Raw genomic sequence first — 72,089 nt, forward strand, 5'->3', positions numbered from 1 at the left:
AACAAAATAGTATTCTGTTTCCTATATTAGATGCAATGACATATTCTATTCTTTTTCCACATGGTAAAAAAGACTGGGGAACAGATATTGCATTAAGATTTGGGGAACAGATATTGCATTAAGACTCAGAAATGACAGTGTAATTGACAATGATACTAGACAAAATGTAAAGACATGAGTCACACAAATGCAGTATTATGGACTTCACCTTTCCATCCAGGACATGTTCAATCCTATTTTAAATGCAAAAAAAAAATTAACTCAACAATATATTGTCGATTCATATTTTAAAATGGAAGCCAGCCGAAAGCGGTTTGGCTCAGTGGTAGAGCGTTGGTCTGCGGACTGAAAGGTCCCAGGTTCGATTCCAGTCAGGGGCATGTACATTGGTTGCAGGCACATCCCCGGTAGGGGGTGTGCAAGAGGCAGCTGGTCGATGTTTCTCTCTCATCGACGTTTCTGGCTCTCTATCCCTCTCTCCTCCTCTCTGTAAAAAAATCAATAAAATATATTTTTTAAATAAAATTTAAAAAAATAAAAATGGGAGCCAATTGGATAAATTTCATTAAAGCAAATTAATCTAAATTGAGAGTTGAAAAATATAGTGGTTTGATGGATTATATCACATCTAAATTTGAAAATTACAATGTGCCAATTGGTAAAATGATAACACTTCCATCATCTTTTGAGGGTAGTCCCAGAAATATACAGCAGCAATATCAGGATGCTATGGCAATTGTAACAAAGTATGGCAAGCCAGATTTATTCATAACCATAACATGCAACCCCAAATGGGAAGATATTACAAACAATTTACAATGGAAAAAAAGTTGAAAACAGACCTGACTTGGTAGCCAGAGTTTTTAATATTAAGCTGAATGCTCTTTTAAATGATACATGTAAATTACATTTATTTGGCAAAGTAATAGCTAAAATTCATGTCATTGAATTTCAGAAATGTATACTGCCTCACATTCACATATTATTGATATTAGATAGTGAATCCAAATTACGAAGAGGACATTGACCGTGTAGTTAAGGCAGAAATTCGGATGAAGACTTTTCAAATTGTAAAATCAAATATGGTACATGGACCATGTGGAATACAAAATCCAAATAGTCCATGTATAGGAAAATGGAAAATGTTCAAAGGGATATCCAAAAGAATTTCAAAATTTGACCTTTGGAAATATTGATGGATATCCCAAATACAAATGAAGGTCTGGTAGCACCATGTCTATTGGAAATAAAATTGTCAATAACACTTGGATTGTCCCTATAACCCCTATTTGTGCCTTAAATATAACTGTCAGACAAACGTTGAAGTCTGTGAATTGATTAAAAGTGTCAAATATTTATTTAAATACACCTATAAAGGACATGATTGTGCAAATATTCAAATTTCTGAAAAAAAATATCAATCATGACAAAGTACAGGACTTGATTGACTCGAGGTATGGAGCACTTCTGAGCCTGTTTGGAGACTTTTTGCAATGTGAATGCATAACCAATCTCATGCGCTATTCATTTGCCAAATGAACAAAAATTGTATTTTCATACTGATGATTTTGCTAAAGTTATAAATAGGGCTAAAAGGTATAACTCAACTTTGATGGCTTGGTTCTTATTGAATAGAGAAGATTCTGATGCGCATAATTATTATTATTGGGAGATTCCACAGCATTATATGTTTAATAATTCTTTGTGGACAAAACGCCAAAAGGTTGGGAATAAAGTATTAGGTAGACTGTTCACTGTAAGCTATAGAGAACCAGAATGATATTACCTTAGACTTTTGCTTCTGCATGTAAAAGGTGCGATAAGTTTTGATGATCTGTGAACTGTAGGAGATGTAATTTATGATACATTTCATGAAGCAGCTAAACATTGAGGATTATTAATCAAAAACACTACCTGGAAAGATATGATTGACGATGCAATCATCCTTAATATGCCCAAACAACTACGGCAACTTTTTGCATATATGTGTGTGTTTGGATATCCTTCTGATGCAGACAAATTATGGGATGAGAATAAATCTCATTTTATTAAAGACTTTTATTGGAAATTACACTGAAGAGAAGGTGCCTGAGTGAACTGTGAAATACATGCCCTTAATGAAATTCAAGAGGTATTCACATTGCATGGGATAAAATGTTCACATTTAAAACTTATGGACTATCCTTTATTAACAAATACAAATACATGTGATGAATCATACTAGCAACAACAGGTAGAAGTTTTGATAAATTCTATAAGTGATGAACAGTTGGCTACATTTCAGACTATAATTTCAGCCATCAAAGATCAAACTGTACACCCCAAATGCTTTCTCTTGGATGGTCCAGGCTGTAGTGGAAAAACATATCTGTATAAAGTTTTAATACATTATATTAGAGGTTGTGATAGTACTGTTTTACCCACAGCATCTACAGGAATTGTTGCAAATTTATTTCTGGGGGAAGAACCTTTCATTCCCAACATAAATTACCAATTCCATTAAATTAAACTTCAATTTTTAGAATAGATATAAAGAATGAAGTTGCTAAAACCATTAAAAAGGCCCAACTTCTTATTATTGATGAATGCACCATGGTATCCAGTCATGCTATAAATGCCATAGACAGATTACTAAGAGAAATTATGAATTTGAATGTTGCATTTGGTGGGAAAGTTCTCCTTCTCAGAGGGGATTTTCAACAATGTCTCAGTATTGTGCTGCATGCTATGTGATCAGCCATAGCACAGATGAGTTTAAAGTACTGTAATGTTTGGGGATATTTCAGAAAGTTGTCTCTTAAAACAAATATGAGATCAAAGAATTCTGCTTATAGTGAATGGTTATTAAAACTTGGAGATGGCAAACTTGATAGCAGTTTTCATTTAGGAATGGATATTATTGAAATCTCCTGTGCAATGATTTGTAATGGAACTATTATTGAAGCTACCTTTGGAAATAGTATATCAATAGATAATATTAAAAATATATCTAAACATGCAATTCTTTGTCCAAAAAAATGAGCTGGTTCAAAAATTAAATAAAGAAATTTTGGATATGCTTGATGGAGATTTTCACACATACTGTATTTGAGTGATGATTCCATTGATTCAACAGATGATGCTGAAAGGAAAAATTTCCCATCAAATTTCTTAATAGTATTACTGCTTCGGGAATGCCATGTCATAAATTAAAATTGAAAGTGGTGCAATCATCATGCTACTAACAAATCTTAATGATAAATGGGGTCTTTGTAATGGTATTAGATTTATTATCAAAAGATTGTGAACTAATATTATCGAAGCTGAAGTATTAACAGGATCCGCAGAAGGAGAGGTTGTTCTGATTCCAAGAATTGATTTGTTCCCATCCGACAATGGCCTTCCATTTAAATCAATTTGAAGACAGTTTCCCGTGATGCCAGCATTTGTGATGACTATTAATAAATCACAAGGAGAAACTATAGACAGAGTAGGAATACTCCTACCTGAACCCGTTTTCAGGCATGGTCAGTTATATGTTGCTTTCTCTTGAGTTCAAAGAGCATGTGATGGTAAACTTCATCACAAGGGAAATTAGTCAAGCACTCTGAAAGTGTTTACACTCTTAATGTGGTATACAGGGAGATATTAGAATAAGTTTAATCAATATATTAGTCATTGTATTTTATCAATGTTTTTATATCATGTTTTTTTGTTTTTATATTGTTTTTGTTTTTATATCATGACTTTGTTGTTATTGTTTATTTATTAATAAATTTATATATTATTTTCATATACATTTTATTAATTTTCTTTCATCTCTGACACTTCTATTATAAAGGGCAAATAGCAATCCTACCTAATAAAAGAGTAATATGCAAATTAAACATCACTCTGCTCCACAAGCCACACCCAGAAGCCATGCCCACCAGCCAATCAAAGTGAGTATGCAAATTAACCCCAACCAAGATGGCTGTGGCCACAGAGACCTTGGGTCTCTCTGGCAATGGGAGAAGCCAAGCTTTCCACCTGCCCTAACAGGCCTAAGCCTCCACTCTAGGCTACAAAATTTTAATTGTAGAAGGTAAATACAATATATCCCAGACACTAGGTCCTCCACTTGTGTCACCAGGGGGCATGGCCTTCTTACAAACCACCACAGACCCCTCGCCCATGCCATCCCACACCCCAAGGGAACCCCCACCCTGATCCAGGACACCCTTCAGGGCAAACCAGCTGGTCCCCACCTGTGCACCAGGCCTCTATCCTATCTAATAAAAGAGTAATATGCAGATTGACCATCACTCCAACACACAATAGCTGCCCTCATGCGGTCAAAGATGCCTGCCCCCATGTGGACACAAGATGGCCACCACAAGATGGCCTGCAAGGAGGGCAGTTGTGGGCAGTTACAATAGGAGGGACCAGGCCAGCAGGGGAGGGCAATTGGGGGAGACCAGGCCAGGAAGGGAGGGCAGTTGGGAGGGGACCCAGGCCTGCAGGGAAGGGCAGTTGGGGGGGACCTGGTCAGGCAAGGGAGAGCAGTTGAAGGTGATCAACCCCACAGGGGAGGGCAGTTAGGGGTGACCAGGCCTGCATGGGAGGGCAGTTAAGGGTGACCAAACCAGAAGAGGGGGAAGTTGGGGGCAAATGGGCTGGCAGGGGAGCAGTTAGACATCAATCAGGCTGGCATGGGAGTGGTTAGGGTGATCAGGCTGGCAGGCAGAAGAGGTTAGGGGCTATCAGGAAGGCAGGCAGGTGGGCGAGCATTTGGGAGCCAGTAGTCCTGGATTGTGAGAGGGATGACTGACTGCAGTCGGACATCCCTCGAGGAGTCCCAGATTGGAGAGGGTGTAGGCTGAGCTGAGTGACAACCCCCCCCACGGCCCCCATGCACAAATTTTGTGCACCAGGCCTCTAGTATTAAAATATTTCGTCTAATTTTCTTTCAATGTGCACAAATTTTGTGCACCAGGTCATTAGTAATGAATACTACTACTATGAACATCTATGTAAAAGATTTTGTATGGACATATGTTTAAGTCACTTGAGTGAAATTGCTGGGTCATATAGTAACTCACCATTTAACCATTTGAGTAACTGTGAAACTATTTTCTAAAGTGGATATATCATTTTACATTCCCATTAGCAGTGCACCATTTTTTCACATCTTCACCAACACTTTTTTATTATAACAATCCTAGTGTGTGTGAGCTAGTATCTCATTGTGTATTTGATTTGCATTTTCTTAATGAATAATACTGTTGATTAACTTTTTATGTCCTTATTGAGGATTTATATATCATCTTCATAGAAATGTTTATACAGATCTTTTGTCCACTTACCTCTTGTGCCTAGGCTATGGCCAGGAGAACAGCCTACCCTGGGTATCCAGTGCATCTTCATCCTGAGCCCCAGAATGAACATATCTGAAGCAGATCAGAACCAATCATCAGCTATGAGCCAACCCCCGTCAGACTCATAGCTTGAAGCATAGCTTCCCAATCCACCTTTCTAGATCAGACAACTCCTAATCTTTTTATATAAAAGTCAAGCCACCAGAATGACCAGAATGACTGGAACAACCAGAATGACTGGTTGCTGTGACATGCACTGCAGCCAGCCAATTGGCCTGATCAGGGGAGGGACCAGCTGGCCAACCTCCTGCAGCTCCTCCCACAATTTTAGAAAGAAATGTTTTATTTGTTTATCGTTTCTACTCAAATTTTAAGCTTCTTTATAATGTGAACTATCTGCTTAATCTGTGATTTAAGCAAAAGTTGTGATTTAGCATGCAGCCACTGGAATATATCTGTGCAGTGAAAATATTGTACAATGTAATCCACATATGTGATTTTTAAATTCTCTGGTAGTCATATTAAAAAGTAAAAAGATGCAGATAAAATAAATTGTAATCATATATTTTAAGTCATATCAAAACATTAACATTTCTACATGAATAATATAAAAATACTAGTGGCCTGGTGCATGAAATTCGTGCACGGGGATTGGGGATGGTCGCTCAGCTCAGCCTGCACCCTCTCCAATCTCAGACCCCTTGGGGGATGTCCAACTGCCATTTTAGGCCGCAGAGATCAGGCCTAAACCAGCAGTTAGACATCCCAGTTTTACAATCTGGGACTGCTGGCTCCTAACTGCTCGCCTGCTACCTGCCTGCCTGATAGCCCCTAACCACTTCTGCCTGCCAGCCTGATCACCCTCTAACTGCTCTGCTGCTGGCCTGATCATGCCCCAAACTTTTATTAGTATAGATATGACCCTTCACAGAAAATTTTACTAACCCTGCCTTACAATAAGAGCTTGACAATTGAATTATGGAGTCAGATACCAAGATTTCCTTTCTTTGAATAGTGGAGGGAATAATTATCTTGTCTTTAAGTTGCCTTGAACATCAAATGAGATAATGACTTGGAAAAGTATAAAAGCACCATATAAAGACAACTGTATTTTTCATGTACTGAAAAGACAATAAAGCGGTAAAATGAAAAACACTATTTTTATTCTCCCCTTCCTTCCTTTACAGTTTTAATTTAAACTTTGAAATTTATAAAATTTTCACTCCTATTTTCATTTCTTTATATTCAATTTTATTTTGTATTATTTTCAGGTTTTATATTAGTTACAGAATAGTGGTTAGACAATCATATACTTTACTAAGTCTTCCTCGATATTTCCAGTACCCACCTGTACCAACACTATTGACTACATTCCCTATTTAAGTGACGACGGGTTTACAGGTTCCTTCCAATCCTCCTTTTGTGTTGTTTTTCCTTCCTTTTCTTTCTCACTTCTTCCCTCATTTTCTTTACATATTATTTCAATCAACCCACAAAGTTCAGTGAAGACACTGGGACATGCTTAATCCATTTTACAGACCAGGAAACTGAGGCCAATTCCAGTTGGCTGTGGTACTTGACTCAGCACACAGGAAGCCCTCACAGCTGTGCTCTCCGCCCTTCCTAAGGGGCAGCCGTGGGGCAAACAGAACAAACCTCCCTGTCAGGCTTCCAAGTCTCATTCTCAAGCACTTCATCATGGACAATCTACATTATTTCCTCTTCCTAGCCTCCATTCTTTACTGACCCCACTTATGAGAAGCAGGAGGCACCGCCTCTCAAGTGTGCAGGCCACCAGGCCCCATTAGCGATGGGAGCTTCCCCGAACTGCCGCAGTGGGGTACCTGGCAGTGTGGCGCCCCTCCACTGAGGTGGCACCGCCCCTCAACCCCTGCCTCAGGGCTGCAGGTCCATGCTCCTCTGGCCGGGTGTCCTTCCATGCCAGCAGTCATCACCTCCTTCCTCTGCCAGACCGACCTGCGTCTTGGGGCCACTGCAGAAGCTTGCTCTCCGCTGGTGAGGCAGATCCCTGCCTGACGGCCTCCAGTCCCGGTCCCAGCACCCTCCAGTTCATCCCATCTAGGCACCGCTCTGCGCCTCTTGGGCCGCCGGCCTCCTGGCCAGCCACTTTGCCAAAGCTGCTGTGCTTGCCTGGGAGCCGCTCCTCAGGTAGGCCAAGAAGGACAAAGCCCAAAGGGAGTGAGTCTTGAACCCCCACATCTCATTCTCTGGATTTTCTCCCATACCTCCTGTTTCACGTCTTGAATGGGCACTGGGTTGGGCACCCTGCAGCCCAGCCACATGGCCTCCAGGCGGTCTGGTAGGCAGTCTCCGTGAACCTGTGGATCTGTGGTCTGAGGTCAGGCTTGGGTCTCAGCAACCCCATGCCTGCTGGAGAGGGCTGTTGGAGGACCAGAGCTCCCCAACTCCAGAGAAGGCGCCACAGGCTCATGTCCCCGGCTGCCACAGCCCACCCACCCAAGCCTGCTGCACACCACAGCCTGCTAAACTGGTTGTTAGGTTATGGAGTAACAGATAATTACCATATTCCTCTATTATTATATTATATAGAATTATTGAGATGTTTTTATTATTTCATGCTGTTTTTGAAACCAGGTGTTTTTAAATTTACAGAACATCTCAATTTGGACTAACTACATTTCAAGTGCTCAATAGGCCCATGTGGCTAGTGGCTACTACATTGTACATGGAAGTTCAAGAATCTTACTGCAGGGGCTCAAATCCCCATTCTGTGGATGTTAGTTATGTGTTCTGAACTAATTGCTTAACCTGCAAGCATCTGTAAAATGGTAAGAATATAGTACTTACCTCATAGGGTTGCAGTGAAAATAGATGAGAAAACATGAGTAATGAGCTTTACATGCAGCTTAACACATAAGAAAACGCCATTACTAGTGGCATCTTTGTAGTTACTGCAGGGTTCAGAGAGTATCCAGGGTTGCCAAATAATGCATGTTTATTGAATTGATCTAAATTCTGCTCAGAGTTCCTCAAATAGTGGAAGGATTCAAAGGTGTATTGCTTAGGAAAAATTGACATGAAAGTATAAAGTATATTAAAATGAAAAAATCACAATGAAATATATTTGTATTTTTAATGTATTTAGTTTTCAGCCTCTCAAATTCTTGCCATTTCTCCCTGGCCCTAAGAAAAGGACTTCCTGTTATTCAGATAACTGGCTCTCAACCCTGGCTGCATATTGGAATAATATGGGGAGTTTTAAACTCTGCTACCTCAATTCACTCCCCAACACTTCTGATTTTTTGGTCCTGGATGGGGCTTGTCCATTGTTAGTTTTAGAAGTGTCTAGATGACATGTAGCCAAGGTGATCCAGATCACCTTACTTTGAGCCATATTTCTGAGTGTTCTATAGACCACCTACATCAGAAATATTTGAGGCACTTGTTTAGAGGGCAGATTCCTAGACTCCACTGCAAGCGTCTGTCAATAATATCTGGAACTGTGAACCTCCAGCTTACCTTTATAACACATTTCTCAGATGACTTTGCCTTTCTGGCATTCTTGCCACTTTCTCTCTACACACTGATCCCCAGCCATTGCATCATGGAACACTTCCAACTGAACATGCTCAGTTAAGAGGGTGGCCTATTGTCCTCAGTTGTTGGATAGCAAAGACCCTTTTCCTATTCAGTGAGGTGTCCCCATGTACACCCAACCCCTTCCTCCCAAATGTGGTTTCTATGTGGTTAGAATTTGAATTCACTGCTCTGACCCCTCAGAAGCCTCAATCTTCCTTATCTCCAATCTCATAGCAACAGGAGGGCTGACATCTGTTAGACATGGAGAGCATGAAATTAGGGAATGTGTCACAAAGGAGGCTGCATTTGAAATGAGCTTCGAGAGAAAGGACAGGATTTCCTCAGGCAGAGATGGCAGAAAAAGGCAACAGTATGAGCAAAAATGTAACTTACTATGAGAGTTTCAAAGTGTGGGCTTGGAATGAGAGGGACATAGGTAGGTTTAGCTCCATCCATGACTCCACCCTTCTCACCCAGTACCCCTCTAGTCTTTTCTGCTGTATACTACTACTTTACTTTAACAGCTATACCTGCTCAGTCATATTTTAGTGCAAAAAAATTTTTTTAAAGCTATCAAGACTACATTATAAAATTTCCAAAAACCTCCTAATATTTAAATCAAAAAAGGGGGAATAGAATATCATTAAGGAAAAATATCCTATAAGTAAATTACATCTAGAAAATTTTTACTTTAGAAAATTAACTTCCATTTGTAATGCTAACAGCAAGACACCCATGTAAAACATACATGGTGTCAAAACAAGCCAGAGGAAAACCGTTTGGGCAAAAAAATGAAAAAGGATCGCAAGTTAAATTTATAGAAAAGATTCCTTTATTAACTTTTGGTCAAGAATATGTTTGTATATTTTCAGAAAACAACTGAGACCATGTGTATTCCTGCAACAGAGAGGAATTGACAGGGACTACTCCAGCCATGAAGACAGAAGAGAAACAGTCCGGAGATGGAAGACACTGAGGATGCCTTGCCATACTAGCAGTCAGCAGCTGTGCATCGCTGAAGGATGCCCAGGACCAAACCAGGGTCGGACCTGCATTACCTCCATTTGTCCATCATCCAGAACTGAAATATCATTGCTGACATGTACACATAAGGAACTGTTTGACATAGAAATTGGGACTCAAAAGAACTGCTGGCCCAGAAAAAAGCTCACTACAGACTGACTCATTTGCCTCTCAGCATAACCATTATTGCTTGTCTCATTTTCAGTTCTTATAAGTGAATTTCTAGTAGCACATGATCTCACTCATCTAGGGGAAATGATGAACAACATAGACTGATGAACAAGAATAGATCCAGAGACAAGGAAGCATAGATCAGACTGTCAGACCTCAGAGGGAAGGTATGGGAGGGTGGAAATAATGGGGAGAGATCAACCAAAGGACTTGGTGTGCATGCATATAAGCCTAACCAGTGGTCATGGACAACAGGAGGGTGGGGGCATGCGTGGGGAGGGGTTTGTGATGGGAATGAGGGGATAAGGACAATTATGTGATACCTTAATCAATAAAGAAATTTTTTTAAAAGTTATACCTGCTCAGGTAGGTGGAAAGGCTTTTCATATATTACTTTTTTCTTACTTTCTTGGCATTAAAAATAGCTCTCCTTTAATGAAACACATCTTGGTCCCCTCCTTTGTGAAACGCTGAAAACCAATGCCAAAGGATGTAAGCTGTGTGATGGCAGACTATGCCTGTTTATTTACTGTGTATCCCCTCGTACTTAACACAGTGTGCCTCGCATAAAGCAGGCATCCAGCAAATAATGTTGAATGAAGAAGCAGCATCTCAATTTTGTTTTGCTTGATGAGAATGATATAACAGAAAGTCATTTCATGGTATATTTTGTAAATAATGTATTACTTACCTGTTGCTGCATGACAATGTATGCCAAACTTCAGCAGTTTAAAACAATACACATTGATTATCTCAGTGTCTGTGGTTCAGGAATCTGTACATGATTTAGATGGGTGCTTGAGCTCAAGATCTCTCACCAGATTGCAGTCATCTACAAGCTCCCCTGTGAAGGATCCACTTTCTAGCTCACTTAGAATTAAAGGCAGGATTCAGTTCCTCATGGGCTATCATACCATGTCAGTTTCTTGCCAAGAGTTCCTCCACAGAGAATGTCACAGAATGGCAGTTTATTTTGTCAGAGTAACCGAGAAGACGAGAGTACAAGCAAGACAGCTGTCACAGTTTTTTGTAATTTAATGACAGAAGTGACATCCCATAACATTTGCTATATTCTAACAGAAGTAAATCACTAGGTCTAGCCTATGCCCAAAGGAAGAGGACTAAACAAAGGCTTGAATCACCATAATCCTTGAGGGTCACATCGAAGGTCAATACTATAAATATAGTATTGAGTTGGTTTGAGTGTGGGGGGAAAAAAAGAAATTCATAGAAGATGAAGGTGGGAAGTAGATGGGGGCCTATCAGAGCATCCAGGCTTTTGTGTTATAGAGTTTTCTGAACTTTGCTCTGACCCTCACTACTCAAAATGTTCATGGATCAGCAGCAGTCATAACACTTGAATAGCTGCTAAAATTACAGAATATTAGACTGTGACCCCTGACCTACTGAATCAAAATCTGCATTATAACATGGTCACTATATAAACCATCTTTGATGATGGAGGTATGATGATGTATCTCTATAGTGGTACCTCTTGCTATATGTGGTTATTTGGTACTTGAAGTGCTGTTAACGGGACCAAAAAACTAAATTTTAAATTTTAATTCGTTTAAATAGCCACATGTAGCTAGTAATTACCATAATGGAGAACAGGGCTCTAAAATACCTAATAAAACCCCCCAAAAAAACAACCAAAAACAAACACCCACACACATTTCAAGTAATATCTAACATTTATTAAACACTGAAGATTATGGAAAAGCATGAATAAGACTGGTTCTATTACACAAGCTTAATTAATTCACCTTGGACTAATAAATTAAAGAATTTAATATCACAGAAGGAGTTTTGAGACTGAGGTTGATTTCAACCTCTAAAATTAAAAACAAAAGAAAAGCAGCTAAGACATTTTCTGAAGGAGCAAGCAGCCAGATCTCCCTCTAGTGGCAAGAGAGAAAATTGCTGCTGAAAAGCCAAATTGCTTCTCTAACTATTATATATATAAAACTGCTCACAGCCATTTCTTTTATATAATTATAACTTTAAAAGATTCTAGATCAATATATAAGGAAAACAGACCTGATTTTTGTAAATAAAAGTTAGACCTAATTTTCAATTACCGTGAATGCTAATCTCTATAGAAATCTGATCTCTCCAGAAGAAAATAATTTGCCTGTGAAATTTGAGAAATTGAAGCTTTTACAAAACACAAGTTTATGAAGCCTTAACCAAACTGTGAGCAAAAAAAATTGAGAGCAATTCTTCTCTCTTGCTAAGTGTTCTGGGATGGAATATGACAAGGAGTGGATTCAGCAGCACTGGGATTTGTAAAAACTCATGGGACATTAAAAATGAACATATTACAAAAGTTCTTAATAACCCAAACAACTCTTTTCATTCTGATATTGTTTCAAAAGACAATTCTGTCACTTTGCCAGCTTTAATTACAACCATACATACTCATTTAGATTTAAATACTGAACTACTACTTTCAAGTACCAGAAAGAACTCAAAATTGAAATGACTTGTGTCACACCTATTGTTTTTCCCTCACAGCTTCAGGGAAAATTTTTATGTCCACTGTAGTAAGTACAGAATGTACAGAAGACAGTTATATACAAAAGTGCATGAATATAATAATAAATTTAGCAGAAACACAGGAAAAAAATCCTGGTTAACAATCTGATATATTACAGCATTTAGGACTACTTGAAGAGTCTCCAAACGAGTCAACTTCCTACTTGCTTTGGTTATGATATTGATGCTTTAGAACTAACCTTTGAAACCAAAAAAGGGGAAAATTTTAACTATCTGTGAAATGCTTTATATATACTTGTGTTTATCCTTAATAGCTTTTGACAACAGTCTTATTAAACTCCCAACACAAAGATTCAGAATGCATAAGACCTATATCTAAATTAGAGTACTTAAAAAGGAAATTAAATTGTCCACTACAGGAACAGACCTGGTCTGCTCTATTACCAAAAGCCTGAGCTAGATAACGTAATCCCAAAGTTTCAACTTAAATCCAACTGGTCAACTACCATTAAAGAGAAGCAGCTCCACAAAACAAGCCATGGTTTCAGGCCACTGTTCCTTAGAACAATTCAAAATATGTAAATATAAACTTGTCATTTACCGTATTTTCCAGCGTATAAGACGACACTGTGTAGTCAGAGAGGCGATCTATTAAAAAAAGAACTGGTGTTGCCTCGGAAGTGGGGGGTAGTCTTATACAGCGAATATAGGCCTAAACCTATGTTTTAACTGTAAAATTAGGGGTCGTCTTATACGCCGGAAAATACGGTATACAGATTAAGTCTACAACTACCTTTATATAGTCAAAATGCCTATGTATAATTAGAGAAATTCTCTTCTTTTCCACTCACATCCCTTACCACAAAAAAACACACACATATTTCCATTGATTTCATTGACAAAAGATGTAACATTGAAACTTGACAATAAAGAAAAAGTACTAAAAAGTACTAAAAAGTATTAAAATCTGAGACCAAACCAGTTTTTTCCGAGTTCAATATGAATGTCAATTAAAAATTAATTTACCATAATGTAAACTAGGTTAAAACAATAACCTTAATTTAAAATATAATTGTGAGGGGGGCTGAAAATAATTTTAATATTAGAAAAAATATGAAAATAAAATTTTAGTGAATCAACTCAGATCTTCAACTATACCATGCAACTTCCTTAATCTTAATACCCAGCTAATTAGAGGAATTTGAGTTCCTTCTATGCCTTTTGGAATAAGTAAATTATGCTCCAGATACTATGCTGACAGAGATGTCTACGTCTAAATACCTCTCAGATGCTTCTTACCCATTTAACATAATTTCATTATAAAGACAAAATTTATCTTCTTTGACAGACTTAAGTCCAAAATTACCACAGTCCATGTATATACAAATACTTATTTTCTAACTAATAGTCCTTTTAAGGATTAAATTTACCTCTAAGTTTAGACATGTTGAATATCAGTGTGCTTACTATTGATACTATTGTTTGAATGCAACTTAGAATTTTCCTAATAACCCTCTAAAACTATAAACTGACTTTAACTCCCAATTCCAAACAAAGATTTTTCTTAGAGACAGGAGTGCTAAAAGGTGATTTATTAAAGGGGAGAGGAATGTTACACAAATAAATGCAAAGAATCCCTAAAGTTAACAAAAGAATAAGCTTGCTATATAATCTCTGTTCTAGAAGTACTTTGAATTAAAATTTATCTTTCCAGATACTAAAGAATTATCTGGTTTTAAAAAGTATTCTGGCTTATGACATTCTTAAGGGGGTGGGATGGGGTGAATAAAAGAATATATTAAGCCATGCTTTAAATAACTTTCAATGTTCTTCAATGACCTAGATGGGCCAAAACAAAGTTAGGCAAATTAAATTTAAAATCTGAAGTTTTTTTAGACACTTTATTACCGATTGGTTCAATTTAATGGCTTTGCTTGCTGATATCCAACAGCATGGGTATTTTATAAAATTAATTACAACATTTAGATTATTTCTTAGTTTGGAAAAGCTTGATATTAATAAAAAAGTAGAGTTCACCTTTAAGGCACATGAGGCTATATAGAGTGAGCCACGAACAAAAATCTCTGCTAGAGAATCTGGAAACAAGACTTCCATATTTGTTAGTTACTAATAATTAACATTTTTAGCCTAAATATTAACACATTTGATAAATTTCAAAAATTTTAAAGCTCATCAGAATCTGAATACCTTTATACTTTAGGTTCTCTGAATTTTTCCTTTATGAGGGGATTTAGCACTTTTAACAATTATAAAATGAGATATCCACCAAATCCATAAATGATAAGTCAGTTTCTGTGATTAATTCATCAGCAATATTAACTTAATAACAAGGACTGAGGAAATGGACAAAACCACCACAGCCTAACAAAAATTGAGACAAGTCTTATGAAAGCAAAAACGTATTATTTTAATCTAAGTTCTTGTTGGGACAGAATGAACTAGCCCTTTACACTCTACTATGTCTTAAACTATACCACCTTACTTTAATTCCGCTGAAAAACTGTAGAAAATAACATGACATTTAGTTTAACTCAAGAATCACATTTTAAAAAGCTGTGGTAGGAACTGACAGACTTCTATGATAACTCTTTTTTTTCTGATTTATTGAAATATAATTGACATACATAAAAGATCTCTAATAAAATGTTTCTGGGAAATCTGAGGGGACTTTATCATGTTCTCCATTAACAAGGCTTAGTTAGGGCTTATAAGAAAAAAGAAAACAAAGAGTTGGGTTTCTTTTGAGTTGAACTCAAGAGATATACCAGACTGAATAAATGGTTACTTATTCCAAGAAATAAGTAATTCAAACTTATCTACATAAGGCATTAATACAGAACAAGAATATAGCATGTTAACAAAGACTTTTTGTCTTATTCTCCTGGGTTTTTTTGAAGGGAGATGGAGAACACTGTAATCTCCCTCTTTAATCATAAGCAAACCCAAGTTGTACTTTTTTCCTTTACTCAGAGGAAGTATTTCAATCTCCTCCAAACCAACTTTATGAGTTATCTTTAATTTATAGTACCACACAGAGAGTTCATCTAGATTTACACAAAATTTCATGGCACACTTTACCATAAACTCTCAAGCCTTTATATACTTTTAAAATTGGCTTTGTGGTGCTTTGGTAAACTTGTTTAATAGTGACCTACATTAAATCTGAGGTAATAAGACAATGTGATTGTTGGGAGAGTAGAGGAATTAGTCTTATTACATCACAACCCTATTTAGGATTTTCTTTTACTGGTCAAGTAAACTGTTTCGAAGTATTTAACAGATAAATTCTGCTCTGTGGTCTCCAAAAAGGGCCTGTTTTCCTTGAAGAGTAGATAAAGAGAACAATCATTCTCTGGAATTTGCTTTTGCTAAGAGCAAATGGAGAATTCAGCTGTGTTTATTCTTCTCTCCATTTACTCTCCCTATACTTGGAAAGGAAAACACAAGGAGGTTGACCCTTCCACCTTCCTCAGAGTATTCTTTGGGTCTATCCCCAAACTCTCATTGGGCCCTCTAATCTGGTTAGAAGCACCAAAGAGGAGGTAAGAGGAAAGTCAGAAAGACTATTCCAACTGATAAAAAATATATACATATACACTTTTTAAATTTTAGTAACATTTTAACGTATGAATTTAATGGTCTTCAAAAAATTACAGGGTTCAGCAAAGCTGCAATATATCAATTTTTACCCTCAGTTTCAATTCTTTAACCTTCAAGGAACCAAAATGAAATCAAATTTTCAAAGCACATGACTATAAGCAAAGGTTATGCCTTTATATTTAGATTAAGAATTTTAAATTAAGAATTTAAGTCATTAATCTTTATCTTAACAAGTTACTTGGTATAATTAATAAGTTTAAAAAAAGTAGAAATTCCCATCAACCTCTGACTCTAGTTTTACAGATATTGACTGCAACTCCTATAGTATCACAATTACCTTTCAAAAGTTATCTACAATAAAATAAAAATTATGAAGGTCAGAAAGCAGCTTGATTGTCAGTAGTATCAGTTTCCAACTTCTTTAATCCATATGAATGATTAAAGATGTGCGGTAGAAGAAAAGGAGTCACACTACTGCAAATGTTCATAACAAACTCTCCATAAAAGCATTAAAGAAACTCTATGATTTCATATCTAAAATTAGTTCTATTTTAACCGCCAATAAGCTAAGGGTTTTTTTTTTTTCTATTATCTCACTTCTCTGTGCATTTTAAAGATTTATAGGGAAGGTTAGCAGAACTGTAAGGGTTTCCTTTAGTTACTTTTGAACATTAACCTGTTCACATGCCAGAAGCTGTTGTACCAAATATTTAAATATTAGAGCTGTGCTGGAAAAAAAAAATGACCCACAAAAAGATATTAAGAGATATTTTCTGCCTTTAAGACAGTTTCACAGTCTAAAACTTTAGAAAGCAGTAAAAGAGTAGAATGGGTTATTTTGTTCAACTGCTTTCTCATTTGAATATTAATGAACACAGCATCAAGTCTAAAATTCAGATGTTAGTAACACTATTTCCTCAGTAGTCATCACTTACAAAAAGAATTCTAAATGTACATATAGTGAAAAGAAAAAACAAACTTAACAGGAAACATAGTAGGGCCTGGTCTTACACTTTTGGGTTAATAATGAAGTAAACCTAATGAAGGCACTATTGTATATAGCAATCCACACTACATCCCCAAAACCTCAAAAAAAGACTTCCACAAGAAATTGAGAATTATGCTAGGGCCCTTTAGAAAAAGTTTAAGGAAACTGAATTATGATCTCTACACATATACATATATGGACATAATAAACTACTTGTCAGCAGTACCTTGAAATCTTCTAACCTTTAAAATTACTAATATTTGCACAAGCCTACTTAACCATCCTAAAGTTTAAATAGTCAAAACATTTACTAAATCAGTGGTTCTTAAAACTAGCATGCAGGATAGAATAACCTGGTGCCTGTTACAATACAATGTTGGACCTCTCCCCCAGGATTTCTGATTTGCTAGGTCTGGGATGGGGCCCCATAGTATGCATTTCTAACGTCTCAAGTGATGCTGAAGACCATAATCCAGGGACCACCTGCTGAGAACCACTGGCCTAAATTATTAATGGTACATCACCACAGCCCTAACCAAAAGCTTGGTCAAGATGCATGTAAACAAATATTGCTTGGAAAGAATGCTGATAACTTCACCCTTATTACATCAAAACATCTACATCTGCTTCGTGGTCTTCCTCAGTCACTTTCAAGGACAGCACTTCTTCGTTAAGAAAGAGCCCACTGAGCCGCTCCTTCCGAGCCTGCCTCTGCTCTTTCAGCTGCCTCTTGCGTAAGGCCTTCTGCTGCAACTTCCGCTGCTTGGATCGCTTCTGTCAAAATAAAATTTTCTAAATCAGTAAAATTTAGTTCTGGCATATCCACTTCAAAGTATTTTATGGATCAAATTCTTTATTCTCAGAATTTCTATGTTCAATTTCTATCTTCAGATGTTCAAATTCCTCTGAAGTATGATCCTGGTTCCAGTAAGTGAGCCACTGGCTTAAACTTGAAAATGCTTCTTCAAGAGTCTATTTTTATGTATTTGACCAGTGAACCTTCTGATAAGGAGGGGATGAAACTTGATCATTTTAACCAGTTATGGATAACCAATCATTTCAAAGATTTAGAAATCAAATTAAGGTACATTGGTGTCAGTGCAGAGTGAACACATAGTGAATACTACTGAACACATGTAGAGATGTAGAGAACATCTCTAATGCTTATGCTGTTATGGTATCTTTCATCCAAAAGCACTAGCAATTTTACAGTGACTGGAACAGAATCATGTATTTTCCACATTAGGCAAATACCATCTTAAAAGTCCATTAGAAACCCATTGGATACTCTATTCCTTATCACTGGAGAACTAATGCTAAAAAGGAATGACCACATATCCAGAGGAATCCCTTGGCAACCAACAAATCTGGCTGTTTCTATTACTTCATAAAAGTCAGAGAAGGAATAACTGTGTATCTTCTAGTCACCACTGGGTTCCCAAAGAGTTATAAAGATTCCCTTATTATCTTTAAGGTGGCTCCAGACTATCACCACTATAAGAGCTGAACTCCCCTAAGCATCACAGAATCACACATATACTTATATCTCCTACTTTGTATATGCCCAATAATATTACACAGATTTTTTTCAACTGTGAAAACAGTAGAAAGAAATTAGAGGAAAGCATTATTACATTTTAATAAAAGGGCTAAGATAAAACATTTAGCAGAATATTCTTGGGAGCTAATATAATAGATAAGTAACAACAGTGATAGAGGGAGACCCACTCAGTATAGAGTTATAGTCAATATTGCAATCCTGAGGTTCACTCCTTGTTTCCATCAATTTATCTTACTTAAAAGAGACATAAAAATCAGCCGAAACCGGTTTGGCTCAATGGATAGAGCATCGGCTTGGGGACTGAAGGGACCCGGGTTCGATTCCGGTCAAGGGCATGTACCTTGGTTGTGGGCATATCCCCAGTAGGGGGTGTGCAAGAGGCAGCTGTGCGATGACTCTCTCTCATCGATGTTTCTAGCTCTCTATCTCTCTCCCTTCCTCTCTGTACAAAATCAATAAAATATATTTTTTTTAAAAAGAGACATAAAAATCAGATAAATTTGAGTGTTAATGGCTGTGCATCACAACAGTATTTCAAAGGACTCAACCTAGAGGGCTTTGTTCAATTGAACCATCTGTTTGCCAACCCCACCTCCTCATGCAATCACTCTAGATTTGGGGGAAAATACAAATAGAAAGCTTTGGTATGATTCTTTGATAGAACCAGATATGTACAAAAAACAGATCTGCATATGTATAAATAAAAGAATGTAAGACAAAAACAAACAAACAAAAAAAAAAAAACACAACTCTACAACCCCCAGGCATCTAGATAGCAGGATACTATTAACTCTTCAAGAAATTTACATGAGGAAGTACTAATGTTACTATTGAAAGAAAGTTTTATATTGATTAGATGTTTTACTTTTGAATCTCGAATCCGCTCTGCTGCACTTGCAGACAAGTTGCTGTCACTGTGTGCTCGACTCATATTGGCACTGGAGTTTGAAGCAGAGTTTCCAACACTGGACCCGCTGCTGCTTGCAGAACTGACCATGCTGGCACTGCTGCTGCTGGCACTGGCACCGCTCACTCCGCTGGTGCTTGCACAACTAAAGTTGCTTCTCTTCCAGGCCTCTCTTCCAGGTCGTTGGCGAGGGCTATGTTCCTTGATATAGTTTCTGACCTTGGAACACACAGATAAAAACTAGTTAGTGTAATTACTTGACGTTCTACCCTCAAAACACTCAGAAAAGTATGGTGTACTTAAGTTAAAAGACTGTCAAAAGTATTACAGATATACATAGGTGTAATATAAGGACAAAAAGAAACCTCTTGACAATGTTCAAAATTCTAGAATACATATTATGGAATGAGATTTTCAAAGCACATAAAATAAAGGGTGTCCCAAAAAATGCATACACACTTTGAATGATTATAAAGTCCGTGTTTATTAACATAAGTTAATTTTCTTTTTATTTTATTTTATTATTTTTTAATATATTTTATTGATTTTTTTTGCCCCCCTCCCTCCCTCCCATACATACCCTCCCTCCCCAGAGTTTTGTGTCCATTGGTTGTACTTATATGCATGTATACAAGTCCTTCAGTTGATCTATTATCTCCCCCAAATCTCCCTCCCCTCCCCGCTGGAATTTGACAGTCTATTTGTTGCTTTACTGTCTCTATATCTATCTTTTGGTTCATCAGTTTATAATGTCCTTTATTATCCATAAATGAGTGAGGTCATGTGGTGTTTCTCTTTCATTGATTGGCTTATTTCACTCAGCATGATAACATAAGTTAATTTTCAAAATTTAAAAGAATCAACAGAATAATCTGTATACAATTTTGGGACACCCTATATATGTAATCAATAAATGGAAGGCTACTGGCATCCAGAATTTAGGATCATAACATTCAAGAGACAGAAACTAACAGTAAAATAAAATAGACGACATTTTTTAAATGTTATTATTGATGTGTGTTTTCTTAGAGAGGGAGGAAGGGATAGGGATCGAGAAATGGAAACACTGATGAGATAACATCATTGATAGGCTGCTCCTGCATGCCCCCTACTGAGGATAAAGCCTATAACCCAGGCATGTGGTCTGACTTGGAATCTGCCTGGTGACTTCTTGGTTCCTGGGTCAACACTCAACCACTGAGCAACAGCAGCAGAGCAGATGGGATTTTTTTAAAAAAGATTTGCACTAAAGATGATTTAAGTAAATTGCTAAGTATATATAATATTAGGTTGTTTCATAAATCTTAGCTAGGGGCACACAGTAGGTACCTTCAAATGCAAGGCATCAATTTACCATACTAATGAAAAATTATAATGTTTGTTGAAATACTGAAATGACAGAAATGTTTCATAAATAATGATAAATGTGAAAAAAAAGTAGAACATAAGTAGTATTCATTTAGCTATGTGCCAGCGAAAAAGAGCAGTAAAGACTGTATTTGGAGATACCAGAAATGTGTATTTCAAAATAGCATAAGGGAAAATTATGTTTTACCCTAGCCAAGCTCAATTACTCCATAAGACTACTCAAATCCTTCAGTTCAGATTTCATTCATGTATATCTCTCAATAATCATTATTTTCATTCTATCAATCAGTCATTTGTAAGATGAGTTAGAATAAATCTATACTTTAGTGTAATCACCCCTCATGTGGTGAAATTAAGTTTCAAAGCCTACACCATTAAAAAGCAGGTTCTAGATCCACAGGATCCCAGAAAGGTCCTGCCAAGTGAGATGCACCTAAAACCTCTTAAAACCACCTGTTCTCACCCTGGCTAGTGTAGCTGAGTTGGTTGGGTGTTGTCCTGTACACAAAACGGTTGCTGGTTCGATTCTCAGTCAAGGCACATGCCTGAGTTGTAGGCTTGAACCTTGGTAGGGGCTATACAGGAGACAGCTGACAGATGTTTCACTTCCACATCAATATTTCTCTCTCTCCATCTCCCTTCCTCTCTCTCTGAAAACCAATTTAAAAAATCTGTAAAAAAAAATGTGTTCTCAAACATTACCATAATTATCTATGTATTCACATATGATTATTCAAGTACACATCTTATAAAACAATGGTATTTTCAAAAGCTGAACAACCTTTATTTTCTTTACATACCTGCTTCAGTTTTTCATCTGTGAGACAGTTAAGTTCAATAATAAACTCACTGTCTGTAGGGGAGATTTGAGCAGAAGGATCAATTATTTTAATAATATCAAGTTGCTCCCGAAGACCCATCTCAGTACTGACTTTACGACTCAGATACTCAATATATTCCACCTATGTAATGAAAAATTATAATAAACAAAATCAATGTCAAAACCTGATTGCCTAGTATGTCATTTATTGTGTGTTTTAAATATCAAAGCACTTAATGTTATATTTGTTCCCTAGAAAACAATTAGTTATATCTCAAATTCAGATTTACTATGCAATCCATATTTACCCTGTGGCTTTAAAAACAGAATAAATTGATCTTCACATAGTCTCCACATACATGCTTTTAATTAAGAATGCCAAAATCTCTACCTGCTCATCATTTGTCATTGCACTCCAATGAAGTTCATCTAAATTCCTGTGCTTGTTTTTCTTTTTAGGAAGCAGGCAAGGTGAACTTGGAATACTGGGTATGACATCAGAAAGTACATCACTCCCACTGGCAATGTCACTGCCCGGCAACTTTATAAAAATAAGAAGAAGGGGGTAGGGAAAGCAAAATATTTTAAAAATGCATTTTAAATACAACAACATATTTTATCTTCATTAAAAATTATTTTAATCAAAGAGTCATGACAAATACAGAATCAGAAGATATTAATTCTGATTCACTCCTATTTTAGACAGTGCAGCAACAGCAATATACTATTTGTATATATTAGTAGTCACTTACTCAATGAGAGATATTTTCCAAAAGTTTAAAATCATACTCAAGATGTTAAAGTGTTAACTTAAGAGTCAATCATCATTAAGGTTTTTAATTCAGAATGCGAATGTAGGCTAGGGTCCACACAGCATAATGAAAAAGGAGCACTGGTCTCCATATCACAGGAGTGATCTGCCATTAAATATTAGGTCTAGTAATGATTAATGTCGTTTTCTAATACTTTTTTAAATCAAATTTATTTAAACAATACAACAAAATTTAATCAACAATATAGTTGCCGTTGTTTTCTACTACTTGTGCCCAACGCTCAGGAAGCATTTTAATCTCTCTGTTGTAAAATTCTTGTGATTTTGATGCAAAAAATTCGGTCAATGCATTTTTGAGGCATTCTTCATTATTAAATTTTTTTCCAAAAAGAAAGTTTTGCAAAGAACGAAACAAATGGTAATCGGAAGGGGCAATATCAGGAGAATATGTAGGTTGAGGGAGAACTTCCCATTCCAACTGGCGCAGTTTTTCAGCAGTGATTCTTGCAGTATGCGGTCGTGCGTTATCGTGGTGAAGAATTACGCCCTTCCGATTAATCAGCGCGGGTTCTTTTTCTCTTAAAGCTTGGGCTAACCTTTCCAATTGGGCACTATACACTGCACTTGTAATGGTTTGGTTAGATGGTAAAAGTTCATAATGAAGAATTCCTTTAAAATTCCACCAAACACACATCACTTTTTTCGCATGCAAGTCAGGTTTTGGCGTGGGCTGCAGAGCCTCATTTTTGTCCAACCATTGAGGCCGCCTTTTCAAATTAACATACAGCACCCATTTTTTATCTCCGGTAACAATTTGCTCTAAAAACGGCAAACGGTTTTGACGAGAGAGGAGCGAACTGCAAATTGTGACTCTTTGATTACGGTTGTTGTCGGTCAACTCATGAGGAACCCATTTTCCAAACTTTTGGACTTTGCCAAGTGCACGCAATTGATTGGAAATTGTTTTTTGTGAACAATTTAAAGTTGTCGCAAGCTCTTGTTGGGTAATTTGAGGATTTTGCACCAAAAGAGCTTGAAGAGCTTCTTGATCAAAATTGGACACACGGCCTCGACCACTCTTGTCATCTAACGAAAAATTTCCCTCGCGAAATTTCTCAAACCAACGCTGGCATTTTCTGGCGCTAACTGCATCTTGACCAAGAGCACTACAGATGTTTTTTGCAGCCTCACTTGCTTTTCTTCCTAATTGGAAATCGTAAAGCATGCAGTGCCGAATATGCTCTTCATCCGCCATCTTCTTAGCCCTAGTTTTGCAACAAAAACCAAACCAAACACAAACTGTTTCAAGAAAAACTTGTTAATTGCACTTCATACGTTCTGTAGATACCACGTGTTTGAAGGTTATGTCAATACAACTCAACGCCAAGCAAGATTTTAAAAGAATGTTTAAAACGACATTAATTATTACTAGACCCGATAGCTCTTTGCCAGACACTGTGCTAGACATAGAGCCTATATAAAGACAAATAAATCAAGTCTATATTAACAATGTCAAAACAAAATATGCCCTTAATATAAAGTAAAACACTTTAAAAACCACAAGTATTATAAAAGAAAAATTGGGGGTGGGGGAGAAAGGTCAGAATAATGTGCAGATAAAGGAGAAATGCGAACAAGCCTAATACACAGAAAATCAAATCCATTTAAAGTGAGATGAACAGCAAAAATAAGTGCTATAATTTTGTATTGCCAGCTAAAATGAATTTTAAAAGCTTTATCCTATAAAGAGTTAATGTGCAAATTAACCCTCATGCTGTCACAAGATGGCTTTGCCCACAGCGGAGGTGTGGTTCCCATAATATAAGATGGCTGCATCCACAGCAGAGGCGGGATTCCTATAATGAGCGATAAGCAGGGACCTGAGGCTGCGTGGCGCTGGGGCAGGGGACCTGAGGCTGCACCCCGTGCCTGGCAGGGCTTGACGGGATACCTCAGTCCATGCACCCTGCCCAGTGGGGCTTGACAGGGGACCTCAGGTAGTGCCACCTGCCCCAGCACCAGGCTGGGGACCTCTAGCAGAGCCTCCCACCCCGCCACTGTGCTGGGGAACCTGAGGCCACGTCACCACCCCAGCTCACCACCCCACGTCACCACCCCACTCAGGTCCCAGGGGGACCTGAGTCCGGACTGGGGGACCTGAGGCTGTGCTCCCCACCCTTCGTGTCTTGACTCAGATGGGGCCGGCCAGGTCTGGGTCTCGTGCAATTTCAAGGTATACACGGTGGGCAGGGACTTGACTCTGGGTCCTACAGCATGCCCCAGACTCTGACAGGAGGGAGATTTTCATATATATTTTACTAATTTTCTTTCATCTCTGACACTTCTATTATGGAAAAAGGGCAAACAGCAATATTAAAATATTTGCTCTAATTAATTCCCTTTTATGTGCACGAATTTCATGCACCAGGCCACTAATTGATTTATAACTAATATACAAAGAACTGTAACATACTTAATGTACACAATTTGATGAGTTTGGACATATGTATATACCATGAAACAATCACACAATCAAGGTAATAAACATATATCCATTACTTCCAAAACTAAGCAAGGATTTAATTTTAAATAAATATATTTAAGTCATTCATCAAAAAGATAAAGTATTTTTTTCTACAAAGAGTACATAACTTTCAAAGATAATGCTCCTGTTTTTACAAGATACAAAACAGAACCTTCTTGTTATTGTCTGGTTCTATAGACTTTGCAATTATATCTGAACTCTGGATGAATACCTGGGTTTTTGAAGTTACTGTAATCACAAGTAATCACATGCATTTGGTTTCCTATTGTACCCAAATCACTATAATAAGTACAGGGTATTCAAAGGAACGTAAGTCATGATCCTCACATAAGAACCTTATGTTCATGAACACAATACAATAACATAAATACATAATTAAATAACATAGCAAATTATGAATGTTAGGTTTGAGATGACAGGTCACCAATGGAAAGATCTAGGAGTGAGTTGAATTTGCAGGATTAAAGAGAGCTACATGGGGGTTAAGCACAGGGGAGTCAATCACATAGAAGAGGGGAATGAAGCCACAGAAATAGGGTTAATCACTATGCACAGTGACCTCAATTTTTATAAGGAAACTGGCTACTACTCTTAAAAAAAACACATTTTCACTTTGACAGTCATTGATAATCCAAGTGCATAGGTAACTTCCAACAATTAGTATGATGTCCTTCAAAATCTCATTAACAACACTGCTTGAATTGCTCAGTCTTAGCCCTAATGATATCTATTCACTGTCATTCACACAAAGGCCATCTCTTTTTCAGCCTTTAATGTAAAAAAATATATATATTTTACTATTATCCCTTTGAAAGACTTCATTAAAGATCTCCTCATGGTTCCTAAACAAAAAGGAGATACTCAGCAGATGAAAGTCTTCCCTACTTCAAGCTCCTTTGATAAATTAAGTAGAGAAATGAACCCTCAAACTTTAAGAAAAATGTCCATCGAAATCTTTAGCAAATACATGCTAGATGCCAGATTATATTAAGCACTTAAATCTGTGACATTAACTCTGTTTATGTATTTGCTAGGGTTCTTTGGCCATTTTTTAAGGAGAAGTAAAAAGATCCCACACAAAATTCAAATCCCAGTTCCACTGCTCACTAGCCTCAGAATCTTCCATATAAGTTATGATTAATGCCATCTATCTCAAGGACTGTTGAAAGTTTACACAAACCCTCAGAGAATACCATATACTACTGAAATGGCCAAATTAAGTTTCACAAGCTAATCTCTCAGAATGGCAGAAGGGGTTAAAGGAAAAAGCATTAAGGTAAGGAGAGTAATTTAGTAAAAACAGATGGAAAAAATATAGGATGAGGTTAAGAACACCAATATGATTAAAACAGAAAATTGTGCTAGGGATTTGAAAGTTACTAGAAGAAAAAGAAACTTGTATGATATGTGGAAGCAAGCCAACAACACTTCCTAAGTAGAAGTAACTTGATGATGGAAGGGGTCAATGGGGAAAAAGAAGGATATATGTAATACTTTCAACAATAAAGATTTATTTAAAAAAAGAAGTAACTTGATGAAACAGGTCTAGAGGGAAGATGAGTTATAAAGCAATATGGGATAAAATAAAGTGAAAAAAAGACTGGAAATAACAAGCTCTTATTTGACCTAGGCCTGGACTAAGATTAGCAAAAATGGAAAGAAAAATGAGAAAAGAAAATTTCAAATAAAAATAATTTACAAAACTGTTTATAGCCTAAACCGATTTGGCTCAGTGGATAGAGTGTTGGCCTGCGGACTGAAAGGTCCCGGGTTTGATTCTGGTCAAGAGCACGTACCTTGGTGTGGGCACATCCCCAGTCGGGGGTATGCAAGAGGCAGCTGATTGATGATTCTCTCTCATCGATGTTTCTAACTCTCTAAACCTCTCTCTTCCTCTCTGTAAAAAATCAATAAAATATATTTAATAATAAAAAAAAACACAACTGTTTACAACTAAATCGACAAGGGTAATAGTCAGATGACCAATGTGAGACCAGAAGACAATTGGAGTACAACCCATACAGGGTGATGTACTTAAACACCTCAATTTTTGGAGCGATACACCTGAAACAATGTTATAGATCTTCTATTTTAACACCTTCATTTTAAAAATAAGAAAAAGTGATAGTCAATTATATAATCAATTAACATTTGACAAAGGTGACAGAGTGGGACACAAGTCCATTGCTTTAAAATATTTAAGGATGTCTTGCCTTTCAGGTTTTTAGGAGGAGAGAAGAATGCAATTTGAGATAAGAAGCTGTGCAGTGATAATGAGATAAGCAAGTACAAGTGCCCTTTGGAATGATAATAGTAATTTTCCACTGCACTCTGAAACAGGTCACAAAGCAGTCTATTTTTCTTCACAGAAATGCTATAATTGAAAGTTTCATTACTGATCAAGGGCTCGGTATCAGATAATAGGTTAGCATTAAATAATGTCATCCAAATGGAAATGTGAAATAATGAATTGGAGATATGAAAGCAGCAGATGTACCTGACAATGAATTGTATGAGCTACTATATATTTATTAGATCAGCAATTTTCCATTTTATACCTGGTAGTACGTTTCAGAATAAAATAGTAATTCTCAGCCCATATTTTCCAAGGACAACAATATCTCATATATTTATATTATAATCAGAAATTGTGACACATAAGAAATCAAACATCTGCCATTATTTATTGCAGCATACAGCAAAATTTTTCCAGTAAGCTCATTTCTGTAATAACTGATATGTAATTTCAAAGTGCACCTCTAGGTTTCAAGTGTGACAGCTGAATCACTCTTTAAATTTTCTATTTTATTGTTCAACAATAAAATATTTTCTCAAACTCTAAGACGAAATCGCATGTCTTTAATAATGAAAGGCCTGCAAACAAACAATCAGCAAAGCAGAATGCTTTGAGGTTATTTCAAATGCTAAGCTGCTACTTCACTCTAAGGTTAAAATCGTGCTTTATTAAGTAGTTAGCATTATCTTCCCTGAATCTATGAATCATTTATATTTACTTTAGTAGTAAATGAAACATCTGTTAAAAGAAATATTTAAACAGGCAGTTTTTAATCACTACAGAGGTAACATAAATTTTTAAACTACAGCCAACAATTTTTAGTCTATATTAATCCTAACATATAATTTTTAATTATCTTCCTGGATAATTCACTACTCATAATTATGAAGTCCTACAGAAATAAGAGAACTTTTTAAACCTTTCAGCACATTTAAATAGAAAAGATCCATAGCAACAGAGTACCCACACTCCAATTTTGTAAGTGGAAAACACATTACTAAGGCAGGCCTGATTTTTGTTCCAGCGTTCTAGTCAGTCATGTACATTAACAGTGAGTGATTGAGGACCATTCTCCACTCTAACTAACAAAATGAATGAAGAAGTCAGCAATTTAACCCTTTGCACTCCGCTGTCCCCTCTCAGGGGACATCGGAATTCTAGCATGTCACTCGGATGTCCCCTCTCAGGGGGGACATTGCAGTTTATTAGTGATTACGGGGAATTGAGTTAATTCAACGCACGTTTCTGCCGCAAAGTAGCGTCGAGTAGCTGGTAGCCAATGTCCAGAATGGTTCGGAGTGCAAAGGGTTAAAAATGCTTACCATTTTGCAACAATATAAGGACTCTAAATAGCCAAAACTGGTTTGGCTCAGTGGATAGAGCATCAGTCTGTAGACTGAAGGTTCCCAAGGTTCGATTCTGGTCAAGGGCATGTACATTGGTTGCGGGCACATCCCCAATGGGGGGTGTGCAGGAGGCAGCTGGTCAATATTTCTCTCTCATCGATGTTTCTAGTTCTCTATCCCCGTCCCTTCCTCTCTGTAAAAAATCAATAAAATATATATATTTTTTAAAAAGAACTCAAAATAAAGTCACATGAAATAAACAGAAAAAATGTTTCTCTGAATTATCAGGACTCTACCTGACTATATTTTATTTAGAATTCTTACATCTAATCTATACTAATAAAAGCCAAGGTGGCCCTCATACCTTCACATCATCACAAGATGGCCACCCCCATGTTGTCACAAGATGGCTGCCCCCATGCTGTACAAGATGGCTGGCAGGATAGGGTAGTTGTGGGCGATCGGGTTGGCTGGGGAGCGCAATTAGGGAAGACCTGCCCAGCAGGGGAGGACATCCCCGAGGGGTCCCTGATTGGAAAGTGTGCAAGCTGGACTGAGGGACGCCCCCTACCCCCAGTGCACGAATTTAATGCACCAGGCTTCTAGTTTTAAATACAAAGTGTGAGCTAAAAAAATGAAGACTAAAAAGTTACCCACACAAAGACGCTCACTTCTATGTTACCTTAAGAAAAAAAATTAAACACATGTACACAGGGAAATGGCACATCTAGTACCAGGAATATTATGTAGTCATTAAAAAAGTCATTATTAAGATCATGAGAAAGTTTATATGTTAAATAAGAAAATCTTATTACATTTTATGCAGAAGAGAACACTTCCTAACCCATTTTACAAGGCCAAAACCATCACAAGTAAACTACAGACCATTATCCCTTATGAATACAGACGTAAAAATCCAAAACAACATACTAACAAATAACATCCAGCAACATGTTAAAAGGTTTATAATACTATGACCAATTAGGATTAATTCCAGGAATACAAGTGTGAGTCAACATATAAAAATCACTTAATGTTGTATATCAGATTAATAGAATGAAGGAGAGAAACTGCATGATCATTTCGATAGATGCAAAGAAAAAAAGCATTTGACAAAAATCTAATACCCTTTCAGATAAAAACAGTGAACAGGAAGAAGAGAGAAATCCCTCAATATGTTAAAGAATATTTATGAAAAATCTATAATTAACATTATACTCAATGGTGAAAAAATGACTGAAAGCTTTTCCCCTAGATTGGAAAAAAGAAAAGGATGCCAGTTTTTGCCACTTCTATTCAACACTATACTAGAGATCTAGCCAGGCCAATTAAGCAAGAGAAAAAAAAAGCTTTCCAGATTGGAAAGGAAGAAGAAAAACTATCTATATTCAAAGATGACATGATCTAAAATGTAGAAAACCCTAAAGAATCCACAGAGAAAAAAATAAACTATGAAAGCTAACAAATGAGTTCAGCAAAGTCGCAGGATATAAAATAAAAATACAAAAATCAGTTGTATCTCTATACACTAGAAATTAACAATCTAAAAATTAAATAGAAAAAAATTCCATTTACAACTACATCAAAAGAATGAAATATTTAGTAATAAACTGAATCAAGGAAGTACAAGTTTTGGACATGGAAAACTATAAAACAGCATTGTAACAAACTAATGAAGACATAAATAAGACATTCCATCCCATGTCCATAGACAGGAATATTTAATACTATTAAAAAGGCAATACTCCCCAAATTGAGCTACAGATTCATTGCAATGCCTATCAAAATTCTAACTGCCCTTTTTGCAGAAACGGACAACATTGATGGGGAATTGTGAAAGGGACCTCCAATAGTCAAAACAATGTTCCTAAAAAAGAACAAAGTGGGAAAACTCACACTTCCTGATTTCTAACCTTATACAAAACCAGGGTGATTAAACACAGTGAGATCTTGAGAAAGAAGAAGACAGTTGGAGGTGTCACAATACATAATATCAAACTATACTACAAGGCTTTGTAATCAAAACAGCCTGGTACTGGCATAAGAACAGACATATACTAGTAGATCAATGGAACAGAACAGAAAGCCCAGAAATAAATCCACACCTTTATAATCAATTAACATTTGACAAAGGTGACAAGAGCATAAGATAGAGTAGACAGACTTTTCCATAAATGGTTTTGGGAAAATTAGATAAGTTACATGCAAAAAACGAAACCAGATCAACTTACACCATAAACAATAATAAACTCAAAATGGATAACAGACTTAAAAGTACGCCCAGAAACCATGAAAATCACAGACAGCAAAATCTCAGACATCTCTTGTAGGAATATCTTTGCCAATACATCTCCAAGGGCAAGGGAACAAAGGAAAAAATAAACAAAATGGGACTACATCAAAATAAAAAGCTTCTGTACAGCAAAAGAAACCATCAACAAAATAAAAAGGGAACTCACTGTATGGGAGGATCATAAAGAGTGTCCTATGGGAAGCTACTGCATGCCAACACTGTCATGAGCATGCACCAAGGAGGCCGAAGGACCTTGAGCGTTAACAGGGCTTACGCTGGGCACCAATTGTTCATATTGAGACTGTGGTGGCTCGAAGCAATTTCTTGACCTGACAGTGTCCAAATAAATGTTTATTGGACCTTACTGATCTTTACTGACCTTTGAAACTATATGTCTGCTACATGCCTGTCTAAGGGCAAGATGTGTATCTAAAACTGAATAAAAGCGGATTAGGCCAGGACTCAGTGAGTCTCTTCAAGAAAAAGGCTCCATCTGGCCCCCACCCCTTAATAAATCATATTTTTAATTAGAATTTTCATTTGTGCGTCGGCCCCTCCTTTGGATACTGAACTTTAGTGTGCAGGTCATGGCAATCGGCACCTGAACAGGGGTTTTGAAGAAGATTCACCTGATCGAAAAACAAAATGAAAAAGGAAAAGTGGAAATTCACCAGCACACAAAGCCTATGCCAGCTTTGGAGTCCCAGATCATAAGTGGACGGGGATGTTTCTGGAATCAGCCAGGTTGTAAAGGGGAAGAATTGGAGTAAAGGGGAAAAACATTATTGTAGACTTTTAGCTTGCATGCTCAAAGATAAAGGAGTTAAATTATCAGAAAGTATTCTCTTAACAGTTTTTGCATATTATCATAGAGTATAATCCTTGGTTCCCTGATGCTAGAACAGTAGACCTGGATCTCTGGGAACAAGTAGGTAGTAATTTAAGGAAAAATAAGGCTCAATACCCTTGTCATCTTTAACTACGTGGGCTCTTGTTCAAGTTGTATATTGCCCACTTCATATTGAGGACCAAAAGCCCATAGAATGCCAGGAGTATTTGCCACCACTTCCTCCTCTTCCTGAAAAGAACCTGTAAAGCCTGTAACACCTAAAGCCCCTGATCCTCCTCCTCTGGTGTGGGAAGGCTCAGCAACTAGAGAAAATAGTCCGTTTAAAAAAGGACTCAATGTTTTGTCTGAAAATTACCATATGATGCCTTGGGACTGGCAGATTTTAGCTAAATGACTCTCCAATGCTATGGAGAGCAGAATATGATAAGACCTATAAACAACAGGCTGTGGGTGTTCACTGGGACCCCATCTGGTAGTGCTCTGAGCTGTATTCTGGCTGTTTAGTCCCAGGCAATGTAAAATATCTGAAAGACTCACGAACAGAACTCTGATTTATTAAGTCTTGTCTATTATGTGCGCTTGTCTGTTGATTGTTGTTTTATCCATCTTTATTATTTGGTTTAATTTGTTTATTGTTAGTCTATTAAACATGCCTCTGATTTACCTTCATAGAAAAGAAACTATCAGGTGTACCGGTTAATAATGCAGATTTTATAATCAAAGAAAACAAGATAATATCTAGAGAAATATCAAAAGTGCTTTATTCAAAGTAATGTCCATCCCTAGATACACATTTCCCCATCTTTCAGGTAATTTGTGGATACTGTCCCAACATAACTTTTCTTGTTTTGAGGCAAACCATTCAGAGTCCCAATTTTCCATTTCTTTGTACATTTTGAAGTGCTGCTCAGAAAGTGCATGTGCCATCAATCAGAACAAGTGGTAATCTGAAGAAGAAAGGTCTGGTGAATACGATGGGTGGATTAATACTTCCCAGGCAAGATCTTTTAACGTGTCTTTATCTGGTTTTGAAGTGTGTGATGGTGCGTTATCGTGAAGCAAAATTACTTTGCCGTGTCTTCTGGCCCATTCTGGTCATTTTAAAGTCAAAGCATGGTTCAAATTGATTATTTGTTGTCTGTAGTGATCAGGGAACGGGCCTAAGCCACAGTCTGGCCTCCCTCTGTGGGAGGTGACTGGGCTGATCAGGGGAAGGCACCAGCTCCATCACCCCACTGCTGCTGCCACTGCAGCCGCCAAGGTGTTTTCATCAACACAGACTCCAGTCCCTTCACCACGAAAAAATGACAACTTTCTTTAGGCATTTTCAAGATGTGTCTTTCATAGGATATGACATTTCCTTTCTTTCTTTCTTTTTTATCCTCACTTGAGAATATGTTTCCATTGATTTTTAGAGAGCTTGGAACAGAGAGGGAAAGACAGAAGAAACATCAATGTGAGAGGGACACTTCGATTGGTTGCCTCCTCCATGAGACCTGACCTGGGCCCTGGCAGAGAGAAGCCTGCAAACTAGATTCATGCCCTTGATCAGAATTGAACCTGGACCCTGCGGTCAGCAGGCTGAGGCTCTATCCACTGAGCCAAACAGGCTAGGGAAGAATATGACACTTCTTAGCCCCTTCAGCAACAGACATTAGTTTTTTCCTCTAGAAGTGTGGTGGGAAAACCCTAGACCACCTTCTTGGATTCTTATTAACCAAGTTACCAAGAACACTGCAAGTGGCAGCGTACAGGGAGCTTAGCCAATGAGCAGTCAGAAAAGGTGTTTCCTCTGTATCTCACACGCAGAGGCCCCCTGAGTTGTGTCCGCTGGGGTGGGGGCATGCTCTGAACCGCAGGGCTGGGGGTGTGCTGACTGCCCAGACGCCCTTACTCCCTCTGCAGCTGAGGCCCAGGACGTTATGGGCCCTGCCATCTTTGTGATGGAGTGACGGTTAATTTGCATATTACTTTTATTAGATTATATACCAGGGCTCATACCACCCTGCCTGGTCCTTTAACAAAAGGAAATGCATATTAATTAGTTGCTTTATTACAACAGGCCACAAAAATCTCACCAGCTTTTAGATCAGCCTGCCAAAATGTTATCTAAACAATTCTCAATCACTTGACAGCAGGCAAAACAGATTATCAAGGAAAGTCTCACTAGTATGTTACATCTGCTTTAAGGGCCTAATACAGGAATTAACCCTGGCAGATTGATAAAGGACCATATCTGGCAAATGGATGTAACACATTATACTCCTTTTGGATGCCTTGGGGCATTGCATGTCTCTGTGGATATCTTTTCAAAGGTCATACGGGCCACTGCATCTACAGAAGAAATGGCGAAATAGGTCATTAATCATTGCCTAGCTGTTTTTTCCATCATGGGAATTCCAAAAATTATTAAAAGTGATAATGGATCTGTGTACACAAATTGTCTTTCAAACAATTCTGTAAAATATGGGAAATTCAGCACATTACAGGAATACCATACAATTCCCACAGACAGGCAATTATAGAATACCAACATCAATGGCTAAAATCCCAACTTGAAAAACAAAAAGGGGGAATAGTGATGCTGGAGTAATATCCTGTAGTAAACTACACCGATCCTTAATTATCTTAATTTTTTTCACTTGTAATGCTAATGGCAAGACACCAATGGATTTACACTGGTGTCATAATTAAGTCAAAGGAAAAAGGTTTGATCAAATGGAAGGATCCTGAGTCTAGTTTATGGAAAGGTCCCAAGCCTTTATTAACCTTTGGTTGAGAGTATGCTTGTGTATTTCCGAAAAACTCGTCGAAGACCATGTGGATTCCTGTAAGGAACATCAGGCTCCAACATGGAACTGACCAAACTAATAATGAAGACCTTGCACCTGGAGCCTAAACCTGTACGTGTGGCCCCAGACAGATGACTACTCCAGCCACAGACAGCAGTAGCCCCAAGCAACACACTGAAGATAAGGAATGGGAGGAGAACAAGACAGATGACAAATAGTCCAGAGATGACCTGGGGGATGTCTGCAGATAAGGAATGTAGAGTCTAGGAAGGACTCAAGCCCTACAGACAACATACACTTTGCAAGAGTTACTGAGAAAACAAAAAGGGGGAGATGTGGAAAGCTACCACATGCCAACTCTGTCAAGAGCCTGCACCAAGGAACGCAGGAGGCCAATGGACCTGGAGCATTAGCAGGGCTTACACTAGGCACCGAGGGTTTGTGTTGAGACTGCGGTGGCTCAAAACAATTTCCTGACCTGATAGCCTCCAAGTAAATGTTTCCTGGACCTTATTGATCTTTACTGACCTTTGAGACTGTGTGTGTGCTAAGTGTCTGCCTGAGGGCAAGATGAATTAAAACTGAATAAAAGCGGATTAGGCCAGGCCTCAGTGTGTCTCTTCAAGAAAGAGGCTCCACCTGGCCCCTGCTCCTTAATAATTCATATTTTTTATTAGAATTTTCATTTGTGCATCGGCCCCTCTTTCAGATACTGAACCTTGCCATGCAGATTGCGGCAGTGACCCAAAAATCTGTATACACATTTTAATAACTGTTAGTTCAATTGATGTGTCTTTCTTTTAGCCAGAATAAGCTAAGAACAAAGGGAATACATCCTAAAATGTTACTGGAAGTTCGAAAATGCAGTTAAAGTACAAGCACTGCCTTTATATTTATTCAAAGTATGTACACATTTTAATAGCTGATAGCTCACTTAAATTTCACTCCTTTTTAGGTTTGACTCATTTGAAATAATAGGTGAAGCCAGACTAAGACTTGAACAAAGAAAATGAAACCCCTAGACTTTTAAGGGGTATGGGATACATAAAAGGTAAAGTTTATGCTACAAAACCTGTAACGATGGAAGAATTGAGGATGCACAAATACCAAAGGAAATGCTTTGTGGTGTTTGCTTCACATTATCAGCAGTGCCTGGAACAGAACAGTCATCAATTTGAAAACAGGCATTGACAAAAAAAAATTATTCATTTCTGTAGATTCTTTTAAATTTTGAAAATCTACTGTATGTTAATAAACACTGACTTTGTAATCAAAATGTGTATACATTTTTGGGGACACCCTACATATACCAATGATATATCTTATAAGGTGTTAATTACCAAAATATATAAAGAACTTATTACATTACTCAACAAAAGGAAGACAAGCAATCCAATTCAAAAATGGATCTAAATAGACACTTCTCCAAAGAGAACATACCGATGGCCAATAGATATAAGAAAAAATGCTCAGCGTCAGTAATCATCAGAGAGATATAAATTAAAACAACAATGAGATATCACCTCATGCCTGTCTGAATGGTTATCCCATTAAAAAAAAGCCTAATATGCTAGGTGTCCAGTTGACCGTTTGGCCGTTCAACCAATCAAAGCATAATATGCTAATAGTATGCTAATGCTGCTCAATTGCTCACTATGACATGCATTGACTCACAGGAGGCAGTCAACCATTCGCTATGACATACACTGACCACCAACAATGAAATAGTTCCCTTAAATAACATCTTAAGATTTGATTGATATTTCCGGAGCATTTCACTGGAAAGGCACAGATTATGCATGCTTTTTAGGTGAACATGAAATATTTTTCAGGAAAGACCACATGTTAAGCAAAAAAATAAGTTTCAATAAATTTAAGAAGGCTGAAATTATATCAAGCATCTTCTTTGACTACAATGGTGTAAAACTAAAATTCAATTACAAGAAAAAAAATACAAACCTAAAAACACACCAACACAAAGAAGTTAAATACCCTATTTCCCTAAAAATAAGACAGTGTCTTATATTAATTTTTGGTCCCAAAGATGCGCTAGGTCTTACGTTCAGGGGATGTCTTATGTTTCCATGAAGAAGAATATGGTACACATTTATTGTTAAATGAAAATAAAGGAAATTTATTACCTGTATACGGTACGGTAGTACAGTAGTTGTCAACACAAACCAGACAAACTGTGAATCTTACAGTATCAAGAATTTACTCATTTATTCAATGACAATCATGTCATCTTCTGGAACATCATCATAACAATCCAATTCCTGAATTTCCTGGTGAATTTCTTGTGACTCCATTTCTTTCAGAATCAGTGGACCAAATCTCTCATGTTTAGCAATAGCACTGTCTTTAAATGAGTACTTCTTGTCAAGGTAGCCTGCTTGCAGTGCATTTGCAAGGCAACTGTCAGTGATTTTCTCCCATGAATTCTTCACCCAAGTCACAACTTCTTGCAGTTTAGGTTCCACAAAGTTTCCACGCTGATTTCTCTTCATTCTATTTTCAATGTAGTTATTAATTTCCATGTGCAAATTGTCTTTGAATGGCTTGTTTATTGCAATATCAAGAGTCTGGAGATAGACCGTCATTCCTGCGGGAATCATTATCTGATCTATTTTTCTTTCCTGAAGAAATGTCTTCATGTCTTTAGCGCGGTGAGTGTTGGCTGCATCCCAGACTAGCCAACCTCTTTGGCTCCCTCGCATAACAAGCAGCAGCATTAAATCGACCCACTTCCTTATAACTGCTTGTGTGGCCCAGGCTTTTTCAGTTTCAAGAATAAAAACGCCCAAAACACATTCAATCTTTTCCTTCTTGCCCTTAGAAATGATTAAAGGTGGGATTTTAGTGCCATCCAGACGAATTGCCAAAATACAGGAAACACGTGCACTTTCATAAGCAGTGGAGGGAATGTACACTAAGGAGGCACCCCGCTGTTCAATTGTTGTTTGAGATGATTGGCCCATAAACACTGCAGTTTCATCCATAGCAATCATGTTGGAAAGACTGTATTTAGAGAAGTCAGCATCATCAATAAAGGACTTGAATGCAAGTGCTCGCTTAATAACTTGAGTATCTTCCAACCTAAACAATGTTGTAGATCTTCTTAAAGACAGTTCACTTCACTGAAGGAAATTATCCAGCCAGTGTTGTGATGCTTTGAAGTCTTCGGGGGCTATGTCAAACTATGGTGCCATTGCAAGGGCAAATTCTTGAATCTGAGCCCTATTCTCAACCAAAGCCTGTGCTCTCCTGTCAACCACCCATTTACAGATCAGGTCTTCCAGCTTGGAAAATAATGGTTGCTGACCTGATCCACACTTGGCCTTTTTAGCATTTCCCTTGTCCACTTGTTCAATGATGTTACTATACTCTGCTCGCCATTTTAGGACCAATCGGATACTCAACATCTTCTCTTTGCAGAAAGCAGTAAGATTTTGGCCCCAAGAGTCTTCCACAATTCCTTTCTTGTACTCCACAGAGTAGCTTTTTCTTTTTGCGCTCATTTCTAGGGGGAAAAAAAAAAAAAAAAGGAATTGGGATATCAAGGTGGGGAGAGGGAGATCACTTAAAATGACACAGGGGGGATCAGAGGGGAGAATCAAAATGGCACAGGAGAATCAGAGGGGGGATTACCATTTTAGTAACCCCTTTTGATCCTCCTGTGTCATTTTGATTGCCCCCTCTGATCCTCCTGTGTCATTTTAAGTGATCCCTCTCCCCACACCCCTGTGCCACTGAACACCTTCACCAGACATCCCCCTACCCCTTTATCAGACATTTACCCCCTGGGGCCTGCCTGGGGACTGTCACTGGGCTTGCTGGGGCCTGGATCTGGGCTGGAGCAGGGTCTGCCACTGACTGAGAACCTTCAGTCATCATGAGGGCGGCCGCGAGCATCAGGTGGTGTCACCAGAGACAGACCAGCACTCACCACCTTCACTGTGTCCTGTCCACTCTAATCCTCCTGTTCTTCTATATGCATCTGCGAAAGTCTCCTCCTCTCTCCAGCCCCGCGCTCACCACTCACTCAGACGTCTGCTCCGCCTCCACACAGCAGTGATGTCAGGATGCCACATAAAGTCACTGGTTGCTAGACGCCAGTCGGGGCAGCCCTAACGACCAGTTTATGGTAAATTAATTTTCATTCTGAGACAGAGCCTGGGGGGCCTTATTTTCGGGGAGATGCCTTATATTTCACTCAGAAGGAAACCTGTAAGTAGGTCTTATTTTTGGAGGATGTTTTATTTTTGGGGAAACACAGTAGAATTTTAGAGTACTTGCTACTTATTAAAAAAAGTTTGTTAAATAAAAGTTTGCTGTTGTCCACCCCATGAGGCTCAGTGATTGAGCGTCAATCTATGAACCAGGAAATCACAGTTCCATTCCCAGTCAGGGCACATTCCAGGGTTTCGGGCTTGATCCCCAGGGGGGGCATGCAGGAGGCAGCCATTCGATGAGTCTCTCTCATCATTGATATTTATTTCTCTCTCTCTCCCTCTCCCTTCCTCTCTGAAATCAATGAAATATATACACTGAATGGCCATATTATTATGATCTCTCAACGTATAATAATCTGGCCACTCAGTATATATATATATATATATATATATATATATATATATATATATATATACACACACATATTAGGGGCCCAGTGCATGAATTCGTACATGGGTGGGATCTGGCCAGCCTAGCCAGGGGGAGGGGACATGAGCGGTTGGCCGGCCTGCCTTCTGGTCGAACTGCTAGTCAAGGGAACAATTTGCATATTAGCCTTTTATTATATAAGATATACACTGTGTGGCCAGATTATAATGTGTTCTGTGATCATAATAATCTGGCCACTCAGTGTATTTTAAAAAAAGGTTTGCTGTCAGTGTGTCATGTTACTCCGGCAGCAGGCTCATACATCTTGTGTCTATCATGCCCCTTGATTGCATTATTTTGTCTTTGCTGGATTCAATCTTGTGTTGTTTTATAAAGTAACATGCTATACAGGCTTGTAGCCTAGGAGGAATAGGCTGTCCCATATAGCCTAGGTGTGTAGTAGGCTATACCATCTAGGTTTGTGTAAGTGCATTCTATGATGTCCACACAACAAAATCACCTTACAATGCATTTCTTAAAATGTATCCTTGTCAAGTGGAGCATGACTGTATTACTGGTGGAAATGTAAAATGGTACAGCCACTTTGGAAAACATTTTGGCAGTTCCTCAAAAAGTTAAACATAGTCATCACATGACTCAGCAATTGCACTCCTAAGACTAAGTCCAAGAAAATTAAAAATATACATCTATATAAAAACACATATTTGAATGTTCATAGCAGCCCAAATATAGAAACAACTCAAATGTCCATCAGCTGATGAATAAACAAAATGTGGTATATCCATATAATTAATGGAATATTCAGCCATAGAAAGAAATTGCTATGGATTAAATGTTTGTGTGCTTCCCCTCAAACTCTGTATTTTGAAGCCGTAATCACAAATGTGATGCTATTTGAAGGTGGGGCTTTAGGAGGTAACTAGGTTTATATAATTCATGAGGGTGGAGCGTCCATGATGGGAATGGTGACTTTATAAAGGGATAGAGAGATCACAGCTTATTTGTGCTCACAAACTCCAGAAAAAGGAAGCCATCTGCAAACCAGAAAGAGGCTCTCACCAGAACCTGACTATGTTGGCATTCTGATCTGAATCTTCTAGCCTCTAGAACAGGGGTCCTCAAACTTTTTAAAGTGGGGGCCAGATCACGGTCCCTCAGAGAGCTGGAGGGCCGGACTATATGAACTACTAATTCCTACTGTAACACCTCGGCTGCGCTCACTGCCCAAAAAACCTGGCGGGCCGGATCAGACTCCTCTGCGGGCCGCATGTGGCCCGCGGGCCGTAGTTTGAAGACCCCTGCTCAAGAACTACAGAAATAAATGTTTGTTGTTTAAGCCACCCAGATTATGGTATTTGTTATAACAACTTGAGCTAAGACTGAAAAGAAGTACTGTTACATGCTATAATATGGACAACCTTGAAAACACAGTAAAAGCATTCAGAAACAAAAGGCTACATATCTGAGTCCATTTATATGAAATATTTAGAAAGGCAAGTCCATAGAGAAAGTAGATTAGTGATTGCTGATGATGGGGTCTGGGGAATTGGGACAATCTCCTAACAGGTATAGATTTCTTTTTGGGGTGATGGAAATGTCCTAGAATTGGTAGTGATGGCTGCAAAACATTGTGAATATATTAAAAATTGCTGAATTACACACTGTAAAATTATTTAAATTGTGAGTTTTATCTCAAATTTTTAAATTTAAAAATTATAATTTTTATCCAAACCATACTTACAACTATATATAAAATAGAAGCCTTTGAAATTATATAAAACATAAAAATACAGTTGTGGATTTTTTCTGTCCTCTTCAAAAACTCTTAAATTTCAATGTAGCATTTTTTTATAATAAGAAAGAAACTGAAACCAATCTAAATATCCATTATTAGGAAATTTGTTAAATTATGATGCAGCTATCAGAAAGATTGATATATGCTGATTGAAAAAACCACAGGGTCAAACAGTGGCTGAAGTATAATTTAATGCTATGCAAATGTACTTGTATCTGCATAAGCTCTTAAAAGTGCTAACCACAGCAGAATAGAAATTGGAAACTTTTTTTTAAATATGTTTTATTGATTTTTCACAGAGAGGAAGGGAGAGGGACAGGTAGTTAGAAACATCGATGAGAGAGAAACATCAATCAGCTGCCTCTTGCACACCCCCTACTGGGGATGTGCCCACAACCAAGGTACATGCCCTTGACGAATCGAACCCGGTACCCTTGAGTCCGCAGGCAGATGCTCTATCCACTGAGCCAAACCGGCTTCGGCAAAATTGGAAACTCTGAAGTTTTAATTTTATGTCATCCTATATTATTTTAATAAAAATTTGAGAAAAAGTAATATTTCATTCCTTTTTGGAATAACAACTTCAAGTATTTAGATGGCTTTCAAATACATTAAGCATTCGAGTTATCTGTTGAATATAACGTGCAGTATGTAAGGAAAGCTTCTTTAAATGTTATTATCTTTTACAATCAGAAAATGGATGTTGGAATAACACAATCTACATTTTCTGATAGATTGTACTCGTGATCACAAGCAGCATTTCTGAACAATTTCCCACAAAGCCATTATACAAAGAGAAGAAAAAAAAACACTATCAGGAAAAAAGCAACTCTACATACAAAGAGAATGCAAAATGAGAAATTATATTTCTGATAACATGACTCAAAATTATGTATTTATGATAATAGTGGTTTGTGATCTTAGATATATAACATGACCCTGATTTAAGGATACTATGCCTATAAGGACATGAAAGCTATTATAATGTAGGAAGAGTAAATTTGCTATATTCATGCACAGATGATGAATAATAATGGGAACATCTTACAAGTATTAAATTACTTGAAAATCTACAAAAGGATATTAGCAGCATCAGAAGCCTAAAAGGTACATCAGCAAAAATAAAGGATACATATTTCATCTAGTTCTTAATGTTGTCAGAGAATTTGTATGATTGGATAAACACTGGAGAAATTTGCTTTGAAGTACAGATAAAAATATCACAACAGAAATTCATACTTCTACTTAGGAAGTAATGATGGCAATTTAAGGGGGGAAAAAACCTACCTGCCATTCAAACTCACTGTCTGACCAATCCCAGTATGTGCTAATAGAAGAAGAGACATCACTGCAGACACTCCCCTCAGGAAATAAGTCAAAAGAAGTGAAGTCTTGCTCATCTAAGAGGGAATAGCAATCATCTTGATCTCCAACAGAAACTGACGAGAACAGCTCCTCACTGCACTCTGAGCTGGCAACACTTGTTCCACAAGAAGTTAAGTTCCACCTTAAAAAAAGGAACAAAAGAAATCACAACAGGAATTACAGAAACTACCCAATTTAAAGATATTAATAATACATTTATGATATTCATGAGGAATGTGGGTATATTTTAGTATGATAATGATACTGTAATTCTTTTCTAAAGAGCCCTTACCTTTTAAGGTTACATCTATAATAATAAAAGCATAATATGCAAATGAACTGAACCAAACAACCGAACAGCAGAACGAACCTCCAGACAACCACACTATGACACCGACAGGCCCCAGACCAGCCAAGGCAGATGCAATGCGATTGGTCAGGAGCCTGGCCCTCACCCCATGATTGATCACAAGATCGCCTGCAGAGGGAGGCCCAGGCCACTGACCAGCAGGCTGTGGAGGGTGTGTAGGGCCTGCCTCTGTGGGGGCGATCTATTACAGAACCCCGGCCAGGTGGGCAGAGCCTCCCTCTTTGGGGAGATTGATCACGGGGCTCCCGGACTGTGAAAGGGCACAGGCCGGGCTGAGGGCCCCCCTCCCCCCGACAAGTGCACAAATTTCATGCACTGAGCATCTAGTATTAAAATATTTATGAATGAGATATGTCAGGGATTTGTCTCAACATAATAAGGGGCTGATAAATGAGTAGGGGGTACTGATAAAGCTCACTGCCATATGTGAATAACTTACACTGGATGATGGGTATATTGGGTACATTACATTAGTCTCTCTCTGTATCTGTTTGAAAATTTTTATAATACAATATTTTAAAAGAAAAAATGTATTTATTTAAGGATAAAGTAAAACTTTCATCCATAAGCAAACATATAGCATACTGGTTATGAGTAAGCTCTGGAGTCAAACTGAGTTCAAATTCTTGCCCTGTCACTTGCCTGCTGTTTGATCTTAAGCAAAACACACCCTCTCCAAGCCTATGTCCTTATTTTTCAAATGCAGCTATAGTGAAAAATGTATACAAAGCGCTTAGCAGACATAAAAAAGTGTTCAATACATGGCAGGTATTATTATCATTAAATAAAAAGAGTAGCCATTGCAGGGCAGAGAAGAGCACCAACAAAGTATACAGGTAGAAGCTCAAAATCAGTGCAGCCTTCTTATATGCTCAGCCAGCATGGCTCAGTGGTTTAGCATCAACCTAGGAACCAGGAGGCCACAGTTCAAGTCCTGGTCAGGGCACATGCCTGGGTTGTGAGCTCGATCCCTAGTAGGGCAGGCATGCAGGAGGCAGCCAATGCATGATTCTCTCTCATCGTTGATGTTTCTCTCTCTCTCCCTCTCCCTTCCTCTCTGAAATCAATAAAATCTTTTAAAAAAGTATTTCTTATAACCAATAATACCCAGCAATAACTAATCTACAATATATATATAAAAGCCTAAGCGACCACCCGACCATCCAATAGGTAGCTATGACATGCAATGACCACCAGGGGGCAGAAGCTCCAACCAGTAGCTATGATGTGCACTGACCACCAGGGGTCAGACGCTTAAAGCAGGAGCTGCCAAGCTGCAGTGACTTGGCAGCTGTGGTTCTCAGGTGATGCACCCAGAACCAGAGAGGAGGGAGCCCAATTCTGTGGTGCATCACCTGAGAACTGCTCTCTCACAATCCAGGACTCCTCAGGGGATGTCAGAGAGCTAGTTTCACCTGATCCCCACAGGCCAGGCCAAGGGACCCCATCTATGCTCTAGTCCATATTTTGGTACTTTTTCTGCATGAGTATTTTTTTTCACAGTCAGCATTCTGCATATATTTTAGTGACCAGCTTTCTTTCACTTAGCATTATACAGTGAACATATCCCCATGTATATTACCTGAAAACATTTTAAAGACTATACAATATCCCATTTATGAAATGTATCATATTATAGTTTATTTAATCTTATTCCTACAATAATATATACTTAAGCTGTTTATAGTTTTTTTTGGTATTACAAGTAATACTGAGATAAAACTTTTTGTTTATAATTATTAATCCAAATATATAATCTCTCAGGATAGATTACTTGAAAGTACTGAGTCACAAAATATAAACACTTTAAAGACCATAGCATACTTAGTTAAATACCTTTCTGAAAGGCTGCACTGATTTACACTCCCCAAAGCAGTATATAAAAGTGGTCATTTCACCACAACTTTAACAGCACTGGAATTTTCACTTCTAAAATTTTTACCTGATGGGAAAAAATTTTTTTTAAATATATTTTATTGATTTTTTACAGAGAGGAGAGAGAGGGACAGAGAGTTAGAAACATCGATGAGAGAGAATCATCAATCAGCTTCATCTTGCACACCCCCTACTGGGGATGTGCCCGCAACCAAGGTACATGCCCTTGACCGGAATCGAACCCGAACCTTTCAGTCCACAGGCTGATGTTCTATCCACTGAGCCAAACCGGTTTTGGCAGAAATTTTTTTTTTAATTTTTAATTCTTTGATTATGGGAATGATCAAAATTAAAAATATCATTTGCTATTTTGCTATAGCATTTTTCTCTGTATGAATGTTTTCCTTATTGATTTTTTAAAGAGTTCTTTATGCATTAAGGATATTAAGATTTCATTTGTAATATTTGTTGCAGGGTTATAATTTCTTTCTTTGTTTTTCTTTTTGGTCTTGAAATCTACAAATCTATTTTCTTTTGTAAATTTCCAGTAGCTGTATACTAGTAATAATATAATCTTCATTGCTTTGGCAGTACCCTAGGGAATTAATTCTTAAAATAATGGTTTAATGTATCAGATACTAATAAGGTACTGAAATAATGACTTCTGAAGAAAAGTCTGTTATTTACCTATAATTAGGTTGTTTCTCATTCATTAAATCCAGTTTTATTCTTGAATTGTATTTTTTCATTTTTTAACTTCTCCCTCTTATTTTGTATGACTAACCTTAATTCCAAAGTTATTAATTTACAAAATTCAGGCAATCCAGCAAATTCTATGGCACCTTTTCCATTGAGCTAAAGGTAAAGTATTTTATATCAGTGAAACAGACACAGAGATATATACACTCTACACTATTATATAGTTTAGTAAATATAAAAGCAGATGTCAGCAAACTTTTAGAAGTAGGCAAATTATAAAATTCTAAGAATCCACAAATATACCTTCTAATATTGCCTAGTTTCATCACATGCTTGCTAGGTAGGAAGTATCCTCATTTTTTAAAAATCAATAAACCTAGTACAACTCACCAAATTGCCCAGGTCTAAGAGAGCAATGTCTAAGCCTGCAGGCGGACACCTCCTGAGGGGTCCTGGACTGTGAGAGGGCACAGGCCGGGCTGAGGGACACCCCCCTCCCTGCCCCACAGTGCACAAATCTCATGCACCGGGTCTCTAGTTGGTGTATAAAAAAGCCATAAATCTCTGGGTGTTAATTTTGTATCCTGTTACATTGTTTAATTCATTTACTAGCATTAAGTCTAGTAGTTATTTGATGCTCAAAGTTACTAATCATCCAAGAGATGCAAATCAAAACAATGCGGTACCATCTCACACCTGTCAGAATGGCTATCATCAACAAATCAACAAACAAGTGCTGGAGAGGATGTGGAGAAAAAGGAACCCCTCATGCACTGCTGGTGGGAATGCAGACTGGTGCAGCTACTGTGGAAAATAGTATGGAGTTTCCTCAAAAAGTTAAAAATAGCACTCCCATTTGACCCAGTGGACCCAGTAATCCCACTTCTAGTAATATATCTCAAGAAATCAGAAATACCAATCAGAAAGGACATATGCACCCCTATGTTCATAGCATTACAATTTACTATAGCTAAGATTTGGAAACAGCCTAAGTGCCCATCAGCAGATGAGTGTATTAAAAAAACTATGGTACATCTACACAATGAATACCACGCTGCTATAAAAAAGAAGGAACTTTTACCATTTGCAACAGCATGGATGGATCTGGAGAACATTATGCTAAGTGAAATAAGCCAGACAGAGAAAGAAAAATATCACATGATCTCACTCATTTGTGGAATATGATGAACAATATAGACTGATGAACAAAAATGGATCCAGAGACAGAGAAGCACCGAAGGTACAATCAACCTCAGAGGAAAGGCAAGGGAGGGGGGAGGGGGAAGGTGGAGAGGAATGAAAGAGATCAACCAAAGGACTTGTATGCATGTATATTAGCATAGCCAATGGACAAGGACACTGGGGTGGTGGGGGCTTGTCCTGGGGGGTGGGAGTGGCCGGGAGGGGTTGATGGGAGAAAAAGGAGACATATGCAATACTTTAAACAATAAGAAATTAATAAAAAGAAAAAACTATTCATTCCTTTTCACTCAGTAATCTAGGAATCCATTCCCTTCCCCAAATAGAAATTTGGAAACAAGATGTATGTGCAAACATGTCTAAACAGTATTATAATAACCAAAAAGGGAAAATAAATTACTCTAAGCATGGGGAACAATTAAATAAGTGTTTTTCTAACCATCAGAAATTTTATTTTCTGACTATTTACTGAAAAGGAAAACACTCGCAGTGTAAGTGCAAATAACCTGGTCACAAATTATATATTTGGTCTGATCCTGATTTTAAAAATTATATGTGTACATAAAAAGAACATTAAAAGTAACATCAAAATGTTAACAGTTATCTTTAGTGAAAGGTATCACAAATTGTAGTTTTGTATATGCCCACAATTTTGTATCACAAGCTTTCATAATAAACATTTGTGTGATTCTTTTAGACTGTTCTATCAGTTTAAAATGTGTAACAAATGATCACTGTATGCATGCACTCAGCAGTGAACCATTCAAATTTATAAAGCTTTTACATCTTATCCACCAAGAGAAAACTACCTAAAACTGAAAGTCTATCTATAACCATAAAATTATTCACAAAGGAGACTTTCTCCACGCTGTAACAGAAAAATGTGGGAAAGAATCCCAATAAAATGGGGTTTAACTCAACAACTAGATTAGCTGTCCAAATTTTAATTTAAAAACTGATAACGCCAAGAAAATTTATCTGCAAGGTTTTTTCACTAAGAATACACAACGGACTTTCAATGGCATTTTGGTAAAATTCAGAAAATCAGGTAAACCATATATATATTCTTCTAAGCCCTTTCTCAGGTAGACCTAACCATTACCTCTCAGGATGAAAATCCAGCCAATGAGCACTGTGGAATAAGTCCTACTTTGAGACTGATGAAAGTCATTCCAAATTTATGCCATTCATTCCCAGGGCACAATCCCATAAAATAATGAGTATTCATCACTGACTCCATGCCAGAATCCCCACAGAGCAACCCTGACCGGGGCTATTCCTCTGGAGCCCCAAGTCACAAGTTAGAGAAGATGATACAACCCCCCTAACTCTCCTCTAAGAGTGACCTCAATTAACTTGGGATCATTACACATCCCTCCTACAGACTTGAAAATAAAAACATTCCAGGTCATTTTTAGGGCTATTTCTTCCATTTTGGCTTCTGAATTAATCTCATCCGTCTTCTGCCATACCACCCTCTTTTTTTCTTTTCAATTTCGCTTTCCTATGAGCTGCTCCTAAAGAGCTAAAATCTCTACTCCTGGAAAAGAAAAACTAAACAAAGCTCCCCCCAAAATCTTCACTTTTATTCTTTCAAATATTACCAAATCTCCTCTCCTTCCTTTCCCTACATTTATTGAAAAGTTTCATCTTCTATCTCAACCTTTGTAACCTTTGACACAGTTCCACTCATGTCACGCTACTGGGATTTCTATTCTGATTGCTCCCAAATCTACATATCTGGCCTGGATAGTTCTCGAAAGCCTTAGCCCTAAGTCACCAAACCCAATTCCTCTTGCCTCTCTCTGTTCATGGAATGTGGTTCTCCCACCTGCAACTCACAGCTCTCTGCACCTCTATTACTTTATTGAGATAGGAAAACTAGGGGTCATACAAAAAGTACACAGTAGTCTTGGGGTTTTTCTGGTTACTGTGATTGAAAACAAGTGTAAATTCACATAACTGATAACTGTTTTATACAATAGTTCATTTCCTATCCTGCCAATATGTGAGGCACTGTCCTCCCACACACTTTTCACAAATTCTCAATGTCTAAGTACTAATGTACTCCTGAAAGGGGAAGAAAATAACACTTCGAGTAGTTCATATTAAGCCCCTTTATCTCACAATTTAATTATAGGACCTATCAATAACATAATTTTTTTCATTTTGCTAAATGACATCCTTTTCGATGGTAGAGGTTGTGGTGGACAACTGCTAAGACAAAATCCACAACTACATTGAAAAATGCTGTCCCCAAAACCAAAAACATGTCTTTAACACTACATAAATATTCCATATCGACATTTCAATTTAAAAATATTTGTTTATCGCCCTAACTGGTTTGGCTCAGTGGAGAGTTCTTGTCAGCCTAAGGAATAAAGGATCCCAGGTTCTAAGGAAGGCCATGTACTCGGTTGAAGGCACATCCCCAGTAGGGGGCGTGCAGGAGGCAGCTGATCAATGTTTCTTATTGATGTTATCTCCCTTCCTCTCTGTAAAAAATTCAATAAAATGTATTCAACATAAATAAATAAAAATATTTGTTTATTGAAATTTATTTTATACTCCCAAAATTCCAGACAAACCCTACTTAGTCATAAAATTCTAACATACTACTAGAAAAGTGTTTATTCTTAGGAAAATGGCTGTGTTCATGTATTACTTTCCACTAAACTTATACCAGTGACAGACCAACCTAAATAACAGGTGACTCTAACCTGAACACTAAGAACCTTCAACCTTAGGAATCATAAATAATGGTGCCCAGAATCCAATAAATGAACAAGTGTAGAAATGTCATCATTCTAAGGCCTTTATCAACAGCATTATTTAAACACTCTCCAGTTTTCTTATCAGGCAACAAGAAGCAAAATAAAGGTAAGTCAAGTGTCTACCCCTTGACATGCTTTTCACTTTGAATGAATTTTTTTTTATAATAACTAAACCCAAAGCAGAATATCTGTACTCAACTATACAGATATGTTTTTTGGATTGTTGCTCAAATTGGTGAATGATTTGATGTGAATTAAAAAAGTGACACTTAAAACTTCAAAATAAAAGAACTCCTTAAACTTTACCCACATATATGATTTAGCTGTTCGCTTCTCCCTGAAAAGAAATGACTGGAAGCATATAGTCCTCCTCTCAAATACCATCATGGGGAGGGGTAAGAAGGCAGAACATTCCTGAGCAGAAAAGATTTAAAAGGTAAGGTAGCCCAAGGAAGAAACAACATCTGCTGTAAGAATTGCTAACTTTGCTTTCACTAATCTCTGCTCAAAAGAATACAGAGAAAGATACATTAGATCTCCTACTGCAATTCCAAGCCTTGCAAAAAGTGGGGGAGGAGAGCGAGGTTTTGAAAAATCAGGCAGTAACTGGGGGAAAAAATGCTTGACTTGGAAAAAGTAGGGCTGAACGGGAACTTCCCCCTCCATCTTCACTGCCCCATTCTGCAAAACAACCTTGGTTTTACCATGGTCTCCAAGAAAGGGGATAGAAAAACACAAGGAAAAAATGGGGAGGAGGAAGCTGTAGGGAATGTACTGTTCTTGCTTCTCGCTAGCCCTCAGCCTCTGTCCCTACACTCCCTTGTCCTCATTATCAGAGCAAGTTAATTCTGAAATCATTTCACTATTCCGTGTATTTAACTTGATCCAATGTTGCAAAATGCAAATATGTCCAAAAGTATTATTTCACACTATTTTCCAATGCCAAAAATCCTAAGCACACCAGATTTCATGAATATGAGACATTAATGTTAAAGTTACTGTATGGGTTAATAGGCTTTAGTGAGTTAGTCTAAGAAAGTATAATAACCATTTATTACACTGGAGCCATTAACTCTGTTCCAAGTTTTAGCACTGGCTCCAAAAGTGTCCCTGGTTTTGCCTCAGTTTTATGACCTTGAACTCAGTCTTTTCTCTCTGGGCCTCAGTTTACCAGCATTTCCTTTTCAAATACGTTGTACTGATGTTCTGGATGATTGCTTAACCTTCCAAATGATATAACTTTCTTTTAGGTAAGAGTCATGTTTTATACCAGTACATTCCTTGTATCTGGTAGAAGCTCAGTAAATCTCTAGACTTATTTAAGAGAACATACAAAAGTCATTAAGATGTGAAAGGATTTGTTCATGCTCATATTATAAACTGCATCAGAAATCAGAACTAGACTCCTTAATTCAACTCCAGTATTTTCTATAGCTGAACTCCTCTCCTCCTTTTTCTCCACACACAATCCCAGGCCTTTGTATTTATATCTCAAACATCCACCTACATCAAAGGTTGGGGCTACGTGTAAAACATCTTCAAATCCCCCACATTCCGTATAACACTTAAATGCTTGCTTGAGAGAATTCTTCAAAGTACTCCTTTCTAATAAAATCAGTTAAAGGACGCACCCCCTGAATACATTTGTATTAAGTAAGCCTATCCAAAACCTCGTTCCATCCTTCCACAAGGGGAGCAAATCAAGGCGTGTGCAACATGAAGAAATCTTCCAGATTTAAGCTTGTACATTTTGGAAGGCCCTAAAGCGCGAAGGTAACGAGTTCGTAAAGGAGAGAGAGAGGGGGAAGAAAAAAAAAAAACAAAAAACTGTCTGGTTTCCTAGGGCTTCACTAAAAAATGGGAGTGGAGGTGGAAATATAGTTGTGAGACAGGTTAAAAATTGGGGGAAATAATATAGCTTTAAAAGTGCCACCTTTCAAAAGATCCGGGGATTAATTTGGAGCCATGTGAAACCCACTTGTCAGAAATGGAAGGGGTTAAACGTTAGCTGGTGAAAGAAAACAGGGAGCAGCTAAAAATCAAAGGTGGGGGTCTGGGATTCGCAGGGGGCAGATGGGGGAGGGATAGAGGAGGAGGAGGAGCTAAGACCAGAAGATGAATGGGGAAAGAGAGTAAAATGCCGACCAAGGGAAATCAGGAGGGCAGGGTGAAAAGGGGGAGGGGAAGCGAGAAGGGAACGGGAATGCACGCTAATCCCGGAGAAAGGTGGGGGAGGGGCGGATGTGAGTGCAGACCCTGGGCGGAGCGCGAGGCTCGGGGGCGACCCAGGGGTCCCAGACTTGAGGCAGGAATGTGGGCAATCAACCCTGTTCCCAGCCGTGGTTCATACCTGTTAGTGTGGAAGCGGTGGAGCGGGTCGGTGCGATGGCAAGAAGACAGCTGGCAGCCGAAGTCACTGATGTCCAGGCAGCCCGGCTCCTCGCTTGGGCAGGTGCCCACCCCGCGAGGGGGTCCCAGAAGCGGGAAGGGTTCCTCGGGGGTCAGGAACTTCTCGTACGAAGTGGTGGCCGACGTCTCGTCGGACATGGCTGGAGATGGCCGAGCTCGGGCTACCTCTCTGGTCCCGGGCTGCTCCCAGGTCCGCCCCTGCCCCCACTCTAAACTGCCGCCCTCGCCGCCACGCCTGGGTGTGCCGCCGCAGTTCACCTGCGAGCTCCACGCCCGCCGCTGCCCCGGGAGTGCGGCGCCGCGCGAAGGGGCTGCTCCGGCCACAGCCCTCTGGCTCCCGAACCGGTTCCCCTGAGGCTTCCGCAGCCCACTCGGCCCCGGCGCCGCTGCTATCCAGCCGCCTTGTCAGCTCAGCGCCGCCGCCGCCAGGCCCGCCCACTGCGCTGGCCGCCCCGGTCCGCCCAGCGCCGGCCGGGACTGGAAGGGCAGCCGGAAGCCGCGCCCCGCGCCCCCTGCTGGAGCGGAGGAGGAACTGAACCTCCGCAGCCGCAGTCGCAGTCGCAGCGGCACTGCCCACTCCGCCCTCCCTGTGGCCAATCAGGGATTCCAGGCGCTAAAAGGCCCAGCACTTCAGGCCAAGCCCCTCCTCCGCTTTGGCACCGGCAGCCACAGGCCTTCGGAAAAGGGACTTGGCCAAGGTAACACTGAGGTTGTGTGAGAAAGAATCCCGATGCCCTGGATCCCAGAATACTAGATCACCCTGTCCCAATTCAACAGTTATTTATTGAGCTCCTGAAGATGTGTGCCCAGCACTGTGCATTGTGCTTTAGGGAAAATGAGCTAAGCAGAGAAAAATCGTCCCTGCCTATATTTTCACCAAACCCTGAGAATTACAGGCAATGGCCTCCAGGGTACTCAGAGCTGCTGAACGCGTAGAGCTCTGTGCTGTGGTTTGCATTATGTATTCAGCTTGGAGTGCCCTGCCATTTCTTCCTTGTTAATCCTTAAAGCCCCGGCTAATTCGTTACCTGCTCTGTGAAGTCTTCCCTAACTCTCAAAGGAGACAGATATTCCTGCCAATGCTCCCCTAGAAAGGGCGCTTACCTTGTTAAATCCAAACAATTTACTAGGTGTCACATACTGTTCTTTCTTCCTTTTATCTGTATTCTAGACAAAGGGTTCCAGGTCTTAGGTGAATACATTTTTTAAAATATTCAGAGGAAAACACAAGATCGCTAATTTCTTATTTTGCCAACTGAACGCAATTTTCAAAATTTTCTACTATTTTGTAAAAAGAAGCGTGTTTCCCTATAAAATTATGTGATCCCTGAGATCTAAGAATGGTTCCTGATAGTGAACTGGGCTAAGATAAAAAAAAAAAAAAAAAAAAAAAAAAAAGCAGAGCCTCGCAGCCATTTCTGCACAGGGACTGCCTGGCTCCGCAACCATAAACTGCCTGCACTTTGTTTCTGCCAGCTGAACTAGTCCATATAAAGGAGTTCCTGGAATCCTATTTCAACCAATAGGACCGAGGCTTTCACCATCCAATCGGAGTTTTGCAGCTTGACCAATCAGAGAAGCTCTATTCTGACCAATCAGGGACCAGAGGCCGGGATTTCTGTCTATATAAACCCGCTTCCCTGAGGATCCTAGAAGACTCAAGATTGTGATTGAATGACTGAAGCTGAAGCACTCAAGCCTTCTCCCTGGTTCACGCCCATGCTGTTTTCATAGCAGCCACGGTGTAACATTGTGGAAGTGTTCCACTCCAGTGCTGTTTCATAGCCATGCTATGTTACTGTCAAACTGTTCACACCAAATCAAGTTTCCTTCCCCACAACACCCCAAATTGGAGATTCTTGTGGGCATATGAAATGACACCAGAGGCCATCCATTTATATTTAGGGCACATATAATCTCTCAATAAATCATCAGATATACTTAATATTGGAAAAGTGGATCGTTTCTACTGATTGGACAGCTCCCCATGCAAACCATCAACCTAACAGAATAAACACAGTTCCTAATACCTCTCTCTCTTCTTTAATCTTTATTGTTGAAAGTATTACATATGTCCTCTTTTTCCCCCATTGACCTATTCCAGCTGGTCCCCTTTTCCAGGCCTTCACCATGGGTTATTCATATATGCAAACAAGTTCATTGGTTGATCTCTTCCCATCCACCCACCCTCTCCTGCTTCCTGCTGAGATTCCACAGTGTGTTTGATACTTTTATGTCTCTGGATCTACTTTTGTTCATCTGTTTGTGTTGTTCATTATATTCCACATAAAAGTGAGATCATATGATACTTATCTTTTTCTAACTGGCTTATTTCACGTAGCATACTGCTCTCCAGGTCCATCCATGCTGTTGCAAATGGTATTTTTTACAGCTGCAAAGTATTCTGTTGTGTAAATGTACAACAGCTTTTTTATCCACTCATCTGTTGATGGACACTTAAGCTGTTTCCAAATCATAGCTATTATAAATTGTGCTGCTATGAACATAGGGGTGCATATAAAATTTCTGGTTGGTGTTTCTGATTCCTTAGGCTATGGTATATTCCTAGAAGCGGGATCACTGGGTCAAATGGGAGTTCTACTTTTAATGTTTTGAGGAACTCTATACTGTTTTCCACAAAGGCTGCACCAGTCCCCATTCCCACCAGCAGTGCACTAGGGTTCCCTCTTCTCCACATCCACTAACACTTGCCATTTGTTGATTTGTTGTTGATAGCCATTCTGAAAAGTGTGAGGTAGTATCTCATTGTTCTTTTTATTTGTATCTCTTGGATGATTAGTGACTTTGAGCATTTTTTCATATGCCTCTTGGCCTTCTGTATGTTCACTTTGGAAAAGTGTCTGTTTAGGTCCTTTGTTCATTTTTAATTGAATTATTTGTCTTCTTTTTAAGTTGTATAAGTTCCCTGTTTATTCTGGAAAGTAACCCCTTATCAGATGTATTATTAGCAAATATATTCCCCCATGCAGTAGGCTCTCTTGTTATTTTGTTGATGGTTTCTTTTGCTGTGCAGAAGGTTTTTATTTTCATGTAGTCCCATTTGTTTATTTCCTCTTTAGTTCCATTGTCCTAGGAGATGTATTGATAAACATGTTGCTACAAGAGATGTCTGAGATTTTTCTGCCTATAGTTTCTTCTAAGATTTTTATGGTTTCCCATCTTACATTTAAGTCCTTTATCCATTTTGAGTTTATTTTTGTGTATGATGTAAGTATGGTGTAAATTTAGTTTCAATTTTTGCATGTATCTGTCCAATTTTCCCAACCATTTATTGAAGAGTCTGTCTTTACTCCATTGTATGCTCTTGCTTCTTTTGTCAAATATTAATTGAACATAATGGTTTGGGTCAATTTCTGGGTACTCCATTCTGTTTAGTACCTCTTTTTTTATAAGGTGAAAGGAAAAGGCTCTCCAGGCCCTCTGGAAAATCTAAAAAATAGTGTTAGGTGCCAAAGATATCCTGAACATCATTTCATTTTACATTTAAGGTTCAATCTTAGGACGGAAAAAAAAATTGTCAGAATATGTGAACACTTAAAACAGGGCAGTTGGTGATGAGAAACTCGCTATTTACAGAAAGAAACAACACAATTAAAAATAAAAGGTAACATGATGATCAAGAACCATTGCTCTTTGTGTGTTTTTTTTTAATTAAGAATATAATAAACTCAACATAAAGCACAGAAAATTGTGATAAAACATAGAATCTTTTTTTTTATCTAGGCAGATTATACAGATTAACCCTTCATATTGCAGGTAAAGGAAATAAACTGTAAACCATTGAGTGTCTTGTACTGTTCTAGGCCCTGGAAATACAAAATGAATGTGACATATGCTAAACCTTTCGGGAATTAATAGTCTTGGTAAAGAAACAGATAAAACAAAGTGGGTTGAGGGGCAAGATAGGCATTGTTGTTTGAATATCATATACCCTTTTTCCCAGTTATTTCTAAGTAACAAAACCTTATCTTTTTATTGGGAGGTAGCTATGTACCCAGATGAAAAAATTAATTTTCCCAGCCTTCCTTTCAGATAAGGGTGCCCTTGTGCCTAAATATAGGACAATGCAATCAGAAAAAGACAAGTATCCCATTGTTAACGGGATTCATATGTGGACTCTCATTAACAAAATAAACTGGTGAACAGAGTGGATCCAGAGACATGGAAGCATGAAACAGAGTGTGGAATCTCGGAGAGAAGGCGGGGGAGGATGGGTGGGTGGGAGACCTTGTATGCATATATGCATAACCTATGGATGCAGACTGTGGGGTGGTGAGGGCCTGGGGTGGGGGGTGGGGGTGGGCTGGATGGGGTTGATGGGAAAAAAGGGAGACATCTTATATAATAAAAGCCTAATATGCAAATCAATGGAATGGCGGAACAACCAGCAGATGCTCAACACAGAAGCTGGCCCCTGGTGGTCAGTGTGTTCCCACAGGAGGAGCGCTGCTCAGCCAGGGCATTAAGGAGTGAGGGGTCTCAGGCTGCGAGAGCCCTGACTGTGAGAGGAATGTCTGACTGCCGGCAGGTGGACATCCTCCAAGGGGTCCTGGACTGTGAGAGGGTGCAGGCTGGGCTGAGGGATTCGTGCACTGGGCCTCTAGTATGAAATACTTTCAATAATAAAGATTTAAATAAATGAATAAACAAATAAACAAACAAACAAACAAACAAATAAATAACAATGGTATGTGAGTGGCAGTTGTTTGATTGGGCTTCCTAGAAAGTTTCATAGTTTTGTCTGTGTGTATACATGTATGCACTGGTGTGGGGACATAGGAGTAATGTTTCCTCTGGGGCCCTTTTACATTACCTTCTTACTCATTCTCCCCCAGGTATGGATGTGATGGCTAGACCTTTATCAATAATGTTACACTGAGGAAAACTTGAGCTAGGAAGGCAGAGCTTGATCTTGCAAAACAACAGAAAGATAAAGGGAGCCACCATAACATTGTTGAATTGCCTATTTTTGGATTATTTGTATGTGATAGAAAAATAATGGATTCTTAATGACAGCTAAACATAAATGCTAATCCATGCAACATGTAATTATAATACAGTGAGATACAAGGTCTAAAAGAGGTATGTATAAAGACCTATGAACACATATGGACAAAATGGATGAATTCTGCCGGTAAGAAATGAGATTGTGGAGGAATTTACAAAGGGAGTGACATTTAACCTGGGCTTTTAGAATATGAGTAGCTGTCTACTAAGCTTGGAAAGATGAATATTTTATTTCAGAGAGGAAGGGAGAGGAAGAAAGAGATAGAAACATCAATGATAAGAATCATTGATTGGCTGCCTTATGCATGCCCCCTACTGGGGATCAATCCTGCAATCCCAGAATGTGATCAAAATCAAACCCAGGACCCTTCAGTTTGCAGACCGAGGCTCTATCCACTGAGCCAAGTCAGTTAGGGCAAGATGCGTACTTTAGATGAAACACTGTAGTACTGAAATTCCATATAATCTCTGTGGCAAAACTAGTGAATTTTGAAAAATATATCATGGACTTAGAAAACATTTTTGATTAGCAATGGATGATGTGACATTAGTCTTAGAAGATTATGAAAACTCTTAAGGCTCATGGCCAAAATAAATTTTGAGAAATGTTAATCATGGAGACTATTATAATAAAATTTACATATTGCCCCCATATAATTTCTTCTTATTTCTGAAAAGAAAATGAAGTATATGTTTCCCTGTGTAATTTTATCTATCCTAATGTTTAAGTACTTTAAATTTTTTAATGAATTGATTATTCACCATTCTTCAATTGTTCTTACCAAACCTTCATTTAACCATTGTTACAGATAAGTTAGGAAAGAGTCACTTCTTTTCTTCAGTATACATGTGTGTTAAGCAAATACATATAGTATTCTTTCCTATACTATACTAACAGTCTTGAACGCAATTAAATTACCTCACAAGAACTATAAAAATTGTGATTTATTTGACTAATGTTAAAAGGTTTTTTCAGAAATAACCAACTTATCTCACATATAAACATTTAATTAATGATATTTTCTTATGAAATAGAGAATATTTATTTTATTTACATTGGAAAAATCAAAAGCCACCAATTAATAGACCCTCTATAATCTGATTTTTTGGAGGGAAGATATGATCAATATATTCTGCTAAATAACACAATTTTTAACGAATTAAAATAATAAATTATGATATATAAGTAATTATTTGTAAATAAGTAAAAATAATGAATAATTACAAAAGGGATGTATTCAAATACTATATTCAAAAATTTGTTTTCAGATATGTTTGGGTCCTATGTTTGAAGAATGAGGGAAGCAGGATAGGGCAGGGGGAAAAACACTAAGCTAGTTGGAGACCAGCTTTAGCCTGACCCAAGGAGTGCTAGAGTAGGAATTGGATGACAGAATTGGTCCACTGAGGCAAGGTGGCTGTCATTATATATCCTCATCATCAGTCAGGCATTGCAGGTTGCAGGGCTGTGTGGGAAGTGGCAATGTTGTAGAGAACTAAAGCTCTTATTCTGTAGGATGCAATTCTTCAGAGAAGAGAGTAGCTGTATTTTGCAGCTAGCATTCCCATCTGTTGAGGGGTGGGTCTATCTGCCTTGTAAAGGAGGCCTAAAAGGGGCACAGCAATGTATGCACACTACAGTAGAAAGGCACTAGCAAGGGCATTAGGATCCCAGATCAGCCATTAAGAAACCAAAGCTACTATAGAAAGCACTGCAGAACTTGAACACTTAAACTATGTGTGATTTGTTTTCTTAAAATATGTTATAAAAACAACTAGGGATGTCTTCTGTTTCTCCTCTGCCAACACTTTCTTTACACAAGAATTTTTATCTTTCCTGGCCTCTGGAGCTGAACTTCTCACAGCTACCATTATGTTAAAATTTCTAAGTTTGACAGCTAGAAATATAGGGAAATTAAGTAAAAAGTCTTCTTATGTTTATCTTTCCTTTTTCTTTTTTAGCTTATGCACTTTAAGTAAGATCAAGCCCAGACATATATGCTATTGTTGGGTGTTGGGGGGGGGAGGTGTTCAAGATGTTGATTCTTCTGCAATTCAAGCCCAGAGGTGTGCAAGATAGTGTATTCTGAAATGCAAAGAGGGAGTGAAAATAATCAGAGAACTACAAAAGTGATAAGGTGTGGGAATACTATACTCAAAAATTGGTTTTCAGATATGTTTGGGTTCTATGTTTGAAGAATGAGGGAAGTGCTTGGTTTACTGTCACCAGCTTTCTCCTGAAAACACCATTGGGGACTGCTTGAGGATACATTAGGAAGTGGCAGTATGTGGTTGTGAAGAAAGAATAACAAGATCCTGGGTACTGTAGGCTCTGAGGAAAAGGAAGCTATTCTTTTTTATTTTAATCTTTGAAAGAGATTTCCTTTGCTTTTGGGCTGAGGTAGAAATACCTGATTCTATGGACTGCTAATGTGGAAATTACTACCATTTGGGCTGGAGTTGGGATATTATATTAAAGAGTCTCTTGGTGTTATTATAAAACAAGCAAAAAATTTTTAGCAAAATCTTTGATAATATACAAACTCTGCAGAATGATGGGGTGAGGTGAGGCCCCTACTCCTTTATCTCTGGTGGCCTTAGGCAATATAGGGATTAATGGGGCCTGTGTAGCACAATGAGGCACAATAAAGGAGCTGGTTATTATGATTGCTATTTTACTTATCTTCATTGCTGCCAGCCTTCAAGGGAGAGAGACCCTTACTTTATTGCCTGCTTCCCTTCTGACTCTGAAGAGAACTCCGCTTTCCTGCATGGATAATGAGGCAACTCTTAGAGAAAAAGCACAATGGAAAAGAATTGATGTCTGTTTTCTCAGTGATATTCGAGAAGGGCCAAGACATAGCTGCATTTAAGTCTTGGCTCTATTTGTTATTAGTTCTGTAACCATGAGCAAATTATTGTGTTAACTGCTATCTCACTGATCTGAATTTTCTTAGATGCTTTAGAAAAACAAAGATGACAGGAGGAAAAGGAAGGATAATACTTGTAATTACCACCAGTAATTGTGAAGATAAAATAACAACTACAAAAAAATAGGTTTAGAGCACTTGATGTATTATCTCTATATCTATCGAGTTCTATGTGCTTAGAACTACTGATCTAAATATAACTTAACATAGTACCTGGTTCATAGATGCTCAAATGGTAACCATTATTATCATTTCTTATTTATTATCTAAAAGGTCTTAGCTGAGAAGACAGCTCCATAAAAGTCAATAATTATAAATTGTTTCAATATACTGCTTAACTCTGTGACAGGCCATGTCCTAGGTACTTCTCACATGTAAACTTTTAAAAGCATACTGCATTTCAGAGAAAGGCCACTGACTGAGCCGCCATCCTCCAGCACCCAGTATCTGTTGGCTGAACTGACACAAAAGAGTATCTTGGATTATATTTCAACCATTTGGACTGAGATCTGCCCTGTCCAATCAAAACTGTGCAGCTATATCATCATTTGCATCTGTACTGAAAAATCAGAGCAGCTCCATAACAACCAATCACAACAGGAAAACCAACCAAACAGGACAGTGCTATTCAGGTTAATCAGGCTGTGCAGACTTGGATTCTTTATTCGCATAGAAATGAACTGGTCAGGAACCAATTCGGGAACTTTGCAGCTTAAGAAGACAAGGAATCATATGCGTAAACCACTTGCCTAAGATTCCACTATCCGATAGTGGTAGAGATTCAAACCCAGAAAGTCAGGTTTACAAAGTCTGTGCTCTTAATCATTGATGTATACGGTTAAATAGACGAGAACCAAACCGTGATTGGAATGGAGGGTAAAAGAGGCACAGGTACAAAGTGAACAGCCAGAAACTGCAAATTTAGAGTTTGGTTTGATCTGGAAGCTTAAAGGCATCATTATGAACTGTTCATGTTAATGTACGTAACAAATTAAGCTATTTAAAAATGATTAGTCAACATACAAGCCAATTGAGAAAAGGTTCAATAGGTGGTCATGGTTAAGAAGATAGGCACGGTCTTCTGTGTCTTTTAACAGATGAGTGTCTTCTGGATCTTTGAACCAAGCAGTCTGCATGCAAGGTCGATGGGCGTGAAGGGGTTAAAACCGGGTGATCCTGAGCTGGGGCGAAGAGGATTGTGGGAGTTACGTTATACGAGGACCCCTGGGAACTCTCGGGTGCGCATCTCCATTAAGACCGACCACCTGCAGGCTAGCGTCTGGCTGCTGCCGCCGCAATTGCTCTCCGGGAACGCAAGACAGAAGCCGTGGGCAGCCGTTGATGGGGAAGTCGAGGCGGAGGTTTGTGGCGCTTCTTTGATCGCTTAAGCGTCTTTCCTCCAGCGGAGCAGCGAGAGGGGAACGGAAGTAAGAGGAGGTGTGGAGTACTGGGAACTGACAGACTGACGGACCTAGGGGCGAGAGTTGATGACGTTGGTGACGGAATGGGGAATGTAACTTTGTTGTTTAGGTATTGTTGACATTTGTGACATTTCTGCTTGATGGGGGACGCAACGAAGAATGAAGAGTAAAGTCCAGGAGGTGAAAATATGTTGTCGGTTGGGCAGCAGCTCATATGAATCATACTGTATGGGATGATTTTATTGGGCCCTTGGTTTAAGATTCTTTTAGTTAAAAAGAAGTTTTAATTGCACATAGTAGGGTGACACTGGTTAACAAAATTATACAGGTTTCGGGTACATAATTCAGCAACACATCATCTGTACACTGTATTGTGTGTTTACCACCCCAAGTCAAGTCTCATTTATCACCATTTATACCCCCTATACCTTCCTGCACCTTCCTGGCTTCCCCCCACCCTCCCCGCCCCCGGCAGTCACCACACTGTTGTCGTGCCCATGCGTTTGTGTGTGTGTGTTTTTTTCTCAATCTCTCCATCACCACCACCACCACCCGCCCCCCCTCTGATGGGTTGATTGATTCCCTTGAACAAATTACCAAATACCTGCTCTGTGCTGGGTACTGAAATAGAGGCTATAGATGAGAAAAGAAATTAACCCTTTATCCTTGACATTTACTGCCTGTTACTTACTATATGCATTTGGAGACAAGCAGTTACAATGCTAGGACATAGAGATAATACATCAAGTGTCATTAACAAACGTACCCGGGACCACCAAAGTCACCTGAATGTGTAATATGGAATGGTCTTTGATAGGGTGATTTGACATATATTTTGGAGATAAAATAAGCAGGACAAAACTATGTTCCATTTTCTCCCAGGTATGTTTCCTCCCTGCTTAGCTCAGGTGCAATTACCTGGAGAACTGAGTAGCCCACACTAGTTTATTCCTGGTGAGAGTATTTGTTCACCACAGTGGCACCTTCAGGACCCCTGCTAAAGAGTCAGACTTGTCCAGCCAGGGTGGCTCAGTGGTTGAGCACTGACTTATGTACCAGGAGGTCATGGTTCAATTCCTGGTCAGAGCATATGCCCAGGTTGCGGGCTCAATCCCCAGTGGGGGGCATGTAGGAGGCAGCCAATCAATCAATGATTCCCTCTCATCATTGATGTTTCTATCTCTCTCTCTCCCTCTCTCCCTCTCACTTCCTCTCATATATATATATATATATATATATATATATATATATATATATATATATATTTTTTTTTTTTTTTTTTTTAAAGAGTCAGACTTATCTGAGATCAAGGCCTTCCCTTGCTCATGGTGCTCACAAGCTCTATGGAATAGGACACAAGGACTCTTTGGCTTAAGCATTTGAAACACTTCTGTGCCACTATTTGGTTTTATAGAAAACTCAATTCACAGAAAGAAATTGTATACCCATCTGGAATTCTAAGCAATATTTTCAAGCATCTGAATCACCAAACCTGATGCTTTGTTTACCAGAGAAACAACATTGTAGCAGACAGTCTTAAGTCAGTGGTTCTCAAATTTTCCTGTGCATCAGAATCAGCTGGAGGGCTTGTTTAAAAACATTACTGGGCCTTACTCCCAAAATTGCTGATTCAAAGGGTGTGTTGTAGGCCCCGGATTTGCCATTTCAAACAGGTTCTCAGTTGATGCTGATACTGCTAGATCTGGAACCACACTTAAGAGAACTACTGGTCTAAACACAACTGACATAAGTAAACTAGAAAGGACATCTTTAAGGAAGACTAGGCAAACTCTTAAATGTTAGCCATGCCTGAATTAAGTCACAGTAGATATGAAATAAAATGGCTTTGTGTATGTTGTTTTTTATATGCTTTGAATAGATGAGCAAGCATGAAACTTTCTGAACTAAAAAAAAAAAAAAAAAAAAAAGGCAAGGTTTGCCTCACTTTGTTTTTCACTCATAGGTTTCTGAGTTTGTCCTACCATAAATAGTTTAACAAATAACATATTTTCTTTTCAGATGTCTTGCTGAGTTATATACAAGTAGCTAGTTGTTTATAGTGAAACTCATACCCCCTTTGTGTCATTACCAAAAAGGAGGTGTTCCTCATTTCTGGTAATAAATTGTTTGAACTTTTAAAATGTAAAAAAGTTATGAAAATCTGTATGACACAGAAAAATTAGTATGAGAAGTTAGAATTGAGAAAGTGTGGTGAGTAGTTTTTTTTCCATCTCCAATAAAAACCCTCCTTCTCAGAAGAAATAATTGTTTTGTTTTGTTTTTTACTTTAGAGCACAGAGGAAAACAGAAATCTTACTGTGCCAAGGTTTAACTCAGAACCTTCCTTTAGGGATTAGCTTGAACAGTCTCCTGGAAAGTAGCAGTCCACAGTTCTACTACCCTCCAAAGCCTTCCACGAACCCAAAAAAGACAAGAATATGCTTTCAGAAATGTTACTAATCATTCTAGACCCCTGTCAATGTTGGATTTCAAATATTTCCCCAGGCAAGTTACAAAAATTAAATAAATAAATAAAACAAAAAACCCCACAAATATGCAGATATTAAAACACACACAAAAGTCCAAACAAACTGGTCTGGGTCTATTTTTAAAAAATCTATTTTATTGATATTTTACAGAGAGGAAGAGAGAGGGATAGAGAGTTAGAAACATCGATCAGCTGCCTCTTGCACACCCCCTACTGGGGATGCGCCCGCAACCAAGGTACATGCCTCTGACTGGAATCGAACCCGGGACCTTTCAGTCCGCAGGCCTACGCTCTATCCACTGAGCCAAACCAGTTTCAGCAGGTCTGGGTCTATTTTGAGCCTTTTCAGGGACCAACAAGATGCTAGGATGACCAGTGCCCTAGATGTTTCAGAAATCTAAAGATCTGTCAGACCCACATTCTAAGGGAGTTAGTACGACACTTTAGGGGAGGAAAACATTTTTCTTGATACTCTTAGGGTCCCAGACTTGGGTGTGAAAATTAAAGTGACAAAAACAGATTAACAGGAGAGAAGCAAACAAATGTATTGAATGTTTTATGTGACATAGGATTCTTCATAAAGAAGTAAAAACTCAAAGAAACAGACCTGAGTATTTATGCTAGGTTTGTTGAAGAGTGGGCAGTCATGGGAGGAATAGAAGAGGTTAAGGAGTATGAGGCAAGTATAGTAAACTGGAAGAAACTTAACAAGGCCTGTTTGTTAGGATTATTATAGGTTCCCTTTGTCTACAGAGATAAAGATGATCCTTTCTTCTAGGTATAGGGAGGGCACCTCTCATATGAAGTTTTTATGACGTTTCAAAGGAGAATGAGGGCAGGTGGTCTTCCTGCTCCTGCCATTTTCTCAAACTCCCTCAGCTTAAAATATTCAGTATGTCAAGGTTTAATATTTTGGAATAGCATGTCCTGAACCCCATCGACGGTCCCACACATGACACTTGAATATTGATCAAATTTTGCAAGTTGGTGAGCCTCTCACCTATACGTGGGTCCTGGTTCCTCCCCTCCACACCAGTCCTCATCTCTACCTAATCTGTACCTAGTCTTACAAGCAGGATAATTTTATATGAAATGTGAGGAGATAAAAGGAAAGAAAACCAACATTTGACCTATGCATCACTAAGTGATTTCTAAGTAGGAATGATTTAATTTTCTTGCGTGACCACACAATAACTCACAGACCCTGAGAGCAAATAGGTGGATGCTAAAGAGAATTTGGGGCCATATGTGTCAGAGCAACAAACACATTATCACACCAGAATTCAAATGCAGACAGGATTGTTTCCAATCCACAGTACCTGCTTGCCACAGCTGATTCTCTAAACAGCTTTAAATCAGTATGTGGCTCTAACTTGAAGTACAGAGAGGTTTCAGCTCTGGCAGTTAACCCCAAGGATGTGAGAGGTCATTGTTTTATATGAAACAGTTTTTCTGAGGATGAGAGTCCTTGCATCAAGTGAGTGAGAACTGTAAAGGAGAGGGAAAGTGAGTAATTATTATAATTAAAGTCACACTTTTTTCTTTGCAAACTAAGATTAGAGAAAAATGAAGAACTCTCTAGGAGGAGGAGGCAGAAATATATTCTAAAATCTGGAATCTGCAACTGATGAGCCAATTGCCAGGTACATAACTATTGCTTTTCCCACAGCAGAAGCTTAAGTGCCTACATATATACATGCATCCAGGTTACCCTTGGGTCCTGTGACCATGTTTGAGACAGAGCAGCTATTGCCGCTGTTATTACAGTAACCTGTCTGCACTTAATAAGGTGATAAGGAAACCTAGAAGACCTAATCTTGCATAAATATGTGTATGTATATATGTGTGTATATATATGTAACAATAGAGGTACTTTAATAGCTTCTGGAGGCCTAAGGAATTCATGTAGTGATCTTTCAAAACTGCATTATGAAAGAGCCAAACACAAACTCTGATCGAAAGCTGGAGTTCAGGAGATCAGAACTGACCTCAGCAGAAATGTGTTCTCTAATTTCAAGTTCCTTGGAGGAACTGTCAATGCCCTCTAACCAAAGACCACTAGGTTATATATGCCTGTGGTTGAACAAGTAGGGTTGATTACTCAGTGTGTGTAGGAGAATGCACACCATGGGGAATTGGGGGAGGGGTATACATCTCAAAGGTGTTAGAAATGATTTATTATAGGATTGGGACTTATATTTGGTGATTTGGGGAAGGGTTTAAAGAAGCGAGTCTTTGCTCTGGATTGGATTCTGTTAGGAAATACATAGGGGGTAATTCTATTATTGGGTATCTTAATGAATCTTATATAGAAGGAAGATAGACTAGAAGAGGGCCAATTGATGAAGTAGCAGCAGTATCTATTAGCCATGATAGGAGGATGGTTGGTTATTTTTGTGGTTTGGTCGAAGTTTATCTTTTGTCTCTTGTCAGATATGACTGTACAGAGGTATTGCTTTTGTCTTGGTCACTGTGGTCACATAGTGGCCTTGTCTGAGGTTGATGGTCTGTGAAATTGTTTATGTTCATCAGGAGAACACCAAAGCCTAACTGTGAGGACCAGACAAGCTCCCATATGTCAGTGACTGCTTTTCCCTTAGAGTGATCAATGCTGGGTCTAGTAGCCCATAGGAGACCAAATTTCCTTTCTGCCAAAAGCCACATATATATAGCAGAGAAATAGTGAGATGTGCTAAACAAGAAATATTGGCGGCTAGATATGGATGAAATCATCTGGCTACTCTCTAACAGAACTTAGGAACCTCGGTAAAAATAGTGTTCTCCTGGGATTGTTTTTTATTTTTAAAAATCAGATTAGAGTATCCTTAAGCCAAGGGAAATAGATTGGAGAATGTAGCAGATTGTATTTTTCAAAGATGGCCACAACAGTATCTTTCATCCCATACTCTCCTCTATCATGTGACCTTGTCACCCTTCTGCTGGGGAGTAGGGTTGATGTCCCCTCTGCTTTGAATCTGAGAAGATTTTAGTTGAATTAAAATCTTGGGAGAAATGAGACTCTGACTTCTGAGGTTATACCATAAGAGGCAGCGCAGCTTCTGCCTTATCTGCAGGGACATTGACCTTTAAAGTCTGGAGCTACCATATAAGAAGTCCAACTATTGCCGAAACCAGTTTGGCTCAGTGGATAGAGTGTCGGTCTGCGGACTGAAGAATCCCAGGTTCAATTCCAGTCAAGGGCATGTACATTGGTTGCGGGCACATCCCTGGTAGGGGGTGTGCAGGAGGCAGCTGGTCGATGATTATCTCTCATCGATGTTTCTAGCTATCTATCCCTCTTCCTTCCTCTCTGTGAAAAGTCAATAAAATATATATTTTAAAAAGAAGTCCAACTACCCTGAAGCTGCAATTTAGAAATTCCAGGTCCTCTGGACAGCAGCCTCAGATGACGTTCCAGCTATTAGCATCAACCAGGAGACCTGTGAATGAAGACATCTCTAGAGCAGTGGTCGCCAACCTTTCAGACCTCACAGACCACCAGTGTTCCGCTGGCCACTGGTTGCTCTAGATCAGTGTTTCCCAACCTTCTCTCATGATGAGAATCACCTGGTGGAGTTGTTAAAACACAGATTCCTGAATCCCAACTAAGAAGTGCTAAACTAGAATTTTTGGGAACATATAGGTAAAATGGTATACTTAACTAGTGCTCTAAGACAGATTTTATATACAGAGCACTAAGTTAGGTATGCAATTTTACCTAGATGTTCTCAAAAATTCTAGTTTAGCACTTCTTAGTTGGGATTCAGGAATCTGTGTTTTAACAACTCCACCAGGTGATTCTCATCATGAGAGAAGTTTGGGAAACACTGCTCTAGATGATTAAAGCCCCCAGCTGTTAAATCTTCTCAGCTGAGCCCCCGGACATCATGGAGCAGATCGACACAAGCCATGCCTGCCATACCCTGTCTGAGTTCCTGAAGCACCTAACCTGAGAGCAAAATAAAATGACTGTTTTATGCTACTGAGTTTTGGGCTGGTTTATTACAAAGCAATAATAACCCAAACAGTGGTAAGAAGTTCGGTTAGCACAAAAGGAATGGAGTAACAAGAATAGGACAAGTAGTTGGTAAAGGAAAAACAGGCTAGTGATGAAGCATTTAGCTTTGCTGCTGCCTGGCTCTTTGGTGCCAGAAACTGCAATATGGACAGATGTAGAAGAGGAAAGAGAAGTCACCTAGTATGCTATATGGAACTTTTGCATGTAATTGCACTTTTTACAAAAAATAAGATCTTGAACTACTTAATTTTTTTTATTGTTTAAAGCATTACAAATAGTAATACATACATCTCCCTTTTTCCCCCCTTGACCTCCCCCCAGTCTCCCCTACCCCCCGCATATGCCTTTACCTGCCTCCCGCCATGTCTTGTATCCATTGGTTATGTTTATATGCATGCATACAAGTCCTTCGGTTGATCTCTTACAGCCCGCCCCCCCCCCCCAAGCTCCCTTGCCTTCCCGCTATATTTTAACAGTTTGTTCAATGGCTCTTTATAACTATTCCCCCCCCCATTTCTTTTCTTTAAAAAATCCTGCAACTGAAGACTAGAAATAAACATATAATAACAAAAAACGTTTGAGTCCCAATTTCAATGTCCAACAGTTCTGAGACCCAGTTTCAATATCAAATAGTTTCTTATGTATACATGTCAGCAATGCATTGCCACCATCTGTCTATCATCCAGATATCATTGCTGACATGTACACGTAAGGAACTATTTGACATTAATTATTTCTTTAACTGAGCTTTAGGATTTCCTAGTTCTGTGACCTTGGACAATTTACCTAAGCTTTCTGTGCCTTTCTGTAATATGAGGATGATAATATAAGCTATCTTGCTCTGGCCAGTGTTGCTCAGTTGGTTGGGTGTCCTCCAATGCACCAAAATATTGCTAGTTCGATTCCCAGTTAAGGCGCATGTCTGGGTTGCAGGCTTGATGCCCAGTAGGGGGCATGCAGGAGGCAGATAATAAATGTTTCAGTCTCACATTAATATTTCTCTTCCTCTCCCTTTCTCTCTAAAAATCAAAAATTTAAAAAGAGTTAAATGAGTTTATATAGATGAATACTTAGACAATTTCCTGGCATATACTAAGTGTTCAAAAAATATCCTACCTAATAAAAGAGTAACATGCAAATTAACCATCACTCTGTTCCACAAGCCACGCCCACAAGCCAATCAAAGCGAGTATGCAAGTAAACCAAACCAAGATGGCTACAGCCACAGAGAGCAGGAGGGACGTGTTTCCCCGACAACAGAGAAAGCCAAGCTTTCCGCCTGCCCTTGCCAGCCTAAGCCTCCACTCAAAGCTACAAAGTTTCAATTATAGAAGGTAAACAAATCCAAACAGAAACGGCTGCCGCCAGGGAGCAAGCAGGAGGCTTGGCTCTGCTCCAGGCTACAAAGTTTCAATTGTAGAAAGTAAATATAAATTAGATACCAGGGCCTCCACTTGGGTCACCAGGGGGCATGGCCGGCCTGCAAACCACCACAGGCCCCTCACTCAGGCTACCCCACCCCCCAAGGGAACCCCCACCCTGATCTGGGATACCCTTCAGGGAAAACCAGCTGGCCCCCACCTGAGCACCAGGCCTCTATCGTATCTAATAAAAGAGTAATATGCAGATTGACCATTACTCCAACACACAATATGGCTGCCCCCATATAGTCAAAGATCCTGCCCCTATGTGAGCACAAGATGACCCAGCAGGGAAGGGCAGTTGGGAGGGACCAGGCCTGCAAGGGAGGGCAGTTGAAGGCAATCAACCCTGCAGGGGAGGGCAGTTAGGGATGACCAGGCCAGCAGAGGAGGGAAGTTGGGGTCAAACGGTCTGGCAGGGGAGCAGTTAGCAATCAGGCTGGCAGGGGAGTGGTTAGGAGGTGATCAGGCTGGCAGGCAGAAGCAGTTAGGGGCAATCAGGAAGGTAGGCAGGCGAGCAGTTGGGAGCCAGCAGTCCTGGATTGTGAGAGGAATGCCCGACTGCCCATTTAGGCCCGATCACGGTGGAATTGGGCCTAAACAGGCAGTCGGACATCCCTCGAGGTGTCCCAGATTGGAGAGGGTGCAGGCTGGGCTGAGGGAAACCCCCCTCCCCCGCCCCTGTGCACGAATTTCGTGCATTGGGCCTCTAATATATATATAATTTGATTTCAGAGAGGAACGGGGAGAGGAGAGAGAGAGAGAGAGAGAGAGAGAGAGAGAGAGAGAGAGAGAAACATCAATGATGAAAAAGTATTATTGATTGGCTGCCTCCTGCACACCCCACACTGGGGATCAAGCCCACAACTCAGGCCTGTCCGGGAATTAAACCACGTCCTCCTGGTTCATAGGTTGAAGCTCAACCATTGAGCCATGCCAGCTGGGACAAAAATCTTATAATAACTACTGCTTTTCTAGTGGTTGGGAAGGTGGCTATTTTATTTCTCTGTTTACATGTTTAATTTTCTGTTTATATGCTTAGCTAGTTTTGTTCACTGTTATGTTTTCCATGCAGATCTCACTGTCTGTCTTAGATATAACACTTATAAATTAAGTTTGTTGGATGAATGAATAAATGCCCATAGGTATGTCATCCTAATATAGTGAGAGGTGTTATAACAGAGCTTGAGTACAAGGCACTTAGCAGGACATAAGGAATATGATATGATATACTCAAATTTGAGCAATTCAGGGAGCATTTAGTTGAGAGGGGCTTTTCCAGAATTTCAAAGCAGTCAGAACTGAGATCTCATTGCATCCAAGAATAAGGTAAAGTGATACTAGAGAGCCACCAGGTGGCAGTATTGAAAAGGGATTCAAGCAGCAGAAAAAGACCAGTCTTTTCCAGTCAAAAGTTAATATTTATGTCTGAGGCAATTTTTCTTTCCTCCACAAAAGTTCAAGCTGTGATTTCTTTCCCTTTTAACCACTAATCTTGGAGCACTGCTAACACTACCCAATGCTGCTTGGGAGCCATCTGGCACTCTAGCTACTTTCTCTTTACCAGGTCATTATGTGACCTTCTAATTCCCACACCACTGACCTGCTGTTATATCTCCATGGTTGGAGTTAAAAGAGTAAAGGGAGAAACAAAACTAATATTTCTGAGATAACAGACACTATATCAGTAATCATATATATATATATATATATATATATATATATATATATATCCCTAATATGCAAATAGATGGAATGGAGAAACAACCAAACAGCTGGTCACTATGATGTGCGCTGACCACCAGGGGTTGCATGTGGAATATGGTAGGTGTTGGCAGCAGGCGGCAGAATGTGGAACATGGCAGGCATCAGCCGCGGTGGGATGGTGGAGCAGGTGAGCAGGTGCGCCAAACCATCAGGGCAAACCTCTGATGATTACTGAGAATTCTTTGCTCCTGTGTGCCATGGTCCCACTCACTGCTTGCACCCAGTACTGGTGACTAGTGCCAGCCCCGATTTCTCGGTGCCTTAAGCAGGTACAAGAGGTGGCTGCCAGCTCTGATTGCCTCTCAGGGCTTCTCCACCTCCCCCTGCTCCTGAGGGACGATTGGGGCTGGCAGCTGCCTCTTGTACCCACTGCTGGCAATGGCCCCACTCACACCTGCTGCCAGCACCAGCCTCACTCACACAGCCAGCAGGAGGGGTCGGGCAGGGGCACAGAGGATGGGCTGAGACCTGCCCCTGTGCCCATCACAAGCTCGAAGCCCAGAGTTCCTTTCAAGGTGCATGAATTTGTACACTGAGCTCCTAGTTTTATGTAATCACTAGAGGCCTGGTGCACGAATTTGTGCACGAAATTCGTGCATTGGGATGAGGGGGTTCCTCAGCCCAGCCTGTATGCTCTCGCAGTCCAAGAGGGAGGCCCTGCGATAGTGATGCCAGATGAGTAGCCTGGGCCTTCCTCTGCAAGATGATCATGGGGCAATGGTGGCACCCCCTGACCAATCACATCACACCTACCTTGGCTGGCCTGGTGCCAGTACATGTCATAGCATGGTAATCTGGAAGTCGTTCTGCTCTTCAGCCATTTGGTTGATTTGCATATTACACTTTTATTTTTATAGATGACATTGAATTGCCACAAAACTCCAAAAGATTGATTTTATCAATTTTCTTCATCATCCAGCTTTGGCAGTTAATAACATAGATGTGCCCAGTCTGGTTTCAGCTATACTCCTACCCAACACCACTGGATTATTTTCAGGCAAATCTCAGGTAGTATTTCACTGAACCATTTTATGTTTACATTTTCTTACATACCTATAAAAGATAAGGACTTTTTAAATACACCACAGAATCATTATAACACTAATAAAACACTTAGCAATGATACCTTAATGTTATGAAATGTCTAAATAGAGTTC

At 38.9% G+C, this 72,089-nt stretch overlaps 1 protein-coding gene across 1 annotated transcript; it reads right to left on the reverse strand.

Moving 5' to 3' along the window:
- Positions 1-11,115: 11,115 nt before the first annotated feature.
- FAM199X (family with sequence similarity 199, X-linked) lies at positions 11,116-52,313 on the reverse strand. The gene is made up of 6 exons (XM_084870489.1): positions 51,801-52,313; positions 42,455-42,674; positions 22,247-22,396; positions 21,836-21,997; positions 19,626-19,886; positions 11,116-17,973 (listed from the first exon to the last, which is right to left on the reverse strand). The coding sequence occupies exons 1-6, from the start codon at positions 51,995-51,997 to the stop codon at positions 17,803-17,805; spliced, it is 1,161 nt and encodes a 386-aa protein (XP_084726615.1). The 5' UTR covers positions 51,998-52,313; the 3' UTR covers positions 11,116-17,802.
- Positions 52,314-72,089: the final 19,776 nt, after the last annotated feature.

Source organism: Pipistrellus hanaki, assembly GCF_964339955.1.
Source record: "Pipistrellus hanaki genome assembly, chromosome: X".
NCBI lineage: Eukaryota > Metazoa > Chordata > Mammalia > Chiroptera > Vespertilionidae > Pipistrellus > Pipistrellus hanaki.

Bases quoted from the DNA above. Each gene is read 5' to 3' on its own strand.
- FAM199X (XM_084870489.1), bottom strand. From the start codon at position 51,997: ATGTCCGACGAGACGTCGGCCACCACTTCGTACGAGAAGTTCCTGACC. The intron at 22,397-42,454 runs GTAGGTTTTTTC...ATTTTTATAAAG, and splicing joins ACAGTGAGTTTGAATGGCAG to TTGCCGGGCAGTGACATTGC. The intron at 17,974-19,625 runs GTAAAACATCTA...TTATTTTGACAG, and splicing joins AGCGGATTCGAGATTCAAAA to AAGCGATCCAAGCAGCGGAA.